The 72,089-nt window shown below is 39.6% G+C and overlaps 1 long non-coding RNA gene across 1 annotated transcript; it reads left to right on the top strand.

Moving 5' to 3' along the window:
• Positions 1-41,369: 41,369 nt before the first annotated feature.
• LOC129528326 (uncharacterized) lies at positions 41,370-48,576 on the top strand. Its single transcript, XR_008673568.2, has 3 exons — positions 41,370-41,415; positions 41,843-41,884; positions 48,507-48,576. It is a non-coding gene; the product is annotated as an uncharacterized lncRNA (long non-coding RNA).
• Positions 48,577-72,089: the final 23,513 nt, after the last annotated feature.

Raw genomic sequence — 72,089 nt, 5'->3', positions numbered from 1 at the left:
GATTTGTACTTACACGGTGTGGAAAACATAACAGTATGCCCTTGTGCTGTAGCCCAATATCCCAGGCTGCAGAGGTCTTGCTGTTAGCTAGCCAAGCGCCCGCTCTAAGACCCAAGATGTCTTGTGTTTGAGATTTAAGTAATGTATTCCAAACCATTGTGGAGCCCTCAAGGAGGGCTTGAGAAGTGAGTGGTTTTTCTGTTCTGTTCCACGCCTAAGCCTCCCACTGTTTATCTCAGAAGTGTGGGCCCTGGTCCAGCACCCTCACCATAGGCAGAGGGACTTCCTCCTCCCTTCTTCCCATCCCCTTCTCCCCCATCCCTCCTGGGGGCCTTTCCTGTGTCCTTCATCTCCTCCTTGGTTCACTATGCTCAGGAGCTCACTTCTTGTTCCCTTGCTGTCTGGCTTCTCACTACCTCTCAGGACGCTGAGGGAGGGCTGGGGTGGGGTGAGGCGGGGAAGATGTCTTTAGTGGTTCTGCCCTCGGGATGAATTATCTGCAAAATAATTACATCTTCCCAAGGCACAGGCTAACAATCCTGTGGGGAATTAGGCTGAAAGGGGCCTCGGTGTCTTCCAGCAATATTTGTTTAGTATGTGCAACTCCTAGGAGGAGGAAGAGAGAGGAAAATATACATTATTTCTAAAGAATAAGATAATACCTAATTGTCTTAGGTTATTTGGACTGCGATAACAAAATGGCTTAGCTTGGGTAATTTGTAAACAACAGAAATTTATTGCTTACAGTTCTGGAAGCTGGGAAGTCCAAGATCAAGGCGCTGGTACATTCTGTGTCTGGTGAGGGCCCACTTCTCACAGATGATGATTCTAGCTGTATCCTCACATGGGGAAAGGGGCCAACAAGCTCCCTCAGGCCTCTTTTTTTTCACAGTTAAAAATTTTTGGTTGACACATAATTATACAAATATATTGGTTACAGTGTGATATTTCAATACTTGTATGCACTGCATAATGATCAAATTAGGGTAATAAGCTTATCCATCACCTAAAAAAGTTATCATTTCTTCTTACTGGGGAGATTCAAAATTCTCTCTTCCAGATATTTGAAAATATAAATTGTTGTTAACTATAGTCACCCTACAGTGCTATAGAATGCTAGAACTCATTCCTTCTATCTAGCTGTAATTTTGTATCCATTACCCAACTTCTCCCTATCCCTGCCTTCCCCTACCCTTCCCAGCCTCTAGTAACCACTATTCTACTCTCTACTGTGAATCAACTTATTTACCTTCCACATATGAGTGAAGATGTGCGGTATTTACCTTTCTGTGTCCCTCAGGCCTGTCGCATTGAAGCACTAATCCCATTCATGAGAGTGGAACCAGCATGACCTAATCATGTCCCAACGGTCCCCTCCTTTAATACTACCACATTGGAGAGTAGGTTTCAACATATGAATTTTGGGGACCACCAGCATTCAGACCACAGCATTGAGTGTGTTCAATGAGGCTCTTTGTGCATGAAATAGTCTCAGTATTCCCATCATATAGGCTCCATTATTATCCTCATTTTATCAATGGGGAAACTGAGGCTCAGAGAGGTGAAATAACTTACCCATGTCTCACAGCTAGTAAGGGACAGAGCAGAGTTTCAAAGTCAACGGTCAATCTCTCTTCAGAGCCTACACAATGCCTCCATACAAAGCTACAGAATGATATCTCATATGGTAAGAAATTCTAGGATGGATGTGCATGTCTGAGATCAGAAATGTCTGAGAAAATTGGGGGTAAGCGGGTGCCACGAGAGAGGGCATCTGCATCTGAGTAACAGACAGATCGACAGCAATCTGGACAGAACCAAGGCCTGGCTGGGGAGGCAGTTCTGCTGCCACATGGGGGCGCATGACCCCATTCCCTGCACTGCTGGCTATGGCTCCCGAGCCCACCATTTTTCCTTACACAACCTAACAACTGTTCTTCCACAGCTGCTCCTTTGGTTCAACTTTCCAATACAGCATAGTCTTTTACATAATTTAGGGACTTCTTTAATTTGCTGGGTTTATAGTCCAGAAGGTTTCTAGGGGAAATTTCTTGTAAGTGGGCACTTGAAGTCCAAGGCCTAATGATTTCTCTTTACCTTTTTTTTTTTTGGTCTCTGAACCTGGATAGGAATGATCTGTTGACATTTTGATCATATAGAGGACATACCAAATTTTGCATTTGCTGAAAGCAGAAAATATTTGCATGCAAAAGAACCAGAAGGTTTGAGATATTCACATTGTACATACGTAATATTTTGAACAAATACCTTTTGCTGCGTAATAAACAAACCGAAAACTTATTGGCTTAAAAACAACTTAATATCATCTCTCCAAATTCTGTGGATTGACTGGACTCAGCTGAAAGATTCTTGCCAGGAGTGTCTCATGTGATTGAAGTGAGACACAGCTGAGGCTGGAATCAGTTGAAGGCAGCAGACTCAAGTGGCTTCTTCACCCCCATGTTTGGCACTGCAGCTGAAGGCTGGCTTGGAGGAGGGCAGACCAGACATTTTTCTCTTTCCATGGGTCTGTCCTTAGCATGTTGTCACAGGGTAGTTGGACTGTGACACACTAGACAGCTTCCCCCAGAACAAAATCTTCAAGGTTGCTTATGACATAACTTTGGAAGCCATACCAAGTGATTCTGTCACATTCTCTGGATCGCACGTTCTCTGTGGAAAGGGACTATATATTACTCATGAATGACAGGAGGCGTGATTCACTGCGGGGGGTGGGGGCATCTTTGAAGAGTGGCTACCTTAGTTTGCACCCTGCTTCCAATAATTCATGTCCCTCCACGTGCAAAATACACTCACCCCTCCCCATAACACCCTGTCCTCCTCCCCAAATCTTGTTTTATTTAGGCATCAGTCTCATTATCTATTCTATGTAACAAATAATCCATGACCTATTCTCATTACCTATTGCTATATAACAAAGCACGCCATAAGTTAGTGTCTTAAAAACAACTACCACTTTATTATTAGGATTCTGTGGATTGTTAGAGCTCTGGGCAGTTTTGCTGCCTGTGATCTTGGCTCAGGCTCTGGCCATCCAAGGCTTGGCTGGGCTGGAAAGTGCAGATGACTCACTACATGGCTGGCCTTTGAGACTTGCAGTCCAGGTCTTTAACAGAATGAGAAGCATGTGTAGCCCTAGGCTGTGCCCTGTGTAGTTCAGGACTGGTTTAGACCTCTGTCTGGGCCACAGTCAGACTAATCTCAGCCAGTAGACACGTGACTTGCAGGAGATTTCCTTCAAGCTGAATATATATATATAAAATATATAATATATATAAAAATATATAAAATATAAAATATATAATATATAAAATATATAATATATATAATATATAAAAATATAATATATATAATATATAAAAAATATATAAAATATATATATTTTGTAATTGGTTGGTAGGGCTACAGGGCACCCAGAACCGAATGGGTGAGTACTTCCAATGGCTATCTTGCACACTTACCCTTACTTCAGCCTTCACTAGCTGCTTTAGAAATCACCATGGTGTATATTTTCTCTCTTTCACTCATGTGCTTTCTGTCTTCCATTCATGGTGACCAGCAGTGAGAAGATTTGGTGGAAAATGTGTATATCGTAAAGGAAACCCATTAATGCTCAACCATTGCCACAATTGCCAGCGCTCCCCCACTCCATCCAGCTAACAAGAACTGTTAGTATCTTGTTTGCCCTCTTGTTACAATCCATAAATGTATGTGGAGTTTGCACAGTTAATCTTGGAGAGCACCTTGCTAGATATGGTGAGAACCAGAAATAGTTCTCCACCCTGAAGGGCTTATTGTCCCATAAGGGAGAAAAGACGAATGTACAAGAAACTTTATCATGTTGTGATAAAGAATGAGGGCTATAGGAAAGTTGCAAAAACTCCATGTTGTAGGAGGTCAGAGGACAGAAGAATTCCACTCCCGTATTCTGGCTTTGACTCTCCTTCTAGCTCTAAACAAATGTTTACATTTCACATGCCACTTTCCCCATATAGATAATAAGGAAAACATAACTCCTTTTACAGGTATCACCGAGGAGCAGTGAGAGTCTGTGACAAGGTATCTGTAAAGGTTTGGGATTTTATTTTTGTAGAGTCCAAACACATCTTTAACCTTACAGGTGCTTGGGATGGAAAGAGGAGGTAAAGTGGTTTAGGTATGTGTATGTGTATGTGTATGTGTGCGTGTGTGTGTGCGCATGTGTGTGTGTGTGACAGTCATGCTCCAAATGAGGCCTCAGGGGGTAATAAAAAGAGGGCCTGCTGGGACCACCAATTTCTTTTTCCCATCTGTGATGGCTGGGGCCCTGTGCTTCACACTGCGAAGGGTATTACTGAACTCTCCTCAGTCTTGTGGTGCAGTCGCCTTTAATTCATATTTGCATGTGTCGTGAGACCAGCCAGGCAGCTGAACACTGCCCAGGAGTGGAGCTTGTGATGATGGAGAGAAATGAAATCACTGTTTAATGAGAATTGGTGAGATAAGGTCCACAGATGGACCATTCGGAGGGCTGTGTTTGAACCACGGTATCCCATTCATTTTATAATACACCTTACTGTGGGCTTAAATTGCATTCTTGGAAAATTTAGCCCAGCATGCCTAGTTCTTCTTAGAATAGCATCACTCACCTAATGTTGTGTTCAATAAGCCTGTTGCATAAAAGGTTATCATGTAATTTTTATCATTATAAGTCTCCAGTGCTTCTAGAACTTACCTTCAAAAGAGTGAAAATGATATTTCATATATCCACAGTTGTATTTCAAAGTAAGTTCTAAAAAGCCACATGCCTCAGTTTACCCTTTGGAATTTGCCTATCTTTTTTTTTTACAGCGTTATTGTTATAAATCAACTTTCTAAAAGAATATACCAGTGATATTTGCCTATAGCTTTCAATCTTTGATTAATGTTTTAATGGTGTTTGTCCCTATTTTAATCCATGCAGTATATTGAACTAAGCCTGGGGTTTAGAGTTAGATGAGCTAGGGTCTGAATCCCAACTCTTCCCAATTCCTAGCTGTGATGATGGTTAAATCACATAGTGATTCTAAGCGATCATTTTCAATGGAGTTGAAAGGATTTAAATTAAGGTAGGTACAAAAGGCATAGCACACTGCCTATCACATAGTATGTACTCAATAATCAATTTCAGCTATTATTATTGTCATCAGTAAGAATGACAAAATGTGTGCTTTAGACCTCTAAACAGCTTGACTAGATCTTTCTCTGAAAATTTCACCTTGCTTTGTTTCATTTGTATCTGCAGAGTCACTGTTCTTATCAGAAGAACCATTATGCACAGCTAATTTCAGGTTCATGAGTTCTTAAGCACAGTAGGAAACTAATAAATCAATTAAACATATATTTCATAAGAGATTGCTATATTTATATGTGCATACATAAATATAATTTTAACAATGAAAAGTAGCTTGTCATGAATAGTTTATTTCATGAGATAAAAATAGAAGGAAAACGATAAACGCTACTTCAAAATGCAATTCTATGTAACACAGAAATGAAATTCCACAAGATCTTGTGGTTCTCTGTGTTACATTCAAAAAGAATAACGGATAACAAGATGGCTGGCCACAATGTGAGATATACTGTTGGAGAAAATTGTCCAGTGTTTTGAAAGGAAAGGAAAAGCCTTCTAGGAATTTCTCATCACAGAGAATTTAGACTGAAGGAATTTGCCACGGTGTTTTCTGAATAGCCTTAGAATTTTATATTGGATTTAAAAATTGGGTTAGGGAGGGAGTGGCTCCTCAGAATGAAGATTTTCCAGGCTCCCTTTTACTTTGTTTTTGCCTGGGGCATTATTTTTTGTTTGCCAAGACCAGCTGCTTCCTCGCTAGCCAGGTTTCCGTTTAGTGGCCCAGGGCTGCTTCTCTGATGTCGGGGAATTTGCCCCTCTGAGGTTGGAGCGGGCAGCTGTGTGTCCCCAGGCTGGGCGAGGGGGCTGAGCTGCCTGGAGGCCTGGATGGCTGCATTCTGCTGCCGCACTTTCACCGGTATCTCTTCGAGGATCTTCAACAAATGTGACCTCTGCCAACCTCGTCTGAGCTCATCAGCTCTGCTGCCTCTGGGACCCAGGCGGGAGACAAAGGGGGCTGGGTCAGCATTGGATGCCAGCTATTTTTTTCCACATGGTCTCTGGGAACAGTTAACTAATCATATCAGACCCAAAAATGATTTAAACCTTTCCTAGCTACTAAGCACGGGAACTGTTGCTGGCACACAAACAAATCCCAAACTATCTCAACATGATAACACACGCTTTTTAAATTTTAGAGTAAAATGTATCATTAATCAACCATCAACAAGTATTCATTCATTTATTATGTGCTGTGCTCTGTGATGTGGCGGAGACAGAGTGGAAAGCTCAGCCTTCTCTGAACGAGCAGGTTGGATCATTGTGGGTAAAGCTGGTCCTCCACCCATCCTGGATGGACCCCTTTATTACAGAAATGTTGTTAGGGGTTGAATTGCATCCCCTGAGATTTATTTGTTGAAATCCACACTTCTCCCTCCCCTGTACTGCAGAATGTGACCTTATTTGGAAATCGGGTTGTTGCAGATACAGTTAGTTCAGGTGAGTCATACTACAACAGGGTGGCCCCTAATCCAATATGACTGGTGTCCTTATAAATGGGGGAAATTGGGACACAGACATGCACACAGGGAGAATGCCATGTGGACACTGGAGTTATGTTGTTCTAAGCCAAGAAACTGTCAGAGCTGGAAGAGAGGCGAGAGCAGATCCTTCCCCAGTGTCTTCAGAGAGAGCAGGGCCCTACTGACACCTTGATTTTGGATTTCTGGCCTCCAAAACTGGGCAAAAACACATTTGTGTCTTTTAAGCAACTATTAGTATTACTTTGTTATGGCGTCCCTAGCAAACTAATACAAATGCGAGGCTATGTGTCCACCCAATTTTATTGGGGAAAACTGTCAGCTTGCCACTGACTTGGAGCACAGTCTGGGCAGCCTCTTCTCTGTTCAGCTGATGCTCAGCCCAAATGTCACCACTGAGACGGGCCTTCAGGACTGCCTTACCTAAGCAGGCCCTGTGCTCTCCATCCCAGCACCTTGCTTCATTTTCTCTCTGACTCATCACTACCCGAAACAACCTTGCTTATTTTTCTTGATTTTTAAAAACTGTCTATTTTCCACACCAGAGCTTCTGCTCCAGCAGGCTTCTGTCAGTCTGTCCCATGCTTGGCACATAGTAGGTGCTCAAAAAACACTTGTTGCAAGAAGAAACAAATGAAGAGGTAAAGCTCATTTGGGAATATGATTTTTTGTGTGTAGACAGAACTGTGCATCTGGGCACTGCTGATCCCACCCCCTCCCACCCCCACTTCTTTCCTTTTCTCTCTGTTAGGGCTGGGAGCAAGAATCTGGGCTCGCTGCATGGACACAGACAACACAAGCCTGAGTTGCTCTTGCTCTGCTGTGGACGAGTGTGGTTTTGTTTGGTTTCACACTTCATTTTGTCTCTGAGCTGCAGAGGACAGCTGGTCAGCTCTCAGTCCTGCTTTGCCACCTCTTGGAAAGGAAAGGCAGTGAGAGGAAACTAGACATGCCAGCCAGGCTAAGGATGAAGGCCTCAGGACCCCCACATGGAAGAAACCCATGGAGGAAGGAGGTTCTGCCAGATCTGCCTCCCTGTGTTCACAGAGTCTCTGGACCTCTAGGTGTTGCACCCAGGCTTTTGTAGTTCACTCTTGAGAGGAAGGAGCTGCCAGACCCCTGGGCTGTGTAGGCCCAGGAGTGAAGGCTGGGGGCCATGTGTGGGCATATTTAAGCCAGCCAAGACCTCAGAAAGTGAGGAAGGGGGGCTTTGGGAGACTTCGACTTCCTGCCTTTGAACCTCAGGCAAACCTAAAAGGCCCTCGGAAACACTATTTGCTCACGGGATGATAATGTGGCTGTGTTTGTGTTCACCAGCTAGTGAGATATGGAAGGTTTGGACTGAAATGACAGGCAGTGGGTGGAGGGGCCTCCTGAGGAAATACTTCAGATAAATACTTCTGGGATAAGATCCTTGACCAGGGGTGAAAGTGGGAACAAAGATGGAGAGGTTTACATCGACTATATGCTGATTAAATACTGTTTTTTATTTGTATGTGATTTACGTTTTACCTACTTCCAAAAAGGGTTGGAGGGGGATGACTAGTTGAAGGTGAAGGATGAGGTAAGAATGACTCCAAGTTCTCAAGCCTGAGTGATGGAGAAAAAGAGGGTGTCACTATCTCAGGCAGGAAGAAGGGCTGGGAGGAGAAAATATTTGTCAGCAGACAATGACGTGTTCAGTTTTGGATTTGTCACTCTTTAGGTGATGAAGAGACATTCAAATAGAAGAATTTACTAGACTGTTGCAAACATGTTACTCAGAGAATCCCTATCTTTGATAGGCAGGCTGTCTGCAAAAACCAATCTATGTGATTAGTACAGAAATAGGAACTCCTTAATTTATAGCTGTAGCTATTGTTTGCTTCTCACTGCTTTTAGTGTCATATCTTTGCTCCGAAGGAGTTGTAATTTTGAGTATCATATGCATGTGTGAGCACACACACGTGCGCACACACACACTCTCTCTCACACAAACACACAAAGCCTATTTTCTGCAGTTGTATCCCAGAGTCTTGATACTAAATTGCTCAAAGTTTTGCTTTCCTGTGTCCTGGGAGAGCCCTTTGGTCTTCTGTCTTGTCTCCCTGAAGCCACTCGCTTCAGCTCCCCGACAGGCACTTCCGTGTATCCTTCTGTGATCTCTTCCTTGTTTGTGTCTTGAGTAGCAGAAGTGCGTTCCGGCAAGACTCACCCCTTTGCTGTGACAGATTGCTACACTGCAGAGCCCATTCAAATAACTTTTCTTTTGCCTGCCTGCATTCTCAGAGAAGCTTTTAGTGTCCTCCTTGGAAAACCACATGAAACAATGTGAGCTATCCAGAGTAAGAGCTCAGCAAATGAGTACCAAGTTAGGAGTTCGAAGCAAAATAAAGAGGTTATAGCCAGGAGAAGTTTCCAAGGTTGCTGACGTGTAAAAATGTCTAATTGGCAAGTGTATTCTCCTTAAAGACTCAGAAGAGGAGGGTATTGATCTATTGGTGCCCTCTAGAACAGATTCTTTTGTAAAATCCAAGACAACGTTTTATTTTTATTTTCTTACTGTGTGTGTCAGAATTTAGAATATATTAACTTTCACTAGTACCTAAATCTTAAACTTTCTTTGCTTTAACCCCAAAATATATTTCCCTTTTCTTTTTCTAACTCTTTATAAGCATAATTTAAAAAATTACACAAGTAAAACTTCCAAACAAATAGAAGGATATAGGATAAAGCTTTTATCTTTTCCCACTCTTGAATTGTGTTCTTCTCTCCAGAGGCAGCATGTGAATAGTTTAATATGTAGCTTTCCATGCCTTTTTCTGTATATTTAAATATATGCCTGGAATGCTCTGTCCTGGTGGTCACTTGCTGGTCACCCATTTTACTTCCTCAGGGAGGGCCTCTCTGATGACACAATGTACATGAGCTCCCCTCATTATCACCTTTTGCCTTTCACTATTTTAGTTTTCCTCCTGGCATTTATTACCATCAGTAGTAGGCAGAATAAAGCTCCCTTCTCTACAAAGATGTCCACGCCCTAATCCCTGAAACCTGTGGATGAATATGTTCTCTTCTGTGACAAAGGGGACCAAACGTGATACAAGTAAAAGCATGAACCCAAAGGAAGGGAGATAGTCCTGTATTATCCTGGTGGGTCCAATCTAATCACACAAGGCCTTAGAAGTGGTGAACCTTTCCTGGCTGAGTCAGAGAGAAGGGCAAGAGATTCGGAGCATGACAAGGACTTGATTTGCCACTGCTGGCTTTGAAGATGGAGGCAGGGGGAGACCAGGCCAAAGGATGCAGGTGGCCTCTAGAAACTGGGAATGGTTCCTGGCTGACAGCCAGCAAGGAAACAGGGACCACAGTCCTATAACCACAAGGAACCAAATTCTGCAACAACTCGAAAGAGCAAGGAAACACATCTTTCCCTAGAGCCTCCAGGGAATGCAGCCCTTTCTGGGCAAAACTCGGATTGAACGTTTGACCTACAGAATTGGGAGATAAATTTGTGTTGTTTAAGCTGCTAAGTATGCAATAATTTGTTCTGACAATAATGCAAAACTAACACACCATTTAAATTATTTTGGTCTTTCATTGGTTTGCTTGTTTGTTTATTGTCAGCCTGCCCAATAGAATGTGAACTCCAGGAAAGAGAGACTTTGTCTACTTGGCCCACTACTCTATCTCTACTGACTAGAACAGTTCCTAGCAGGTAGTAGGTGCTAATTTTGTTGTTGTTGAGTGAATAAATGAATATTAATGTGGACATGTTTGTATATGATATCAGATTACACATATTATCTTATGACTTGCTTTTTACACTTAATGATGTATCTTAGATGTCTTTCCATTTAGTTCCTATAGATATAACTCACTCTTTTTAACCGCTACACTACATACAATTTATGATTGGATGTATAATCATTTTTGTTAACCATCCCCTTATTGATGGACGTATAAGCTATTTTCAGTTTTTCACTTTGCACATCTCTGGGCACGTGTCCAAATATTTCTATGAGATAGAAATGAAGTTTCTGAGTCAAAGCATAAGTTTTTTTTTTAAGTTTGATGGATATTGTTAAATTGCCCTCTAAAAATTCTATACCAAGGGACATCCCCAATAACTGATGACAAAACATTTCCCAACACTCTTGGTAATGTTAGTCTTATAAATCCACTTTAAAAAAAACAATGACTGGTAGGTAAAAGTATCTTATTGTGTTTTAGTGTTTGCATTTCCCTGATAGTTCCTAATGTTGAACTGCTTTTCTTAAGTTTGTTAGCTATTTGTTTTCTTTTTCATTGAATTGGTCTCTGGCATCAGAATTTAAAAATCTGAATCCTGACTACAGCATTTACTAACTGATAACTCTGGACAAGTTCCTAAATTTCTCTTTGTCTCAATTTTCTTGTCTGTAAATGGAGATGATAATAGTATCTGATCAAAAGAATTACTATGCAAATTAATAGAGTTAATAGATAAAAAGTGCTTAAGATACTGCCTGGCAAATAGGATCCTATCAATCAATATCAGCTATATCTTTGTCCATTTTTTGTCTCTTGGGTTGCTTTATTATTGATTTATAAAAACTCTTTGTATATTATAAAAACTCATCTATTGTCTGAAACACATTTATTGCAAATGTATTCTTCAAGTTGCTTGCCTTTTAGCTTTGGTTGTGATGTATTTTATCTTAAAGAATTTTAAAATTATTTCCAATCTGTCCATCTTTTTCTTTGTGTAGACTATATGCAGTCACAAAATTATAAAAGAATTCTCCCATATTTTCCTCTACTATATTTCTATTTTTTTGTGTTTAGTTCTTGAATTGCCTTGAGATTTATTTTTGTATATGGAGTGATGTAGGAATCAAGTTTTCTTCCAAAGTAAAGACATAATTTCCCCAGAGTCATTTATGGCATATATTTCTCCACTGATTTAAAATACTTGATTGACTGTATGTGTTAAATTCACATATATATGAGATATTTTGTATTTATTCCTCTCTATTTTTTTGAGCTGGAGCATACTCCTTCCCAAATACCACATCATTTTAATTTGTATAACTACATAACATATCTAATACTTGCTAGCACAAGTTCGGTTTGCTATTTTTTCTCTAAATTTTCTTGGATATTTAAAAATCCTTTCTCTTTTATATAAACTTTACAATCAGTGTGTTAAGTTTATTCTGGTTGTTTTTAATATACAGGTTAATTGGGGAGAATTTTTACATATAAAATATTGAGCCTTTTAGCATATTATGATTAGGTCTAAACTTAAGCATTTTTCTGTTATCATGATAAAAGCCTTTGTTCATTACATTTTCTAAGGGGACATTGTTGATAAATGAAGCTGCTAGTGGTTTATGTATATTGATCTTGTATCTGGCGATCTTATTTGTCTCTTACATTAATCAAAACAGTTTTCCAGTTGATTCTTTCAGATTTCTGGGTAGATAATAACATCATATACAAATAATTGCAGTTTTGTCTCCTTCCAATTTACCATCTCATTTATTTTCTGTGGCTTCTTGTATCGGCGAGGACTACTGGTATGATCGTCATACTTGATGACATGATTTCTTATCCTTTCCTTGACTTAAATGGAAGAGGTTTTATTTTTCTCCTTACTTAACTCATTTTGCTTATGTATAAATAGATTTTTAAATTTTCTATGGCTTGTTCAAAGAGATACCTTTCTTTACTCATTAGAGGGAATATACGCCAGGAAGTAGATGATGTCTTGATATAAAAAAACTGAAAATAGGTTTGTAAAGAATATGCTGTTTTGTACAGTGATGTAAGGAGGAAGAATGGAGGGATAAAGGATAAGAAAAACAGGATGAAAAAGGAGAGAAGAGATAAGAGAGGGAGGTTATTGAAGCAAAACAAAACAAAAACAGGAGGGTGCATGTTCCTAGACTTCAGTGGTAGAAACGGTGGCCGGACTGCTTTTTACCCTTTGGGTGGAAGAAAGGACATGTTTGGCAGGAGGAAGGGAAAGGAGACGATGGGTACTAGGTATGCATGGTTCTGGCGGGCATCAGGACTGGGGTGGAATAATGAGTAAAGCCTTAGCAGCAAAGCTGTACCAACACAGTGTTGGAAACCCTGTGCCAGTCCAAGCAATGACAGTGCCCTGCTCAGACACCACTTGACGTTGATATGGCACAAATGTGTGGCTGCGGCACTGTCAGCTGTGTGCTTAAGACTGGAGTGCAAGTGTGACCTATAGAAACAGCCCTGGGGTCGTCAGGACATTTTCCTTCCTAGAGTCTATTTGGCAGGCACCGCACCCTCCTCCAGTCCGCATCAGAACACATTATAGAAGGCTTTAGAATGTTCTGCTAATCTGCACCTTTCCTCAAGCGGGTAAGTTACTTGTAGAAAGATAAAAATTTTCCTGTATAAATAAATTCAGAATAACCATAATTCTGGTGTCCCTCTCTAGCACAATACTATGTCATAGCATATCTTCTGTGCGCCAGCCTGTCTCTGAAGGTGCAAACTATGACACCTGAAGATTTCCATGTCTACATTATTTTAAGGGTCTTTCCCTCATAATCACTGATTCTTCTTTCCTTTAAACTATTTACTGAGAAAATAGTTTATTTTAAAATGGCATGGCGTTTGTTCTTTGTCTCTCTTTCTCAAATAAATCTCTATTAAAGTTCCCTTCTCCAGAGCTGGCACTCTATTTTGCAATATCTTTATCATAGCACTTATGTTGCTGTTAATGTCAGTTGCCCTCTTAGACAGGGTGGTCTCCGAAGGCGGGCACTGTGTGTTTTTGTCTTTCCTTCTCTCATTCTTATCACAGTGCCTGGCATGAAGAGGATGATCAATACATTTGTTGGCTAGATTAGTATGTGAAAGAAATGAGCAAGATAGCATATTTAAATGTATTTTTCTTAGTCTCAAGATAGTAGTAAGAGTGGGCTATCATGGCAAACATGAAGATGGAGGAAAAAGTTCTGCCAAATATATTTTAGTAATTTTGCTTAATAAGACGCTTACTTGATTAGTCATGTGAATATTGGTTGATATCAATCTATAATGTCATGGAGTATATCATCATCAACACTAGACTATTTTTCAAAGCACAGGAGCCCAAGTAATGATGCTTAACTCATTATTTTCCTCATTATTCCTGTGAAATTGTAGGTGGCAGGGCATTATTTATTTCTGGGCTCTGTGTGTCTGGAAAGTCACCCTTCTTGGTGCAGAGCTGAGCAGATTCTCTTTTTGCTTACAGTCCTTTGTGTGCAGGCATCACACCAGCTGTAGAGCAGAGTCCTTGCAAAGAGGCCAGAGGTCACCTGGCTGCTAACAGAGAAGCCTTTCTGGACTCCTTGAGGAAGGGCACAGGGACGCTCCCAGGGAGGGGAGCCAGCAGGGAGATTGTCCATGCATTTTTAGGCACCAGTTCCCCTTTTCTCCTTCTTTGGCCGGTTTCCCTTTAGGGCCTCTGGGGCTCCAGAATAGATATGTGAGCAGCACAGGCTGCTAGTCTCTGCTTAAACCCAGGAGACTCCTCCTTATTCCCCAGAGAGCTCTTGGGAGGGAACAGAGAGGCAAGTGCTGCTTGCTCTTTCCTAGTGGGGAAAATGAAGCAGGATTAATATGGATACAGCATTTAGGAAGAAAGCCTAATATCCCCAAAGACAGATTTTAGATTCATAAAATCTACACTTAAAGGAAGGTACCTTATGAATAAATTGGGTTAATCCCCTTATTTTACAAAGAAGAGAATTGATACCTAGAAATCTCACAGTAGTAAAATCAGGAGTAAAACTCAGAGCCCCTGGTCCAGCATTCATTTGGTTATAGTGACTTGGATTAAATTATTCAGTTAATCATTAAAATTCTTTGGTTATAAAATTTACTTACAACTTTTGAAAAAGGAAGAGATAGCTTTATTTCTAATCCAAGAATAAGCACCTACGTTTTCAAGATGTAGTTTTGAGGAATCTGCTATTTTAGTTACTCAATTATATATATATATATTTCACCATGTTGGCCAGGCTGGTCTCAAACTCCTGACCTCAGGTGATCTGCCCATCTCGGTCTCCCAAAGTGCTGGGATTACAGGCGTGAGCCACCACACCCGGCCCACTCAATTATATATTAGTCATACTTCTCCAAAAGAAGTAGAGACACTGGGTCAGCGGATCTAACTGATGTATTATTTGAGTATGAGATCTTAGAAAGATGTGGCCACACCTAGAGCAGAGATCAGGCACTGGCAGAGCTGGATTCTGGAGCAAACCTGCCCCAGCTTTTTGTGGGGCCATCAGATGCTGTTCAACTCTGGTAGCTTATCTGTAAAATACTTTCCTTCCCCTGTAGGATCACGAAGACCCACTTGAGACGAGATGCCAAGGGCTTTGAAACGCACTTTTACTATAGAAAAGAGTTACTTCCGGTTTATGTTAAGATGCAGAGCTATTAGCTTGAGAGATATTCCTGAGGACTTTGTTCCAAAGTGCAAAATATTAGCTTAATTTGTTTCGCTGAGAAGATAAGTCTTTGGACTTATTAATGCTCTTTGGAAAGAGCATTAATGAGGAAAAGGTAGCCGTGCAAGGCATGGGTTTCTACTGCTCGCCTGATGTCTCCAAATCACACGCCTACCCTCTGGCTGGGGCCATCAGCATTAGCGAAAGTTAAGTCTTAGGCCTGAAACTTAAAATGGTCAACTCTTTCACTTCAAAGCATCCATTCTGTCAAGTATAGGAAGTCTCTCAATTTATGATGTCAGCAGTTTCTTAAATTTGCTTTAAAATAATTCAAATACTTTGGTCTTGATTTCATTTTTGAAATTGTTGAGTGAACATTCTTCTATCTTAAACATCTTAAATAGGTAGGATGTTCTATGAATCTGGGCTAATCCACTCTGTCTGAAATGTGTTACTAAGAGTGACAGAGGCTGGGTGTGGTGGCACCGGCCTGCAGTCCCAGCTACTCAGGAGGGGAGGCTGAGACTGGAGGATCACTTGAGCTCAGAGTTCTGGGCTGTAGTGCGCCATGCCGGGTGTCTGCACTGAATCTGGCATTGATATGGTGACCTCCCAGGAGCAAGGGACCACCAGGTTGCTTAAGAAGAGGTGAACTAGCCCAGGCTGGGAACGAAACAGGTCAAAACTCCCATGCTGATCAGTAGAGGGATCATGCCTGTGAATAGCCACTGAACTCCAGCCTGGACAACATAGCCAGACCCCGTCTCTTAAAAAAAAAAAAGAAGAGTGACAGAGGGTGTGTTAAATAAAAGGTTAAGGAAGAAAAGAGGACAGTGATTAGAAAGGAAAAACAGTGTGAGCCAAAGAACTCCAGGACAGCTGGGAAGCCGGCTTGGGCTGGGAGATTAGGTTGCCTGCTGAAGTCTAGCTGCTTTGTCTTAACAGGGAGAAGAAAGTTCTGAGCAACAGGTTGTTGATCCATGAAGCACATCCCACATTTTCTCATTATAAGCCGTCAGCTCTTTCCACACCTTTCCTGTCAACATATAGGTCACTGTGTTTAATTTTTGTGATACATTTCCCCCCTCACTGGCCCTGAGTCAGATGGTAGAGAGAGTAGCTAAATGGTCTTAGCTGCCCACATAACTTTTCCAGTTTTTTTTTTTTTGGTTAGGGTTGTTTCTATTTCTGACAGTTCAGACAGTTGTTCACATAAGTCAGTGGTAAAAATCTCTCGTGTTAGCAGGTGGTGAAAGGATTAAATCATTTTCTGTGAAGTCACTTATGTTGCTCCATTGCTGGTGTTTTATCACTTCTTTTTAGCTCTTTCTTTGGTGAAGCAAGGATATCTATATTAGGTAAATGAAAAATGAACTGCACTCTTATTCTCTTGTTAATACAGCTGGTGCTCTTCCAGAAATCATACACTACCGCTGACAAATCACTGTAATAATCACAAGCCTAAGCTTTAATTTCTTGGACCATTTTTACAAAGCATTCATTTTTCAGCTATTAGGATGAACAAAATTGATTGTTTTGGAAGAATGTCTAGGGCTTATAGCTTCCTTCCTTGGGGTCTGAAATGTATCACAAGGAACCTCAGTTCTAGTGCTTGTGACAATGCCTGGCTCCAGGAAAGTCTCTCTATTCCTTGTGCCTCAGTTTCCTCATCTCTAACATCTCTTATCCTCAGTTTCTGGGGCTGATTAAGTGATAGAGAAGTACAATTAGTCTCTTAAAGGGAGAACATTAATGCAAGGTATTACTGACACTCAGATATTTACTTTTAAATTGAGAACATGTTCTCTTCCTTCAGAATACATCTTTGAGAATTTAAAATTCTAAAATTATATTTCAAAAATAAAATGTGGAGATTTATCCCCCAAGGGCCTCCCTGAGAGAACCACTTTGGCTCCAACATGAAATACCTATTTCTATAAACAAATACCCAAGAAAGGCCAGGCACAGTGGCTCACACCTGTAATCCCAGCACTTTGGGAGGCCGAGGCTGGTGGATCACCTGTAGTTGGGAGTTCAAGACCAGCCTGACCAACATGGACAAACCCTGTCTCTACTAAAAATACAAAATTAGCTGGGCATGGTGGCACATGCCTGTAATCCCAGCTACTCGGGAGGCTGAGGCGGGAGAATCACTTGAACCCGGGAGGTGGAGGTTGTGGTGAGCTGAGATCGTGCCATTGCACTCCAGCCTGGGCAACAAGAGTGAAACTCCATCTCAAAACAAACAAACAAACAAACAACAACAACAAAAAATACCCAAGAAAGAGAATGAACATTACCCAGTAGCCAAAAAATTTTAGGAAGCAAGGTCTCTGATGGGCAGAGGCCCCCATTATCCCTTGTCCTATATCCCAAGAAGCTGCTCAATTATCTCATTGAGCCAAATTTGTGAGAGAGGCAGGTCTTGTTTCTGAAGATGCTCTATGCTCCTTTTCTTCTTCTTTTTGTAGCATGTTCCCTCTCCTTGGACCCTCCACCCCTGGGTAGCTGATGTCCTCATGGTGCTTCTTAGAGCTCCCTAAGCGTCCTGCCCACACCCGTCATTCCAGGGAGTGCCTTGATTCAGTCTAACCCTATTCCCCAATAAAATTACCCCCTTTTGTTACTTTTCTTCATTACCTTGTCATATAATAGTAACTGTATAATGGTAGCTGAAATCAACTCCATTTAATGAAGGAATATTGTGTTCATTGAAAGATGATGAGTGTGGGGTGTAACTGACTCTGACAGAAAAGCTGTTTGGTATCAGACCACTCCCGATCTGGTTCACCACTGCTATTCCCGACAGACATAGGAGCCTGGTCATGGAAATCCTTCTGCTAGGTCCCAGGAGGACACAGGACTCTAGATTCTTCCCAGCATCTCAGAAGGAAAAAAGGTAACCAGGAGCTTGTGCAACTGATAAGCAATATATACCTCTTTACTTTCCTCTATCTCTGAATGAAGGGGCCAGGCCAAGGATGTTCGAGCCCAGCCTGCCGTGAGTTCCAGGAAATGACTGACCCAGAAGCCACAAATGCTTTCAGAAGCCCTGGAATTAGAAATGGTAATGAACTCATAAATGGGTGAGGGGAAGGATTAGCATGTGAGCTGCCCATTTCCATGGATACAAGGCTCCTTTCATTTATTTTTACTGGGCTTTTACGGGGACTCAGAGCTCCAAATCTGATAGGACATCTGTGCTTCATTAGCTGTGTTTCATTAGCTTTATAATGTGATTTAAACAGACCCCTCAAATTTGCAACAAGGGAGGCTCCTGAGGTCCCTAGTTCCTGGCCTTGCCTTGCAGGGGGCCCACGAAATGGCCACATGGATGGAGACGAGTGTTCGAAGGTCGTGGGGCCGCTGGAAGATGGATCTCAGGCTAGGATGAGGTCAGACACATCTTTTCCTCTACAATTAAGATCTTAGAAAGGGGGCCTTCTAAATACAAAAGTATCTCTACAGGGAAAAAGGAGAATTTGGCTGTAGGGCCTGGAAGGCTCTGCTAATTCTAGCAATCTGGGTACTCTCACCCACCCCGGTAGCCTTCCCTCTTCTCTGCTTTGGAAGTCAGCACAATTAACACGTGTTTTCTAGGTTGAGGGAGGAAATGTAAAACATGAGGGCAGTTTGGTGGACTGCAACAGGAAGCAGGAAGCAGCCACTTTTTGAGTGTTCCCTCCAGCAATGATTAAAGTAGAAGCAGGTAGTCAGTCATGTGACAGGGCTGAAATGTATAAACTGGGTATCACACTGCTCTGAGAATAGTTGCTATGGTAACCCAGACAGAGATGGAACAGCAGTAAAGGAGAGCTGCCCTGAAAGCAAATGTTATTGATTAAATGAAATTTTTTTTTGGGGGGGGTGGGAGGTTGGCAGAATGAGAGGAGGAGGCAGGTGAACCTACTCTAATGACTGTACAGAAAGTGTGGTTCGGTTGAATGTTGACAAATCTTGTCAGGAGTCCTCATAGAAACTGGAAGTTAAATGATCATCTGCACAAGCTACCGTTTCAGTCCGTGGCTGAACTTTTTGATTTCAACATTACACAGGCAATTCATGGTTTCTTAAGAAAGCCTATGATGTTGGAACCAGGTAGCACTGCTAATCTTGAGTTCAAAACCCGGTCATCTGAAGCAGGATTATTTTCTGAAGGGTTTATGAATGTGTCCACTAAGCAACCTGGTTATTTCTAATTGAGTTCCACATTCTGCCTTCTGTTGTCCCCATGCCCACTCTAGAGGTAGCTGTCTGGTGTTGGAGGTAGGGTGGCCCTCTAAGTGTGACCTTATTCCAACTTTGGAATGCATACTCCCTGTGAACTTTTGGCATTGTGACCTATCTGCACTTCTTTTTCCTTAACTGTGACATCGAGAAAAGAACTCTGCCCTACTTTTTGGGATAATTGTGAGAAGTAACTTATTAATGATTATAAAGCACTTGAAAATACAAGCTCTTTACAAATGCAAGATGATAAAAAATGCATATGAGTAGCACTAACAACAATCACATCAAGGCCACTGAGAAGGTAGCTGGAGTGTGCTCCAAAATCCAAAGGGAGAATGAGGATCTATAAGTAGGAAATATCCTTTGATAGACCAAGTAAGACATGAAGATAGACAGCATCCTGGACTTCCTGAATAGTCATCTGAATGTGCAACTCACTTTCATTTATAGGGACGAGCTGTGAGTTGCAGATTTGGCAATAACTTTTTTTTTAAAAAAGGAATTGTTGGTCGAATGTTTATTATCCTCAGCATGCCCTTGCCTTTACTATGAGCTGGTTGCAATGACCTTCCAAAACAACTGGTACCCTCACTCCCAAGGCTGATGACCTTCCTTTTGTCCCTTGCCTTACCTTTTTTGCAGCAAAACAGTACAATACAATGCAGCCCTCTGCCAGCAGATCCGTTACTAAAGGAATTCATGCATCTTGCATCTTGAAGATGCATTATTAATGCCTGGACAAATCACATCAGGTGAAACCCAGCAAGTCCCTGGCACTGAAAAAAAGGAACAAAGGCTGGCTCTACAAGAGAGCGATGGATGAGACAAATTATAACAGCTGGGAGTTTCTTGTAAGTAAGATGGCATAAAAACCAGAAATGCTAAAATTGTGTGCATAGACAGCAACTTTGTATTTCTGTGGTAAAACAGATTACACACAGTGCTGGAAGAAAGCCGCTCTAATTGTGGCTTCGTTAAAGTCGTGGCGCTGCAACTCTTTGAATTTCTCAACAAAAGGGGCCAGCTTGCTGGTGACCAAATTACTTCCAAGCACAACCCCGGGCTCCTATACATGATTTCTGAGATGGACTAGGAAGGATGGATTTTTCTCAGAGGGCCAGTAATCAACTCTGTCTGCACAGGGAAAAAGATAAAATGTGGCTTGGGAGAGCCCACCAGGGAACTCTGGAGCAAGAGAGACCATGAGGGACAGGGGGAATGGAGTCCCTTAAGTCCCTCATGTCATCTCTCCTGGCTGTGGTAGGGGATGCCTGGATAGGTGGGCATGAGACAGCAGTTTGCCTGTGTGTGATTCATCCTTCTGTGTGTGAGAACTTACAGATCCTTTGACTTCTAAACTGGGTGATTGGAGATAGATAAATATGAGGTTTATTTCAAATGGATTAACAAAAGCCACGAGTGCATAATCATTTAGCTGTGCAGATCCACGACTGTGCCGACTCCCAGTGGTCACTAATGACACATGAGCTGCTTCAGCCCTGATGAGCCTCCCCACTCTTTTTCTGTAGGGGCTATGGCAGGGAGGATTTGTTTTAAATTGCAGGCAACGGCTAAAGTTTATGATGACATTAAAGGGAGGCATTTTTCAAACCTACTTCTATATAATCAGTTTATTAAATAAGATTTCTTTTGACACCATGAAAGAAATAATATTCTTTTTAAATATGAGAGCTGCTGATGTGTTGAGGAAAGGGACCCTCTTGTGTGTGTGTGTGTGTGTACATGCACGTGTGAGTGAGCATGTACTCACACTTGTGTCTCATGCGCACAGTTCTCTTGTGGTTTCTGTGTAATGTTGCCCACAGTTTCTATTTGGAGAATCACTTTTCCTTACATGTACTGAACAACAAACATGAAACCACCTAATTATATTTTCATAATCATGATTAAAAACCATCTAAATTATCCTGCTTGATGTACTCGAAGAGTTTGTTGATTGCTTTTTGATGTGTATTAGAGCTTTATGCAGAGCCACATCAAATGAGTTGCTTCATAATGAAATAAAGGGAAAAATCCTTTAATATGCATGCACACTTACTTAAAATATACATATATAATTCATATTTGGCTAATTAACCAGCATCAACACAAAATCCATGACCATGAAATAATTGTGGAATTGCTGATTACCTTCAAATAGTACATTAATTTCCATTTGATATATATTTATATATATATCTATATTTGCACAATATTGAGTCTACCTTTTACAGAAGCCACTCAGTCTTTTGAACCATCAATGCCTTAACGTATTTTTCCACATTCTGGGAAAGAGTTATGAAATTAGGATGTGAATTTCAGATTTAATTTAACACAGGAATTTCATGTAAATACTCCCCTTCCCTACCATCTGTTCCCTTGGACAATGGAGGGATTCTGGGCCAGTTCACATGAAGGAACAGGAATAAAACAGCAGTCCAGTGTGATTTCTTCCTGCTGATTCTCCACAAAGTGAACAAGTGTCCCTTTCCCTCTTCCTAGGAACATCAGTGTATGGACTCCTTATGGTTTTCCTGTTTATACACATTCATTTATCCGAGGGCAGGAAGAACTAACTTTTAGGCCTTTTTTCTCTAAGCACTTTTTTTTTGTTTGTGGAAGCACTATGAGATATGCTTCACCTTAATTTTCACACTCAAGATTACACATCATCATCGGATGTGTAAAGCACGCACAGGTTATTTTTAATTAAGGTGTTTGTGACTATTTACCCGTAGGGTGTTTTGCATGACTGATGAATCCTCACAGCATTGGAGGACTTTCAGGTGATTTTGGAGACCATGGTTTGGAAAAAACAGGTGATCGACAGGTGAGGCAGGGCCTGCAAGAAGTGTAAATCAAAGGGGAGAGATGGAACGTTGTCCATGTTCAGACATAGGTGATGGTGGGTCTAAACAAAAAGTCAAACTGAGAAGGGGTTTCAATTTTAATATGAAGAAATAGTGGCTCATTTATTCATTTAACAAACCTCAAGGATCTATTGTTTGATTACCTAGTATTGTTACCAAGTACTGGGTAATTCTGAAGGGTAATGGTAAGTCAAAGAAAACTGAGATACGGATATTCCTCTGGGTGGGGAAGTTACAAAGACCCAATATATTGTGCAAATTGATGAGTAGAGATTTGTATAGGGGACTACGGGGAGATGGAGGAAGGACTTTGTAGTCGTGTGGGGAAAGGCTTTACTGAAGGTGAGTTTGATCTCTCTCCGTGAAAAGCATTCTAGGCAGAGGAAACACTAGGTACAAAGGTCAGAGGTGTGAGGAGGTGCAGCAGATGTGAGGGGATGTTGAGTATGTATGCATTACCAGGCTGCATTTTCAGCTGTGAGGTGGGAAGAATTTGCAGATAAAGTTAGAAAGGCAAGAGGCCAGAATGGAAAATGTTCATGCTTTGCACCAAGAAATTTGGACTTCATCTCATAGGCAAAGATTAAATTGGAGAATGACATGATCAGATTTGCATTCTGGAAAGTGAAATCTTTTGAAGTGTAGAGGATGCATTGAAAAGTGGAAAGAAAGATTGGCAGGAGGGAGCATAGTTAGGAAGTTATTGTAATACCTCTGGAGAGCATGAGAGACAGCCTGACACACATAGAGACAGGGAGGATAAAGAGTAGGAAAAAGTCCTTGACTGTCCCTGTTCCAAGCTAAATGACCAGAGTGGTTAGAGCACCTCCTTTCAATGATCCACAAACTTCAGCCACACCAGATTGCCTGAAGTTCCTGCCATGACTGTGCCTTTGCAAATGCTCTGCCTTATGCCAGAAACAATGGTGACCCATTGTCTGGCCAGCTAACTTCTACTGTTACTTCAAGATTCCCCTCCAGCATTAGCTCCTCGGGCAGGCCCCGTTCCCCCTTGTTTGGATTCCCATAGAACCGGATCTACTGCTAATGAAGCAATGACCACAGTACCCGGTCCTTGGTTCTGGCCTTCTTGACTGTTAAGGGGACTATGTTTTGCAATGTATGTCATCAAAGTGGCCACCATGCAATGGGCATTCTCTGAATATCCTTTGAATGGACAAATGCAACAGTTTGTCATTTTGTCAAATAGTTCTACAAAAGGAAAGAAACAGCATGTCGTCCTAGGAAATACTGCTGGGTAAAACTTTTCTGTTGATCCTGGACCTATGGACTGTAGCTACAGAGTGAAAAGTCTCATAATGATTTCCTATTTTTTTGTGATTTAGATTAATATAGACCACCAGTAGAAATAAGAAAGGCCCTAAAATTGATCGTCATGATATACGTTAATTATATGTATATGCAGAGACCCAGGCCAAAAAAATCTCCTTTATTACATTCTACAACTGAATTTTTATTTGACCAAGGTAACCAAGTGACAGTAACTTGCCCACTTTTCTTTATGTTGTAGAGTTATAGACACTGAACTTTAATGAGTTGGCTCAGCCCTTTGAGGAGAGCCTTAACATATGATGCTATTGTTATGATTATTTTGTGTAGCCCTAATTTACTTTAGGAAATGCAATGATCAGAGGCCATTGAATTGAACTTCGATTCCACTGTACAAAACACTGTATGGATCACCTGGAAATGCAATGAACCTCTGGTTCTCTGTGCTATCTCTTCTGATCCTGGTCAACATCCCTCTTGGATTTACTACAGTGATGACTTGATCCCTTGGTTTTTCACTATAGAGATGCTTTTTATGTCCCCAGATGGTCTAGATGTCTTGAGTCCTTGGGTTTTTTGTCTTCAGTTGTTTCCGTAAAGAGTCTTTAAGGCAACCTAGACTGGTGGAAATAGCAGTAAACTGTATAAAGTCTTGGCTGTGTCCCCAAGTAGCTGGATGACTTTTGAGAAGTCACCTCAATCTTCGGGAAAGAACTTATTTCTGTGAAATAAGATGGTCAGACTGAATATATTCATTGTTGTTTTCATTTCAGAAACAATCTACGTTTATTGCAGCCATTTATATATCAACAGTTATTAACTGTCAGCTTGGGCAAAGCTCTGTTCTAGGCAAGGTAGGAGACAACAAAAGAATAAAACCAGCCTTCAGGAGCTCACTGTTTAGCGCAGCTATTGTGCCTCTGGAATTCTGGGGCTGTGCACTTTGATTTTATGTTAAAAGGTGATACGGCTTTGAATTTTTGAGTAGAGTTAGAAGGGAGTTTAGAGGCCATCGAATTGAACTTCCATTCCACTATATGGAACGCTGTATGGATCATTTGGTTTTCGTATTCTTCTTGAACACTTTTAGAATGAGGAATTTATAATTTCTTTCCTAATTATAAGACAGTTCCTCCTGATATTGAGATGAAAACCACATCGTTGTGAAGCACAAATTTTGAAAATTCCTTTACTTTCTCATCCATTCATTCCACTGGCAAGTATTTATAAAGCACTTTCCATGTATGGGGTCTGGTATTAGACCCTGGGGATAAAACAAACCAAAAAGATAGATTTGGTCCTTGCTCTATGGATCTTACATCCCACTGGAGAGGTTGGCAATTAAACAAGTAATCATAATACATTCTGACAAAAACACTACAATCGTGGAAATGTAAATGCGTGATAGCAACATATAGCAAGGATTTCAACTCTAAACCCGAGGGATCAGAGAGACTCCTCAAGTCATCTGGGCTTCGATTTGAAGGGTGCAGCAATGCTCAGTAATTTTAACTCCTTGTAATACATGGTACATGTACAGATTTGTTACATGAAAATATTGCCTGATGCTGGGGTTTGGAGCACAAATCCTGTCACTCTGGTAGTGAGCATGGTACCTGATAGGTAGTTTTTTCAACCCATCCCTCTCTCTCCACCCTCTAGTAGTCCACAGTGTCTATTGTTCCCATATTTATATCCATCTGTGCCCAATGCTTAGCTCCTGCTTGTGAGAACATGGGGTATTTGATTTTCTGTTCCTGCGTTAGTTTGCTAAGGATGGTGGCCTCCAGTCTTATCCACGCTGCTGCAAAGGATATAACTTCATTCTTTATTATGGCTGTATGGTATTCCATGGTGTACATGAACCATATTTTCTTTTATTTATTTATTTTTAATTTTACTTTAAGTTCTGGGATACATGTGCAGAACTTGCAGGTTTGTTACATAGCTATACATGTGCCATGGTGGTTTGCTGCACCTATCAACCCATCATCTAGGTTCTAAGCCCTGCATGCATTAGGTATTTGTTCTAATGCTCTCCCTCCTCTTCCCCCGACTGCCCGAGAGGCCCCGGTGTGTGATGTTCCTCTCCCTGTGTCCATGTGATGAACCATATTTCCTTTACCATGATAGTCTTTGAAACACTTGAAGATAGCACTTCTCTCAAGTCCTATCCCTCTAGTCTAAATATAAAATAAAAAATAATTATTTCAGTTCTAATTTCTAGATCTTTTAAGTATGCTTCTAGCATCTTCTAATTTACCAATGCAGTGACTTTTTAAAGAAATAAATAAAATTTGTTTGGCCTAACATCTTCTTAAGTGAACCCATTTTGGCTGCTAGTGATGATAATTTCTTCTCTCAAAGTGCTTGCCAATCATCTGCTTGATTATCCATTAGAGAATTTAGTCGAGTATCAGTATCAAGATTTATCAAGCATTTACTATTTACAAATCAATTTTTTTGCCTATCTGTAGTTTTTTGGCTTCTCTGGTTCTATAAGATTTTAAACAAATTACTGGAAGTGGTTCTTCAATTGTATTTGCAAACTATTTCTCCTGGGAGTAATTATCTGAGCCAAGTTACAATTTTCCTATTATCTCCATAATCTTACTCTTTGATTGTATCTGAATTATGTCTATTCTTCTCTTTTCTGTTTGATGATCGCCCTTCTTGGTAAAGATGAGTGCAAAGTAAAAGCAGTTTGTTTTGTACTACCTGACAATATTGCACATCTTCACCAACCAAAGATAGTATTCCTTTTATTTTTCACTTCTTTGTTTTGAATACAGCACAGTAGATGTGTTTCTGTCTTTGCACTTTTTGCCAGGCTAAGTTTACTTCTTTTTTTTTTTTTTTTTTTTTGAGAAAGAGTTTTGCTCTGTCACCCAGGTTGGAGTGCAGTGGCGTGATCTCTGCTCACTGCAACCTCCGCCTCCTGGGTTCAAGCAATTCTCCTGCCTCAGCCTTCCGAGTAGCTGAGATTATAGGCGCCCACCACCATGCCTGGCTAATTTTTGTATTTTTAGTAGAGAAAGGGTTTCACCATATTGGTCAGGCTGGTCTCGAACTCCTGATCTCAAGTGATCCACCCACCTCGGCCTCCCAAAGTGCTGGGATTACAGGTGTGAGCCACCAAGCTTGGCCTAAGTTTCTTTCTGGCCTGTGGTCTCTGTGGCCCTCTTCTTGTGGTCCATTGTCTCCTCCTCTTCCTCCTCCTACTCTGAACCTTGGGTTATACAACTGTCCTTCCTTTTTCATTCACACACTTAAAAAATGGATTTATTGGCCGGGTGTGGTGGCTCAAGCCTGTAATCTCAGCACTTTGGGAGGCTGAGGTGGGTGGATAATGAGGTCAAGAGATCAAGACCATCCTGGCCAACATGGTGAAACCCCGTCTCTACTAAAAATACAAAAATTAGCTGGGTGTGGTGGTGCACACCTGTAGTCCCAGACACTCGGGAGGCTGAGGCAGGAGAATCACTCGAACCCAGGAGGTGGAGCTTGCAGTGAGCTGAGATTGCACCACTGCACTCCCTGCACTCCAGCCTGGGCAACAGAGTGAGACTTGGTCTCAACAAAAAAAAAAAAAAAAAAAAAAAAAAGAGAAAAAGAAGGATTTATTGGAGGGTACTCTAAGCAGCTACTGTGATTTCTTAGGATAATTCCTTTTTGTTAATACTATTCATAACTGTATAATCAGGTTTTCATTTTTAGTGCATCTAACACTTCTTGGGCCACACTTCCTTCTAGTGTTGTATTTTCCCTGATTTTGTTTTGAAATATTCTCTTCTAAAATCTAAGATGCATTAATCTTATGGGATAAAGAAAGGGGAGGAGAACTAGTATTTATTTTCCTCCTGTGGTTGATGCCCAAGTTATGTATCTTATTCATTTTCTCTCAACACTGGGGTTGGTTTGATTGTTTCAATTGTTTGAATGAGTAAACTGAAACTCAATATATTATCCAAGTTTGTAAAGAGAAAAACTGGGATTTGAACCTCAATCTGTCTGCCTCCAAAGCTCCTTCTAATGTACCATAGGCTACATTACAGACACATGTATATTTTTTTATATTCCACAGAAGATGGATTGTTACTGCTTCTTTAGAAAGTCAGAATTCGTTCTCCTTGGAAGATAAATGGAGATCCACAGCTGTGATTTCTATAATTTCTTCTATGTATTACATTGTTCCATTCAGTGATATCTCGACATAAAATCTGGCCCTCTATAACTTTGTTATAATCTTCTTTGGATTTTTTGGTAGCACATGTGGGTGATCACATTGTATAAAGGAGAAGCCCCTAGGGATGAAAGAACCTAGTCAGTCTGGGTGTGCTGTAATCCTAGCACTTCGGGAGGCTGAGGTGGGAGGATCCCTTGAGCCCAGGAGTTCCAGACCAGCCTGAGCAATACAGCGAGACCCTGTCTCTATAAAAATAAAACAATTAGCCAGGCACAGTGGTGCATGCCTGTAGTTCCAGCTACTCAGGAGACTGAAGACAGGAAAATTGCTCGATCCCAGGAGGTCAAGGCTGCAGTGAGCTGATTGTACCACTGCATGTCAGCCTGGGCCACAGAGTGAAATCCCATATCCAAGAAAAAAAAAAAAAAAGAACTGAGTCAAAGTCAAAGCCTTTGGCATCAGTATTAGTTCTGTATTAATTATTTACTGCCGTGTAATAATACTTGTGACAAACTTAGCTACTTACATACAACACAGACTTATTATGTCAGTTTCATTGGTCAGGAGTCTGGGCAAATCTTGGTTGTGTCCTGTGCTTCAGAGTCTCAGGAGGCTTCTTTCAAGGTGTCAGCCAGGTCTGTAGACTCATCTGAGGCTTGACTGGGGAAGAATCCACTTTTGGCACTCAGTTCCTTGCAGGCTGCCGGACTGAGGGCCTAAGATTCTTGCTGCCCATCAGCTGGAGGCTGCCTTCAGTTCCTTGCCACATGGGTCTTTTCAGAATGGCTGCTTTCTTTCTTGAAGCCAGCAAGGGAGATACTCTCCTCTGATGACAAGGATTACAGCCTTATGTAAAGTAAACACATACACGGAGTCATGGACATCCCAACACTTTTGCCATATGTGATCAGTTAGAAGCGACTCACAGTCCTGCCCACACGCAGTGGGAGGGAACAACACAAGGGCATAAATATCAGGGGATGAAATCATGGAGCCCATTTCACAGCATTTCTGGCTCAACATTCATTCTTTTGGATATCAAGACACACCTTGGCAGTCCTCAGGGGATTTTCCTTGCCAACAGTCTCTGTAACTACTGAGGACATACTTGTTCACTTTAAAAAAATCTTATTTTTCTCAAATGTTAAGTGTACTGTCTTTCTGTGAACTTTCAGCATAGAACAAATTCTTTTGGTTAGAGTGTTTTAATCTTGCTGTTTTAGCATGCACACACACTTGCATACACATGCACGCGCACACACACACACAGCACAGCACACCTACAGCATCTCCCCACAGTCCTTACCAAAGATTAGTAACCTGTCTAGTCCCCATGGTCACATGTGACATTCTGCCCCGACCTATTGCTATTGCTCATAAGTCACTTCCCAGATTAGAATTCTTTTCTTCCCATAAATATTAAAGTAAGGAAATTTGCTTCTTTCACCATGACCTTTCTAGTCTTCAAGGTTTGTTTACGTGTTTTAAAGAATTCATGTCAACATTATATCTCTTGCAGGAACTTTGGCCAATTTCTTCATTATACCCTACAAGAAATAGCCTGTGGTCAAGTTAATTCAAGGGAGAATGCATGAAGTCTGCAGTGCTGGCAGGCGGGAATGACAGTATTGACCCAAGTCTCTGCTGCTGTCAGCCAAGTAGACCACTTATGTCGTAAAGAAAATCAGCATGGCTGGAACCTTAGTTTTAACGGGCTTGAGTTGGTATTTGCCTTTTTGGACTCTTGTTCCCACCCAATACATTTTATTTTATTACAGGAAAAATAATTTAGGACTCTGGCAAAAACAATGAAATAATTCAGAGACTGCTGATTTTTTTCATATTTGTAGCTGGATCAAATATTCATAAGATGTAAATTCGTAGGTACATTTCTTAGATGGGAAGTGTGTTGGACCACCAATGCTTCATCACAGTGTATTTCACAGAGCCTAAAGTCAGGCAGCCCTGGGCTTGGTCTTCATGTAAAAAAGGTCTCTGTACCATTGCCTTCAAATCCATTCTCTCCTATCTTGACCCCTAGCGCTTGACACTTGATGTGGCATCCTTGACAATGAATGGAGCATCAAACACACCTTTTGTCCTTTATAGTGTTTCCAGTATCCCCTTCAGTAAATTTTTAATGACCCTTTCAATTAAGGGCCCAACAAGATTTCATAGAATGTACCCTTGTCTAATACTAGCACTTAGGCTGAAGTGGTGTTTTTAGACAGCAATTAGTATCCACAACGCTGTCATGATATTTGTGAACATACTTTAGGGCTGATCTTAATGATCCCATTACCATATGCTCTGCTTTTTTCACAAATGTAATGGTTTTGCTTTTATGATATTGTGGAGAAGCTCTGGATTTTGGTTTTGATTAGAAAGGAACAAGCTCATGTGCTTCTCTCTTCTGGGCCTATGACTTGCTGGAGTCAGATCTGTTGAAGGTCTTTCATGGATTTCCCATGCAGCCCCATGGTGCAGTGTGAGAGAGGGCTGCAGCCATTATATGTGAAACCACGAGGAGGTGGAGATGCTACAGCGATGTCCTTTGTGAAACATTAGGTAAGATGAAAGGTCTCCTGGAAATCTGCAGAAACGGTAGGGCATGACACAATGTCTCAGACAATGTTTGCCTCATCCATAAAACAATTTTGAATGCCCTCAACTGTGTGTAAGCTCCTTCTGGATGTGCAGCTGCTATCAACTTTGGCTTGAGTGGGTTAAATGTACATAGGCAAGTTGAGATGAGCAATTATTCAGAAAATATAGCCCAAAATACTCTCGGAAGTGAGAGAAATGGAAATGTTTTGTTGCAGTTATTTATAATTATTCTGGTTGGCATTGCACAATCTTATCTTGGGGCTTGGTTTTTATGGGAGTGAAGTAGCTATAGGTGATAGCTTACATATGGCAGAGCCAGGTGCCATTAGAAGTTGGATATTGAGAACAGAGGGGAACTAGGAGGCTAAAATACCCTAAATGAATGTGTGATCTCCTTCTGGATCTGAAGAGAAAAATACCATTGATCTTTTTTATTCCTGAATCTCATGTGCTTTGAGGATATTTTATAATTAAATGCTTATGAAAATAACATATTCTTCTGTAGTATGTCTATACAGCCATCTAGCTATGGTGTTGAAGTCTATCTTAGTGGTTGTTTTCTCACTTTCTCTATGAGGAACATGACTTTGCACAGCTGTGGGGAGTGCAGTAGTATTCAGTGAAGTTATTCTTATATTAATTTGTTCTGTCTTCAGACTATATTTATGCTTTCTTTCTTTGTTTTCCCACCAACTGGGGTTTGAGTTCTAAACAACAGGCATAAAACCTCAGGTGGCATGGATACCACACTTCTATATTATGATCAAATTTACTTAATATTTGCCCAAAGAAAGTACTTTTTTAAACTTAATAAGTTGGCATGTTTACATATGTTTCTGCTTGTTCCACTAACTTGCTTTCATAGTCTGGGGTATTCTACCATCCTTTTCTGCCTCAGGTCCTTTGCATATCCAATTACTTCTACCTGGAATGCTCTTTTCTTCTCTTTGCCTGGTTAATTCACTTTTAAAATTTACCTCAAAGTAGCTTTTCAGAGAATCTTACATGAAACTCTAGTTTGCCACTGAACTCATTTTGTTTCTCCATTAAAAGCTCTATATCTCTTCTTTGTGGTCCTAGTCCCAAATATAATTAAACAATGTATTGTGCAACCAGTTTAACATCTGAATCCCCTTGTAGAATATACATGTCTTGAGATGGGCGGCTTCTGTCTTTTTCATAGTTCTACTTGAAGCTTCTCACTCAGGTTCTTACACTAGAAGGTGCTCATTACTATTTATTGGATGAGTCAATAACTATTGTGTGAAGAATTTGATGGCAGGGTGCAGTGGCTCACATCTGTAATCCCAGCACTTTGGGAGGCTAAATGGATTTTGGCCGAGGTGGGTGGATTGCCTGAGATCAGGAGTTCAAGACCATTCTGGCCAACATAGTGAAACCCCATCTCTACTAAAAATACCAAAAAATTAGCGGGATGTGGTGGTGTGCTCCTGTAATCCCATTTACTTGGGAGGCTGAGGCAGGAGAATGTCATGAACCCAGGAGGTGGAGGTTGCAGTGAGCCGAGATCGCGCCATTGCGCTCCAGCCTGGACGACAGAGCGAGACTCCATCTCAAAAAAAAAAAAAGGGAATTCGATTTTGATAAAATCTGATATACCACTAAAGCACAGCAATTATTCTTGAAGTCTAGTTTGTGGCTTCAACTATCATCAATTCTCTGATGTCTCACAAATTTCTATACCCCAATTGTCCTCTGAACTCTAGATCCGTTTAACCAACTCCCGATAGAACATCCTCATCTGAACTTAAAAGACACCTCTCAATCTCAACTTACCCCAAATGGAATTCATGACAGCCGATTGCTCCTTCCCCTCAAAATCTATTTCTACTCCTAATACGTTGTCTTGATTAACGACACTATTATCCACCCAGTTGACGGTAAAAGTGATACAACCCTGACCCCTGTGCTTCCATATTCATGCCGTGTTTTGTTTCCGAAGTTCACTGCTTAACAAGATGTGCTTCTCAGATCAACAGGGATATTTTCCCACCAAGAATAGTAAGTGACAGAATTTCCCAGACAGATCCTCCAAACAAGAGCTCAAGGTCCATCAAGAAATCTGCCCATCATCTTAATATCTTTCCTCTCTCCCCACATTCTTACCTAAGTCACTGAGTCTTGTCCATTCTACTTGCAAAGTGTCTATCTGGTGACTTCTCTCTCTTCTGTGTTGGTTCATACCCTGATGGGCTCAGCCATTACCACTGCATCAACTCCCAGTTGCACTCCTGGCTGCTAGTCTTGCTTTCCTCCAGTCCAGCCTCCCAGTTGCGATGGGAATGCTGTATAAAAGGCAACTCTGGTCTGGGCTGTAGCCTACCCTACTTAAAACCTTCAGGGACTCTCCTGAGACAGCCCCTCCTCCATGTTCTTCAAGATATTCTCCTCGGCGATATTCGTGACTTCAGATCCCAGCACTTCCCTTCATATGGAACCACTTGCAGTTTTCCATGCGTTTTATCTTCTTTCCTGCCTCTTGGCACTTACACATGGAATCCTCTGCTAAAATGCAGTTTCTCAATTACCACGCACATTGTTTTTGTTTGTTTGTTTTAGAGACAAAGTCTTGCTCTGTCACTCAGGCTGGAGTACATTGGCACAATCAGGGTTTACTGCAACTTTGACCTCCCAGGCTCAAGCAATCTGCTCACCTCAGCCCCCCAAGTAGCTGGGACTACAGGACCGCACCACTGTGCCTGGCTATTTTTTTTTTTTTTTGAATTTTTGTAGAGATAAAATCTCACTATGTTGCCTGGGCTGGTCTCAAACTCCCGAACTCAAGCGATCCTCCCACCTTGGCCTCCCAAAGTGCTGGGATTATAGGTATAATCAGGCGCCCGTCAGCCCCTCACATTTTAAATAAAGTTTAATGTCATGTTACATCCTCTATGAAACATTTCATGATTCTCCCCACATTCTTAGGCACCTTCTCTTCTCATCTCCATTAGCTCCCATACATACTGCAGTCTCACTGTTTTGTAATTGTTTGTTTACACCTCTCTCTTCTACATCAGACAAGAGTCTCTTGAGGTCAATAACTGTGTGTTATTTGTTCCCAAGTGCATAGTCCAGTGCCTGACTCCAGTAGGTAGTCTATAAGCATCTGTTGATAGACAGAATGGATGAAAATGTAGCCAATAAGACTTTTCAATTGGTTATATCTTTTATATTTGTTAAAATAATTTAATAACATTCTCTGAAGATTTCAAGGGCAGGGAAATCTACAAATCAGGGTTTTATTGTTTTCATAAGTTATTTTCTTAAAAAAAATTTTTTTTTAAGAGATGGGGGTCTTACTATGTTGCTGAGGCTAGTCTTGAACTCCTGAGTTCAAGCCATTCTCCTGCCTCAGCCTTCTGAATAATAGCTGGGACTACAGGCATGCACCACCATGCCCAGCCTAAATTGGAATTGTATAGTCATGGGTCCATTAGAATTTGTGGTATGAAGCGGCTTATATCAAATAAAATTCAAATGCGCTTTTGATTATGTATTTCTAATTCATAATAATGAAAGTATAATTCTAATTTGCATTAAAATAGAGCTGAGAATAGCTATTGGGAGAGAAGAGGAGTCTTTTCTCATACATTTTTGTTCAGAATGGAAAAAACTTGTTTGGATCTTGTATCTGAAGAGAAATTATATATTAAGTAAAATTTAATGTGTGACAAGCAAGCAGTGTCTCATCTTATAGAAGAGGGGCACTGTCTGTTCTGAGATAGATTTTGAAATAGACCAAGAAACTAGGGTTGGATAATTATTTTTCATAGCTACATTTGGAGGACATTGCTGCTGATGGACGTTTTAGTCTTATTCATCTTAATGGAAAAACTTGTTGAATAGGATCCCATGTAGTTCTATTTTAATGGGCCGGACTCCAGAAGTATATCCAGTCTCATGTGACTTAAGTTACATTACAATACTTCATTCTCTGAGGCCTTTCCATATACCAATTGTGAAATCACTCTCTACAGCTCACACTTTTCTAAACATTTGTACCAAAGTATTCTGAGAGATGAGAAAAATCATGATATCTTCAGTCTTGCAGGGGATATGCTGAATTTTAGTTTTTGCTAAGAATACGTGAAAAATGAAATATGTCTGGAGCAGTTATCATACTCCTGGAGCAAGCATTAGATGATGAGATATCCGATTATGTTACAGTTGATGGCGCCATCTTGGATTTATTCGTTACCCCCACATTTGTCATGTTGGACTTGAATTTTTGAATGCCCAAGTGCCTTTAATAAAAGAAGCATTTTCTGTTGGAGTTCTGTGGCAGAAGTCTCTTCCGGAGAACTGTTTATCCCTCAATGCTAAGTGGACTTCTCATCTCTAAATTCTTAGCCCAGGACATGGCAGCATATAAAGCCTTCAGTAAAAAAAAAGAGCCTGTAGAGGCTAGGAAGAAACCACAGCATCTTTAAAGTTCCATGCATTTGTGTGGTTAGATGATGAGAGGACTTACCAGAAACATATCTTTTAGTAGCCATAATGTAAACCTTCCTTTCCTTTGTGTTCATTTGTTTTTGCTTTGCTTTGAGGGGGAGAAGATGCAAGGACTCGTAACTGCAAACTTTAAAGGGAAGTAGCATTTCTGTCCTACTTCAGAAGTAGCCAGGGATAAATGAGCTCTACCCTCATGGACTACAGATCCAAGTTCCTGGAGTTGCAACCAATTAGTGCTGGTGCAAGAGATACATGTTTAACTTTGAAGAGCTTTAAAGTAAGAAAAATGTATTTTTTTCTTCTACTATAAAAACACCATATGGTCATGTAGAAAATGGTAAGACATAATCTTGTGCATTATCCTCTAATAGCATTTAATTATTATATGATCACATTTTGATTTTGATTTTGTGCTGTCTCTCTTATATGGGTGAGATATTTTCAAGGCAGTCCCTTTATTTTGATCATCTCTCTATCTTTTGTGTCTTTATATCACGAATAATTGTGATTTGTGATTATGGACTAAATTAGCAGCCGAAAATACTATAAGCATCATATCAGGTTTACAGTTACATAGACAATAACGGCATACACAGGAGGTTTTAGATTATTCTGTAAAAAGCAGCATAGTTCTCTAGAGCAGCGTTAATTGAGAGAAGGCAGGGAATCGTTTATTTTTCTTCTAGATCCAGAGCAAATGAATGCGCAGCTACAAGTTTTCTGTCTTGATGTTAATATGAATATACAGCTAAACATTTTCTGCCTTGATTTTAGTTTGATCATTGATTCATTGACAGAAAAAAGAGGAAAATAAAATAGTATTAAGAAGCTCAACATTTTTCTGGAATGGCTAAGAGGATGTGGCCCTTATATGATCTCAATTTCAGAGCAAGCTGTTAAAAAATTGGAGAATGGTAGTTCAGCCATAGATGTCACATCAAGCTTCTTCATCATTTTTTACCAGCATTATCTAAATGCTGTAATTGATATCAAGTTGCTAGACGGGAGGCCTGGCAATAGAATCTTGCAACTCATCTCTCTTTAGATGGCATATGGGGAAGACTGATGACAACTGGATCCTAGAAACCATTGCACAGTGATATAAACAGCTGCAAGGCTGAGTAAGGTACTTTCTATTAATATATAGTAAAGAATTTTGGACTATACACTCCAGGCTTAGGCTTCTGGGAAGTGGTGAATAGGCCAACTGCATGCATAGATAATCAGATTAAGGATCAACTCATTTGGAGCAAAAGCCTCAAGGCAGAGATACTGCCTCAGAATGAGACCCACCAAGAATGGCCAGGAGGTGGGCCAACTGCCTGCAGATGCAGCAAGGGGAGGACGATGGATTTGGCCGTGGTGGTGGTGACAGTTTCACTTAGGAATAGGAAGGTCATTCTATGTATAGCAACTCTATGTTCCCAAATGAATTCTTCTGCAGGTCTCAGTTTACAAGTGAATTCAAGGTGTTAATTCTACATCCTGACTCTCGGAACTCTTAAGAACTGAATTGCAGATAAGTTACTTAACCTTTTTGTGCCTCACTTGCCCCATCTGTAAAATGGGGTAATAATTGCATCAAAGCATGCAAAGCAGGGTTGTTTAGAACACTGAATGAGATAACAAAGTAGGGGGCTTAGAAGTGTGCCCAGCACAAATGAACCACTCAACAAAGGCCAGTTATTATTATTTTCAGAATTTGATGAATGGGAAGAAATATTTCCAAACTGGAGGGTTAAAATCAGCAACGTTCTTTATGTAAGAGGACTTAGAGAAATAAGGTTTAGATATTTCTCCTCTAGTACACAGATATTTTTAAATTATGATTCCTACATTCCACAAACATTTACTGATAAATGTCAATGTGCAAGTTGTTGCTGGGTGTTAATGGCAGTAGAGTTGAATCAGCCTTCTACCCAGTAGAAAGAAAAGTCTCGTGTTTATTTATCTGGCTTTTGTTCTCTCTTTTTCTTTCATCTACCTCTTAAATATAAAATTTCTTCATTTTCCTTTTTGATGGGGCAGCAGAAAATATCAGAGTTGGGCAAATAGCATCATGTTGCTATTCACAGCTGGTTAGTCGAGAACTGAATATCACACTTGCCTGGGGTTATTTGGAACCTATTATGGAATAGTTTATCTTGCCATAGTAGACACTTTTTCTGAAGCTTTACCACCCTTCAGCCCCATACCTTAGTCCTAAAGCACTTTAGTAGCACACAGTAGGTTCATTGGAGATACTCAGTAAATCTTTGTTGAATGAATAGGAGGCCTTGCTAATGGCTCCTGTGTGACCACATGATTTTTTTTTGTCATCTAAATCATAGGCAGGGCTTTTATTTCCATTCATTCCTAGAGAAAAGTCACTCTTTTGATGAAAGAGAGTCAAAGTTGGTAACAGTAACATTACCAAGGGGCTTTCTGAGGTGAGCACTTAGAAAAAACAAATTGTTTCCCTACATGAAATATGGAGCTGGTTCTGATGACCAGAACCTTGGAGATTGACATCACATTGTCAAAAATCCAGAATGTTGAAAGTATTCTCTCTTGGTTAACCTGAGAGGAAATAGGCAGTCTCATACATTGCTTGTGGGAGGGAAAAATGGTATAAACCTAATGGAAGGAGCTAGGCAATAGCCAGGTAAATTACATACACACTTATCCATTGACTAGTAAGCCTAGAAAGGGGTTGCTAAGTGCGTATGTAATTATCCATTGACTAGCGATCCCCTTTCTAGGAACCCATGTCAAAGATAAACTGGCAAAAATATGAAAGCATATATATGCATGCCTGTTAATTGTGGTACTATTTGTAATTTCAAAAGACAAAAGAACCCCTACTGTCTATCCACATGGATTTAAATGAATAAACTATGGCACAATGACACAGTGACACATAGCACTCCAGGAGTACTATGCAGCTGTACAAAGAAATGTGGAATAGCTATACAGACTGCTCAGGAGTGCTCTCCTGGGTAAATGGAAATAGCAAAGTGCAGAACACTATGTGATAAGCTATCTCATATCTAAGAAAGATGTGGGATAGGAATATATAAATATATTTGTTTATACTTAAATCATGGAAGGATAAACTAAAAATTATTAAAAATGCTTACCCCTAGAAGAAGAAAAGGACAGAGAATACAGGACCAGTGCTTGGTAGGATTGACTTTTGAACTATGTATATTCTTTACGTAATTATTAAATAAGATTAAACTGAATGAGCAAGACCTACAAATCAAACGCAAAATGAAACAAATTAATTTTTAAAAATGCATTCCTTAGCATGTAGCTGAGCTCAGGCCAGGATGATCCTAAAAACCTTATTTTGTTCAGACCCCGAAACTGAGGCAGCAAGAGCTGGACTCTGGCTGATGAGAGAAAGCATCCTGGAATGCTGGTTTGCCTGCCTGTCTTAGCTGATTGACCAAACACTTTTCATCACCCCTCCTTTCTTTATTTGGAAGATAAGCATCTCACAGGCATGAAAAATGAGTCTCTAACAAAGCCAACAATAATGCAATTTGAAAAAAGCATGATGTAATTGTGTCATCTGGTGAGATTTACTAATGAATGAAGAAAAAGTGGAGAATAGCAGCTTAGGATTCCTGAAACTGATCCCTGTGTTCCACGGAAGATGGATTTGGACCCACAGGACTGAAGCTCTGTTGATGAAGAAATTGTTGGTGCATTTGAGCTGTCCTTCCTTGGACATTGTCCTTGGAGCTCTGTTCCTCGTATGAACTTGCCGTGCTGGAAAATGGCATCTGGCTCCACAGCAGAGCTCGCCAAAGGAGTCAGTCCCAACTTTCAGGACAGCTTTCCTCAAAGTCATTCTGGACGAAGATTCCAAAGCATTGCTTCTAGCACTTAAAAAAAGTTTCTTTAGCCATGGGTAGAGAGTGGATGGAGTTGCGAAGCTGCCAAAACAATATTCAAGTTTCCCTCTTGGAACAGCTAGAGGAGCCAGCTTCTTAGGAGGCAGCCTGCTGCTGCGGGAGGATGCAGGGGCCCCAGCAGCATTGAAAAGTCTCTGCCTACCCTGAAGTTGGAGGCCGTCCCGGGGAATCTATGCAGCGTAAGCTCGGGTGGGCCAAATGGCCACTCGGAACTGCCAAAGGCTGCCTGGATCGCTAGTTCACATAAGCTCGGGCTCAGCAGGCTAAGCTGCTGGCATTTGTTCAGTGGGGGAAAAATAAAATAAACTTTGTGTGGCAAGTGATAACCCTGACATTTCAATATATTTACCACAATGTTGTTTCCTAGAGTCACAGAGTAAAACAAATTAGAATTTATAAATACCATCCAATTTTCCTAACAGCTCTTGTGAGTTATTAGAGAAAATCAAATCACCTTAGTCAATCAAAGGCAGCTTAAATGCCACTATGTTGCCCTCCCTGAAGAGCTAAAAGCACCTATCGTTCCTATGCAGTCATACAACTCCTTAGGTATGGTAGAGACTAAACACTTTTGTATAAATATAAAAATACACAGATCAAGTGTACAAAATACTATACTGAAACATGGTTACGATTCTGAGCTTGGACCTAAAATCAGATGCAATGCTTAAGTTTTCTTGAGAGTTCTAGGAATGAAGAAAAACACATAATTATCCTTTTTTTGCATGGAAAGTCTTTGCACTAATGTCAATCTGCATGTGTATAGGAATTTAAAATTGATGCAAACTCATGATTGTACACAAGACGTTGCATTGGGGGCCTATGAGTGTTTTATGAGGAGACACTTTCTTGGTGAGAAGCCGGATGCTCAGAAGGCTGCTGGAAGGAAATACTTCATTCCAGTCAGCCTTCACCTAAGTGGGAAACAGAGAGGCCCACACTCCTCTCATGGCCATGGGTTGTGGTAATTGCTGATACTTGGATGAGCTGTCAACGTGATAACTGTTTGTCATGTCCCACTTAATTGGAGCCCCATAGAACAATAATGAAGTACCCTCTCCATGCAGATGACTTTGTGATTGATGACCTAGCTGAGGAAATCATTTACAAATACAGGCCAAAATTCAGCCTGGTGATGGATCTCATCTGATATTCTCTTGGTCTTTAGAGTGTGGCTCTTTGATTGACACTCATGGTATTGAAATAACCCAAGAGAAAAATCTTGCCTCTAGACACAACAAAGCCCCCTAAATTGAGTCACTCTTATTGAAATGGCGAAATTTTGTTAGCTTCTTTTCAAGCTGACTGAAGGTTTAGTGCATATATATATTTAATGCTGTGTGAGTGAAAATATTACATTGGAAGTAATATCAGTTGATTGACGTAAAAAATTGAGTTCCATTTGTGCAGGGTCGTTTCTCAGTTAGATGTGCAGAAGCAAGAGGGTGCTGGTGGCCCTGGTAGTCTCAGCATAGTGACGGCTCCTTTGGGAGGAGGTGTTTGTGAAGGGCACAGAGGATGTGTTGGTTTCACGATCAATTTCCACTCCCACAAGCTTTCCCAATTTCTTTCAACAATGAATTGAGTAACATAACAATACATTTTTTTTTTTTGCTGTTCAAGATACTCACTGTTAGAAATATTTGGGTAAATTTAAAAGTTATAAATGAAAGATAGAATATTTCAAGAAAATGTGACCTAATAACCTGTGGCAGTCATTTGTAGAGAAAGGTGCTATTAGTGCTAAGAAGGGTGATTGAGTGCTATTTTAAAAAAATAATCAAATGGGCTAGTATTCATCAGGGGCCGCTCTCAATAGTGTATTCTCAATAAAGGCAGAGGAATCACTCAAACAAGAGGGTTCAGTAAACAATGAAAAGAAGAAGAACATCAAATTATGTGATTAACATGGTCCGTTGCAATGTAAAGTGCAATGCATTTATATAATGTAGACAGGTTCTTGTATTTGTATTTTCCCTTTAGAACCATATTAAATTGAATTAATGTTTATCTGTTACATTCAGGACCTAGAAGTGCGTTCCTAAGGATCTTCAGGAAAGAACATAGAGCAACCAACAATGATGTACAGTGACCTGTGAGGTCTCATTCAATTACAAAGCGAGTATAGGAAAATCCATCCCTTCGTTTACTCAGTCATCCACTAATTCTCACAATTACATATTGAGGGACTACTAGGTAACAAACATTTGGGCTAAAGTTAGGTTTATATCAAATCTGTTATAAAAATGCATGTTGTTATAGGTATTACATATATAAATGCATGTTTACATGCATTCATTGGAGTATTGTTGAGCACCCGTTATGTGTAAGGGACAGTGCTAGATATGACGGGAAGGTAGGAATGAATTGGAAACAATATTCTGCGTCTTTAACAGAGTAGTGAGGTGCACATGTCAGTTCTGAGATGGGTAGACCTTGCTTTAGAGAAGCTGCCTTGGGGTAGACAGCATTCGAACTGGTTCCTGAAGGCTAGATTGGATTTCCCTAGGTGGAGATGGGGAAAGAGAAAGCAGAGGGAACATTTTAAGGAAATGTTCAGGGGTAGAAAATGGCAGGGAATGTTTTAGGATGACCATTTGGTGGGGACAGTGTGGGTGCCTAATGATCGCATGAGCTGAGCAGAACGGCTGCAGGACATGAGGGACCAGATCGTAGCTGGCTTCCTTTCAGTCCTGGAGTGGAGAGTTTGAGCTCCGCGTTCACACAATGGTGCAGCATTTGTGTTTCCTGAGCAAAGAGTAAGAAAATCAGAGCTGGGCTATAACAACCTTTATCAGATGGTGGAATGGGGACTCTCTTTAAAGGGGGCAGCCTTAGGCAGGGAGACCAACTGTGCAGGCAGTTGGTAGGGACCCAGGTGAGAGGACGTGATAACTATTGATTGTGGAGGGTAAGGAAGGAGAGGCCAAGATGGCGTCACACTTTCCGTGCCTGAGTGGGGAGAGGGACAGACAGAGATGGGGAATGTTTGGGACTAAAGATGGTAAGTTCCACTTTATATTGTATGAACAAAATACACATCAATTTCTCCTGAAAGCAGAAATGGCTTTGCTTGCTAGAATTAAGTGGTCAATAGTTTCCTAAAGTTGACGTTGCTCAGGGAGCGATTTACCATGGCAGGGAAAAGCAGTCTTAGGAGTGCTAACATGTCTTTCTCATCATTAGATTTCAGGAATCACAGACAAGACTGTGCCTAAGTGGAGACAGGTAAATAAAGCTTCCTCTCCCCAGCCCCCCTGCGCTCCGCACTAATAGAGATCCAGCTGCTGGGAGCAATGAGAGCAGAGGTGATGTTCGTGGGATCAATGCAACCCTGGATTCTCTTGCCACCAGCCCTGTCTCCTGGGGAGCCATTGAGTTAGTGGAATCAGCAGTGGAAGAGAGGGTGAAATGATATTGGCATGCCTTCATTCCCTCAGACATTAGCCAGCGGCGGCTTTCTTTTGTCCATTTTCTGCTCACCTTCGTTGTCTGGCACGTCCTTTTTGTTTTACCTTCTCGTATTTGTTTTCCTTCCCCCAGTTTCTAGATAATTCTAACCTGATTTGCTCCCCCATCCTCTCTTCTTTTAGTCCTTCCTTTCGCTGTATTCCTGCCTCCTGCCTTGTTTTTTATTTTTTATTATGAAATACTGCAAACATACAGAAAAAAAATCATCGAGAATAAGTAATGTAACAAACACCTACTTACATACAATGGAACTTTAACGAATGTTAACATTTTGCCTTATTTGCTTTGGATCTTTTTTTATTTCTTTTTTTTTTATTATACTTTAAGTTTTAGGGTACATGTGCACAACATGCAGGTTTGTTACATATGTATACATGTGCCATGTTGGTGTGCTGCACCCATTAACTCATCATTTAACATTAGGTATATCTCCTAATGCTATCCCTCCCCCCTCCCCCCACCCCACAACAGGCCCTGGTGTGTGATGTTCCCCTTCCTGTGTCCATGTGTTGTCATTGTTCAATTCCCACCTATGAGTGAGAACATGCGGTGTTTGGTTTTTTGTCCTTGCGATAGTTTGCTGAGAATGATGGTTTCCAGCTTCATCCATGTCCCTACAAAGGACATGAACTCATCCTTTTTTATGGCTGCATAGTATTCCATGGTGTATATGTGCCACATTTTCTTAATCCAGTCTATCATTGTTGGACATTTGGGTTGGTTCCAAGTCTTTGCTATTGTGAATAGTGCCACAACAAACATATGTGTGCATGTGTCTTTATAGCAGCATGTTTTATAATCCTTTGGGTATATACCCAGTAATGGGATGGCTGGGTCAAATGGTATTTCTAGTTCTAGATCCCTGAGGAATTGCCACACTGACTTCCACAATGGTTGCACTAGTTTACAGTCCCACCAACAGTGTAAAAGTGTTCCTATTTCTCTACATCCTCTCCAGCACCTGTTGTTTCCTGACTTTTTAATGATCGCCATTCTAACTGGTGTGAGATGGTATCTAATTGTGGTTTGGATTTGCATTTCTCTGATGGCCAGTGATGATGAGCATTTTTTCATGTGTCTTTTGGCTGCATAAATGTCTTCTTTTGAGAAGTGTCTGTTCATATCCTTCGTCCACTTTTTGATGGGGTTGTTTGTTTTTTTTCTTGTAAATTTGTTTGAGTTCTTTGTAGATTCTGGATATTAGCCCTTTGTCAGATGAATAGGTTGCAAAAATTTCCCCCCATTCTGTAGGTTGCCTGTTCACTCTGATGGTAGTTTCTTTTGCTGTGCAGAAGCTCTTTAGTTTAATTAGTGGATCTTTTTTTAAGGGAATAAAAATACTATCTCTATCATCTATCTATCTATCTATCTATCTATCTATCTATCTATCTATCTATCTATCTATCATCTATCCATTCATCCATCAACATAGTTAAAGCCTGCTGTGTATTACATCTCCTTGATAACAATCTCTTCTCCAGATGTTAGCATTATCTTGAGTGCCAACATTGTTATTCTTATGCATGTTTTTATGCTAACAGAATCACTGCATATACACCATATACAAACATTAAATTGTGTTGCTTTGTATGTTTTCAGTCTTATATTGATAATATATTGTATATATTCTATAACCAGCCCCACCTTTTTTTTTGCTTAACCTATTGTTTTTGAGATTCATCCATGTTGATAATTGCAGCTCTAATTCATTTATTTTGATTGTTGTACAAAGTCCTTTGTGTGAAAATACTACAATTTATTTAGCCAATTTGTGCTTAATGAACATTTAAGTTGTTTCTGATTTTTTTCCCCTGCTACAACAAAAATTGCTGCAACAATCATTCATGAGCATGTCACATGTGCCAGAGAATTTATCTGAATTATATACCAACATTTGGACTTTTTAGGCTGTTAACCATGCTGTCCTTACTTATTATTGCCATATTGTGCTCCAAAGTTGTGGAACCAGTTTATAGGTTCACCAACCGTATATGAGAGCTTAGCCTTTCTCAATATTCTTCTCAACAGGAGGTATTATGGGGCTTTTAGATTTGCCAATATGTTGGGAATAAATTGGCATCTCATTGTTGGTTCACTTTGCATTTCTTTGATTACTAATGAGATTGAGCCTTTCTTTAAAAGCTTATTGTCTATTCTGGTTTTGTGAATTGCTTGGGTATATACTTTGTCCATTTGTTGCATTAATTTGTCCTTTTTTTCTGATTTTATAAGTTTTTCACATATTCTTTTGTTTTATATAGACTGTATATGCAAATAACTTCTCCCAGAAGTTATTTTTCTGGGATAGATTTTTCATTTTGCTTATGCTATCTTTTGATGTAGAAAAGCTTTTAATTTTAATGAACCAAATGTATCAATTTTTTTCCTATATGGTTTTACTTTGCTTTGTTTTGTTTTTCTACCTTTGCTTCTACTGTCTTTGTTCTCTTTGGGTGTATGGTATAAACTTAATTGGCTTGTCTTCCCACTTTCTCTTTTATAAAATAGTTTTTAAGATGGGGATTATGGGTTTCTTAAAGATTCGTTAAGCCTCATCTGTAAAACCGTGCCACTTGTTTTGAGGGGAAAAATTAGGAGTGGTGGAGATTTGGCTGCTACTTTTTTTCAATGTGTAGTTTATTAATTTAGTTAGGTTTTCTATTTCTTCAATGTTGATAAATTTATTTTTATACAAAATTATCCATTAATTGGCACAAAGTTATGTAAAGTACTTCTAATGATTTTGTCCTCTTCTGTATGTAGTGTTGTCCTTTTTATTTGTTAATATTACTTAACATCTTGTTATTCCAAAGATAACTTTTATTTTATAGATGCTTCCTATTCTTTGTTTCTATTTCATAAGTGTCTTTTGTTGTATTTTTCTTCCTGCCTCATGCAATTATAATGTACTCTGTTGTTATTCTAATTTCTTGTTTGGAATGCTTAATTATTTTTTTAAAAATTGTTTTGTAGCAAATTCATTGAAGGCCATACATTTAACTGTAAGTAATACTTGAGATACATAGCACAAGTTTTGAAATGTAATACAGTAATTTCTGTTCTAATTTTCTTTTAACCCATGCATATTTAGAGGCCCAATTTTTGGTTTCCAGATATGTATTTCTTAACTTCCTCTATTTTTATTGTTGACTTTGATTTTAATTTTGTCATGTTCACAAAATATAGCCTAGATTCATGAAATGTAGACCGTATTCATTGGTCCATATTTGATATAGATTCATTGAAATTTGCTAGAAATGATGGATAGAATCATGATATAGAGTCACTGAAATGTGTTAGAGCTTCCTTTCTGATTTAGTGTATCATTAGTTTTCATCAATGTGTACATATAGAGGATATATATTCTCTATTTGGGGGATATAGGGTTTCATGTATATTTTGGAGCAAACATTAATTTGTTTAAATGTGCTACATTCTTACTATTTAAAAAAATCTGCTTTATCTGTCACACTTGATATAAAGAAGGATATAACTTGACGATTGTGAGTTTCTCTTGAATTCTCTCAGATTTTGCTTAAACATTTCAAGGCCTTGCTGATTCCGGGGGTTTTAAGAGAGAATGACTTCATGCCTCCTTGCTATTAGATACATACAATTTCATGATAAACTGACTGACCTAAGTATTCGTTCCACCAACAAATGTTGACTGAGTACCGATGATGTGTCCAGCACTGTTCCAGGCATAGTGGACAAGACCAAGAAACTTGCTACTTTCAGGGAGCTCTTATCCTAGTGGGAGAGACAAATTTTCTAATAAGCAAATTTCACCTAATATCAGATGTCACAACCAGTGCTGTGCAGAAGGATAAAGCAGGGCGAGGGGAGAGATGGTCGGCTTGGACGGGGAGCCACACTACAGGACTGGCCAGAGAAGGCACTCTCAGGAGGCCACTCAGGTGATGGACTGGACAAAGCAACAAGATGAGTCATGTGGATGTATGGGGAAGATCATTCCAAGGGGAGACAATGGAAAGGAAGGACCAGAGGAGGGGGGATGTTATGTTGAGAGAGCACCATGAGTGTGTTTGAAGATCAGGATGACAGGGGATGACTCTCATTTTGAATGGATCCATTTGTCGGCTGTGTGGAGAACGAACCAGGATGAAACAAGATGGGAGATGGGGACCAGTGAGGAGGCGAATGGAGTCATCCAGGCAGGAAAGGGGGCAGTGGCTTGTACTATAGAGGTGATGGTCAGAAGTGGGGGGGATTCAGAATATATTTTGGATACTTGGCCCACTGGATTTGCTGATGAACTGGATGTCAGAGAGTGTAGCAACAAAGGGATCAAGAGTGGCTCCTAAGATTTTTGCCTGAGCTATTGAGTGAATGGGATTGCCGTTTAGTGAGATGGGAAAGACCTGAGTGAATCAGATATGGGGATGAAAATGAAGAGGTCCCTTTGCAGTACAGCCTTATGATGCCTGTGCATGATTTTGTGCCCGTGTGTTTGCTTGGTCCCCTGTCTGCTCCCTGTCCCGCCTTCGCTCTGCCCTGTATCACAGGGGACAGTTATTCCCACATCCCCCCACACCACCACTGCAGCTGTTCTAAGGAAACAGCCGCAGCCTCTGCTCTGCCTTGAGCATTCGGGTGTAAAGAGAAGGTATCAGAAGCCTGCGCCCGGCACCTCTAGCTAGTATTTAAGACTGCGAAAGGCAGAGCAGCCAGTGAGAGGGAGAAGGTGAGGAGAGTACTGTGTTGAGAAGGAAAGTGAGGAAAGGCTTTCTAGAAGGAGGGTATCATCCACTTCGCCCAATGCTGCAAAAGGCTGTGTTAGATGAAGACTGGAAACTGACTATTAGTTTTTGATAATGTGAAGTAGTGATGTTTTTTTGGTGGGATAGGAACTAATTGGCTGGAGAGGGTTCAAGAGGGAATGGCCTTATGTCTTAGGGGACTGGTCCTTTTTCATGGTTGATATCTCATTGTAATGCTATTAATTCTTTTTGATTTTAATTCTGTTTGTCTGATATTCATATTGCCACTGGCATGTTTTTGGATGAGTGTATTAGTTTGCTAGGAATGTCAGAACAAAGTACCACAGAATGGATGACTTAGACAACAGAAATTTATTTTCTCACAGTCCTGGAGGCTGGAAGTCTGAGTCATCGGGGTTGATTTCTCCCAAGGCCTCTCCTTGGCTTTCAGATGTCTGTTGTCTCCCTGTGTCTTCATGTGGTCTTCCCTTTGTGTGTCTCTGTGTCCTAATTTTCTCTTTTTATAAGGACACCAGTCATATTGGATTAGTGCCCACTGAATGACCTCATTTTTCACTGAATTACCTCTTTACAGACCCCATCACCAAATAGGTCATGCTCTGAAGTACCGGGGGTGGTACTTCAACATATGAATTTTGGGGAGAGTACAGTTCAGTTGAAAACAATTTCTCTAGTGTCCTTTGTCCATATCTTTTTGTGTGACTTTGTGTTAGGTATGTTTTTTACAGTGCAGCAAATAGGTGAATTTAAAAAAATTCAATGTGGTTAGATTCAGTTTGGTCCAGTTTGATTGGTCTTTTAATATGTGACTTTTCTCCTTTCATTTTATTGTAATTTTTACATTTGGACCAATTTCTGCCATATTCTTTTCTGATTTCTGTTTATCATCATTTTCTCCCCCTCTTTTCTCTTTGTTCTAATTTCAATGAATTGGGTGAGTTGTTAGTATTCCCCTTTCCCCACTATATGGTTTGAAAACTAGATTGCTTTTCCATTTTGCTGTTGAGTATCTTAAATTTTAAACACATATACTTATGTATACATTTTTAATTAATTAATTATTTTTTTGAAATGGGGTCTCGCTCGTCGCCCAGGCTGGAGTGCAGTGGTACAATCTCAGCTCACCGCAACCTCTGCCTCCTGGGTTCAAGAGAGTCTTCTGCCTCAGGCTCCTGAGTAGTTGGGATTACAGGCGCGCACCACTACGCCCGGCTAATTTTTGCATTTTTAGTAGAGATGAGGTTTTGCCATGTTGGCCAGGCCGGTCTCAAACTCCCGACCTCCAGTGATCTGCCCACCTCGGCCTCCCAAAGTGCTGAGATTACAGGCGTGAGCCACCATGCCTGGCCTTTATCAGTACATTTTTAAACAAAGCTTAAGATTATTCAGTATTTCTTTCAGAGTATTTTTACATTCTCCTTTGAACGTATTCTGTACTATCATTGCCTAGAGATTTGGAAGTTCATTAAAAATTAGTATTTTTCTAATTGATTTTTAATTAATTTCCCAGCATATTTTATCAATTTCTGTAATCTCTCCAAATTTGCATAATTGTCATTCCTAGTCATAATACTGCAGTAACAACTTTAAAAGCAGGGGCTGAAACAATACAGTTTTATTTCTTGTTTACATTCCAGGTTGGCCAGCTCCTGCATCCCGAAGGCCACCTGAAGGAGCAGCCGGCATCAGCAGAGGCAGAGGGGAGAGGGTATGCTGGCTCTTAAAGCTTCCATACAAGAGAATTATCCATCATGTTTGCTCACATTTCCTTCGCCAAAGCAAGTCATATCGCCAAGCATGACTTCAAGAGGGATAGGAAAATAGAATTATCCTATGGCTGGGGCATTGGATATGGTGGAGCTGTGCATCAACCACATTTATCTTCAGGCCAGCTTCCCTTTTCCTTCATGCTGAACATAGTCTTTAATACATCTTTCAATTAGCATCTGTGAGTGGTAAACTCTTTTATTTTTATACATGTCAAAAAGTCTTCATTTTTCCTTCTCTCTCTTAATTAGATGTTTAGCTGAAAATCTGAGATTTACTATTTCCTTACCTGAGCACTTGGATAATGTTATTCTGTTGTCTTTTGACCTGTATTTTTGCTAATGAAAGTGTTGTTGCCAGCCTAATTGCTATTATTTTGTAGGTAATCTGTCATTTTTGGCAGCTTTTAGATTTTTTTCAAACTGGGTATGGATTTATTCTTCTTTATCCTGCTCAGAACTTGAAGCACACATTTAGTCTAAGGATGTATGTCTTTCTTCATCTCTGGGAAATTCTCAACCATCATTTTTTTCAATGATCTTTTGCTGCAACTCCCATTGAATACATGCCAGAACTGCTCAAATTTACTAAATCTCTTCAGTCCAGTCTAGAATTTATTCCCTTAATTTTTTTCTTTTTCTCTATATTTTTTAAATTCTAAAACTCCTAATTATTTTTCATAAGTATCTAGTTTTATTATTTGTTATTATGTTTTTCTAGATGTTGATGCTCATTTATATTTTTGACCATCCTAACCACATATTTTAAAGTCTTTCTTAGACTGTTTTATGACATGGATCTCATTTGAAGTGAGTTTATTTAACTAATTTATTTGTTTTTGGCTCTCTTTGTGAACATTTGTTTTCTTTGTGTTTTGGGATTTGGGTTTATGAACACATCTTAAGTAGGGAGATTGTTTTTTCCTTTGCTCTCTCCCTTTGTTCTCTCCCTTTGTACCCACTTCTTTCTACCTAGAGATGATACAGTTGCTTTCACTCAGGCCCTGGCACTCTAGTTAAGAACAAGGTTTTATCATCGTACAGTATTTTTGATAGTATTAGAAATACAGCTCATCTGTTCACAGAACCAGAAGGCAACTTGGTTCCTCCCACTTTGCTAGACTCCTGACTTTTTAACAACTGAAGCCTCAGTCCTCATTCAGTAGCATTAAAAAAAAAAGTCTCCTTTTAGGACAGTAGAGAGACACCCTCCAGTTTCTGGTTTCAAGTGGTGAGCCTAGCTCTAGATGTCCGTCTGGCATGGAACACTTTTAGTCCCTATTACCTTTTTGGAGCGAGCTCAATGACCACCAGAATCTGATAGGCTGTGGTTTTAGCATCTCCCCAACCTTCCCATTATTGCTGTGGGTTTCTGTGTCATTGATCCACAGGGACCTTTAAGTTGCTTTGAGCCTTGATACATCTTTCTGGCTTGTTGTTTTCTTTTTTCTTGTGTCATGTTTTCTGTCTCATCTATTATGTCTAAGTATTTGAAACAGAAGAGATAAACTTTGGATTTTGAATTGACTAAGACATTCTTATGGGAAATACTTGTCTCCATTTACTCTCCTTTATCATAAACATCATTAAAAAATTAAAGCATAGATCATAAAGTGGGATGGAAAAAACTCAAAAATCCACAATAATGCTTTATTTTCCCCGAGATGCTGAGAATAAAAGGTGTATTGGTGTCACTGTTATATAGCACCATGGTTGTGAGCAGGGATCTGTCTCTCTCCAGCCGTATGAAGCCAGAGAGTTATTTACTTATCTGCAGTATGGGGAAAGTCATACCTGTTGCATAGAGCCATTGAGGAGATTATATGGAATCATGTTTGCAAAGATCCTTGCACAGTGTCTGCACATGGTAAGTAGTTATAGGTATATATAGTTCAAATTGTATCTTGAATATGATCACTAGAATATACATGTTGATGTTTTCTTTCTAACTGTGGCAGGGAGGGGTATTTGTAAGTACATAAAGTAGTGTTACAGATGCTGAAATGTCCTTCCTGTTCCCCAGACAACTTTTATGAAATCCCATTATTAGAGAGTCTTTTCTTTGGATTAATACATCTCTCTTTAAATCAGAGGTTCCCAAATCACGTATGTTCTCATTGATAAGTGGGAGCTCAGCTGTGAGGACAAAAGGCATAGGAATCATACAGTGGAATGTGGGGACTCAGGGAAAAGGGTAGGAGGGGGTGAGGGATAAAAGACTACACACTGGGTGCAGTGTATGCTGCTCAGGTGATGAGTGCACCTAAATCTCAGAAATCACCACTAAGGAACTTATCCATGTAACCAAACACCACCTGTTCCCCAAAAACCTGTTGAAATAAAAAAATTAGAGGTTTCTATAGAAAAGTTATATATCAATCTGGGCAGAAGAGGTTTCTGCACACCTTCCTATGTGTCAGTTTGGTCAAATTGCTTTTTTCTGATTGCTGATTAAGGAACAAAAGGAATCAGAGTTTTATTTGAGCAAGTAGAACTCATGACACCTCCCAGGGTGGGCAGATGGATCTATATGGGACATGCTAGTGGGATTTATAGTAACTGATGAATTGTTCAACAATACAGATGAGCAGGAGGCTCAGGTGCAGGGGTAAGAATGTAGGATGTATCACCCAGCTTCAGGTAAACCATGCTATGGTAACCACTCCAAAAATCTTGGTGGCTTACAACAACAAAGGCTGATTTTGCTCAAATATGTGCTCAATCTGGGAACATTTAGGGCTTATGGCCAAAGGAAAGGAGAACACGGTGGAACCATGCAATGGCTCTGAATGCTTCTACTTGGAAGTGGCACACTTCACTTTCATTTACATTTTAAAGGCCTATGCAAGTCACATGGCTAAACTTGAACTATACAACACAAGCCTCTGAAGTTTATAGTGTAAGATAGTTGGTAACTGCATAAATAAAACTAGAAGGCCTATTTTAGAACCAAGAAGTATCAAATCCTTGATTGGCTTCTTTAACACGTTCTTACTGTATCAAGCAGGGAGGACCCAGTTTGTCAAAATGCTTTTGGCTAATGTGGCAAAAGCATAAGGAAAGAGGAAACTTAGTAGAGATGAAACATAAGTAACATCAACATCTAGGCTTGTTATGGGCTGAATTGTGTCCTCTCCTAAATTTATATCTTGAAGTTCTAACTCAAGAGTACCTCAGAGTGTGACTGTATTTGGAGATGGGGTCTTTCAAGAGGCTAGTAAGTTAGGATGAGATCATTAGGGTTGTCCTAATTCAATATGACTGATGTTCATGTAAGAAGAGGAGATTACTAAATAGTCACACACAGAGTGAAGCTCATGGGAAGATATGGAGAAGAGGGTGGCCATCTGCAGGCCAAAGAGAAGCCTCAGAAGAAACCAACACTGCGGACACCTTGATCTGACACTTCCAGGCTCTAGAATTGTGAAAAAATAAATTTCATTTTTTTGAGCTATCCAGTCTATGGTACCTTGTGGAAGCCCTAGCAAACAAATACAAGGCTTTAATTTCTAACATAAGACATGTCTATGGGCCTCCTCCCCATCTATAACATGAGGAAGAGCACATCACCCTGTCCTGGCCTATCCTTGTTCTAGGGACTGGTGTTAAGCAATTCTCTCAGGCCTTTCAATGGGCAAGGATCATGTTCATTGCCACAAAAACAATATGCCTTCCCTTTTTTCCAACTGTCCATGCCTTCTTGCTGGCTATTGCGTTCAGCTGACAATAGCTCAGGGCAAGCCCATTGAGAATGCCTCCTTTCCCTGCTGGTAGCAGTGTACTGATTAGTCTAGTTCTTTCCTCTGCTTCTTTCCCCTCAAGTTAGATACAGGCACTTGAACTTGACATTCGTTTATGATGATTTTATTATCAAATTCTAAGCAAGTAATGCATTATAGATGTGTTGGATTCTAATCAAGTAATCAAAATATGTTATAACTCTATTGATCCAGTAGCCACATTGCACACTTGTTCCAAACTGGCACTTTTTAGGCTATTGTACAAACAGTTACCAGTGGATGTACTTGTGTGTGTGTGTGTGTGTGTGAGATACCACATACTGGCTTCTCTTGTGCAATAAAGATGTGAAAGGAAATGAGAAATGCGCTGTTCTCTCTTCATGTAGGAAAACGCCTAACATGCACAGATTATTTCAAGTTGTGCTCAACTGACATCCCCAGTCATATTTACCAGGAATGAAATTTCTTCTCAGAGACACCCTATCTGCAGAGTCTTACAGGGTCGTGGTGCTTAAAGCAAAGATGCCTCTATTTTGAACACTTGGGGTTGGTTTGAAAAATCTAATTTGCCCTGAAATCCCTTCTGCATTTTAAAAATTGTGTCTGAATTCTCAATGCAGTCAGAGTGACTGTTTGGTAGACAAAATGTATCCCCAAACCATCAAGGGATTTTCATAAGCAATTGGGATTACTCCAAAATACATTGCAGATTGGTATCAACTCTCATATTTGAATTTGTATTCTAGTGCTGAGAGCAATTTGTAGCACATTATAAATCAAGGCTCCTCCCTCACAATTTCAGAATGCTCCTGTATGTGACAAGCACTAAGTACGCTGTTGCTACAGCAGCAACATCCGAAATTGCCCAGAGATATCACACAAAACTGAATGACAGGAGAAAATTTCATAATCACTTTATAAGTACAACCCTTCAGTATAGCCCAATCTCCTTCAACCCGAGAAAAATTGAGATGAGTTTGGATTGAGAATGTTAATTGGAACCTGATATGCTTGGCTTTTTGGTACAGTATTTAAATCTTGTCAGGACTGTCTTTCTATCCAAGAGAGCTACAAAAAGTTAACTTACCTTTTTTCCCCCCAAAATGAAAGCTTAGATTCCAGGGAGTATAAGCCAGATTCATAGAGAAAATCCTAAAATTGCAAACTCTATAGCTATGAATTGGTCCTAATGATGGCTATTATTATTTAGATGTAATAAAAATTCTAGTGATCTGCACAAGAGTAAAATCTCTAGTTTAGCAGGGGATTGAAGTGTTTTTTGGACTGTGCCATATGAAAGCCGTCAGAGACAATAGAGCCTTCACAGATATCCACTCTAACATTTGCAAAAAGCATTAACAATATATCATACTTCACTGCTGCTGCAAACCCATAATATTATTCACAAATTATGTATTTAAGATCGGGGAGCTGGAGACATTTTTGTAATGCTAATATTAAGACATCTCCTCCAGAGAGGGTCTATAGAACCTCAGCCTGCATTTTTCATATTCACCTTACTGCTTGACCATGTGACGATTCTGAAATCGTTGCCTGGCTACACTGATCCCTGTTTCCTAGAGCGCTATCTGCCAATGTTCAGAAGAGTTTTATTCATAAGTGTTACTTCGAAACATTGGACTATAATTTATAGAATTTATCGAAGGAAGTTTCTAAAACCATCAAAAATACTTTTAACTACAAGTCATTCAACCTGAGGAAAGAGAGAAAAAGTTACTTTGAATAATGAACTGATAATAAGATCAGAAAAATTAAGATGGAATATCATGCAAATAACATGGGCATGGGGATTATTACTTAAGATACACTTTTATTCTTATTGTTTTGATTAAAAAATGATAGAAAAACTGCAGAATAGAAAAAGGTAGATTTATAGCAGATGCTTTTATAGAGACCTAAAACTTTTAAGTATCCCAGAGGAAGTAGAATTAATTTATGATGAGATTTGAGTCTTTGATATCTCTATTAATTTTAACAAGAAAGAGGCATATGGTGGGGAAATATCAGTAAGGTAGACATGTCTGGTTAAATGGTGTAAAATGAAAGACTTATTTAAGACACATGAACAACAATAATAACAACTGCAACAGCAATGATGGTGAAATAATAATTAAATGCATAGGTGATGAGAAAAAGGAAGCTAGGAGTGGTCAAGCTCATTCTACAATAAGTTATGATTTTATTCAAAAAGTAATCAACCACTGGCTGGGTGCGGAGGCTCACACCTGTAATCCCAGAACTTTGGGGGGCCGAAGCAGGCAGATCACTTGAGCTCAGGAGTTCAACACCAGCTTGGGTAACATAGCGAAACCCCGTCTCTACAAAAAATACAACAAAAAACAAAAAACAAAAAACAAAAACTTATTTGGGAGTGGTGGCATGTGCCTGTAGTCCCAGCTACTCAGGAGGCTGAAGTGGGAGGATCACTTGAGCCCAGGAGGTGGAGGCTGCAGTGAGCCAAGATTGCTCCACTACACTCCAGCCTGGGTGACAGAGTGAGACCCTGTCTCAAAAAAAAAAAAAAAAAAAAAATCAATCACCAAATGCATCCCAATATACCTAGGATTGACAGCTGATTGGATTAACACAGTTCCTTTAATTAGAATCTAGGTTAGTGGACAGTAAAGGATCAGATTAATCCATGCAACTGAAGAAGAAGCAAGAAAGCAGGGACAGAAGGGCTTTTGCAGAGAAAGGGCAGGGATGGGAAGAATTCATAAGATCAGCTTTTTAAATTCCTGTTGGACGAATGACACAAAAAATTGTAATATTCAGATAATGCCAGAAATTCATTTTAGTTGCAACCTTTTCTCCTCAGTCAACATTCATTTGAGCCTTTGACAAATGGTAGAATTGATAAAACTTGATTTGCACTTTATCGAATGCAGCTTGAAATGGAGCTACAAATAGGTATCTATCAAATTGGAAATCGATACGTCAGCTTGCATTTAGCCTCATAAACAACATACTGTTGTGGTTAAGAGTATTAGTTTTGGAATCAAACAGACCTGGGTATGAGCCCAAGCTCAGTTTCCTCATCTGTAAAATTAGGTCCAGAACACCTACTCATACAGCTGATGAGATCATTCAATGAGATGAGGCATAAAGTAGGAAGCACTGGCTCTTACAAAAGATTGTTAAGCATTTAACAATATTTACTTGTTATTATATTAACATTATTAATATTTTATCATTGATTGTAAATAAAAAATGAAATATTTATTTATTATGTTATTTATAAATTATTATTATTTATGTTAATAAGAAAATTTTGGTACATATTTCTAAGATACATTGGATATCTTTAAACACTTAAAGGAAAGTATTATTCTCCCATTCAAAATATGATAAATAGTAGGTTCAAAATAACATCCTCAGAGAGATATATGCTCATATGAATATATATTTTACTTTGTAATTTTCATATCCTAATAAAATTCAGGTCAATATTAATATATTATAAAGAAGTAGTTTTTGTAAATATCTTACTTTTGTAGAAAAATTGGCAAATGATGTGTGTAGTATATTTAAGTGTTCTCAACCACTCCATTTGACATATAGCTAGTACAACAGAGGGTTTCTACTGGACAGTGAGCAGAGAACATTACACAAGTCACCATGCTCTGCAGATTTCTTGCCAACTTGCTTTATGTTCATTTACCTGGTTGCCTTTCATAATTACCCTATGACTGGCTAAATTTCAAATTACAAAAGAACCATTTGTTATTCCACATTGCCCTTGGCCTTTAAATAAACAAGATTTTAAACATAAATATTGGCCCTAATGTAATTTTCCCCCATAAAACAATCGAAGAAGTAAAAGAAAAATCTTCTAGATGGATTTTTAAAAAAATTATTTTAAGTCCAGAATGTGTAGGTTTGTTGAGTAGGTTTATGTGTGCCATGATGGTTTGCTGCACCTATCAATCTATCTTCTGCGTTTTAAGCCTCACATACATTAGGTATTTGTCCTAATGCTATCTCTCCCCTCACTCCCCATGCCCTGACTCGCCCTGGTGTGTGTAGTTCCTTTCCCTGTGTCCATGTGTTCTCATTGTTCAACTTCCACTTATGAGTGAGAACATGCGGTGTTTGGTTTTCTGTTCCTATGTTAGTTTGCTGAGGATGATGGCTTCCCGCCTCATCCATGTCCCTGCTAAGGACATGATCTCATTCCTTTCTATGGCTGCATAGTATTCCATGGTGTATATGTTCCACATTTTCTTTATTAAGTCTATCATTGATGGACTTGATAAAGATTTGGGTTGGTTCCATGTCTTTGCTATTGTAAATAGTGCTGCAATAAACATAAATAGTATATAAAACATAAATAAAATAGTGCATGTGTTGTTACATTAGAATGATTTATATTCCTTTGGGTATATACCCAGTAATGGGATTGCTGGGTCAAATTGTATTTCTGGTTCTAGATCCTTAAGGAATCATCACACTGCCTTCCACAATGGTTGAACTAATTTACACTCCCACCAATAGTGTAAAAGTGTTCCTATTTCTGCACAGCCTCACCAGCATATATTGTTTCTTGACTTTTTAATAATTGCCATTCTGACTGGCGTGAGACAGTATCTCATTGTAGTTCTGATTTGCATTTCCCTAATGATCAGTGGTGTTGAGTTTTTTTTCATATGTTTCTTGGCCACATAAATGTCTTCTTTTGAGAAGTGTCTGTCCATATCCTTTGGCCATTTTTTGATGTGATTGATTTTTTTTTCTTGTAAATTTGTTTAAGTTCATTGTAGATTCTGGATATTAGACCTTTGTCAGATGGGTAGATTGTAAAAATATTCTCCCATTCTGTAGGTTGCCTATTCACCCTGATGATAGTTTCTTTTGCTGTGCAGAATTCTTTGTTTTAATTAGATTCCATTTGTCAATTTTCACTTTTGTTGCAGTTGCTTTTGGTATTTTCATCATAAAGTCTTTGTCTGTGCCTATGTCCTGAATGGTATTGCCTAGGTTTTCTTCCAGGGTTTTTATGGATTTGGCCTTTACATTTAAGTCTTTATTCCATCTTGAATTAATTTTTTGTATATGGTATAAGGAAGGGGTCCAGTTTCCGTTTTCTGCATATGGCTAGCCAGTGATACCAGCACCATTTATTAAACAGGGAATCCTTTCCCCATTGCTTGCTTTTGTCAGGTTTGCTGAAGATCAGATGGTTGTATATGTGTATGTTATTTCTGAGGTCTCTGTTCTGTTCCATTGATCTATATGGCTATTTTTGTACCAGTACCATGCTGTTTCAGTTCTGCAGCCTTGTAGTATAATTTGGTCAGGTAGCATGATGCCTCCAGCTTTGTTCTTTTTGCTTAGGATTGTCTTGGATATATGGGCTCTTTTTTGGTTCCATATGAAATTTAAAGTAGTTTTTTCTAATTCTGTGAAGAAGAATGTCAATGGTAGTTTGATGGGAATAGAATTGAAAATATAAATTACTTTGGGCAGTATGGCCATTTTCATGAAACTGATTCTTCCTATCCATGAGCATGGAATGTTTTTCCATTTGTTTGTGTCCTCTCTTATTTCCTTGAGCAGTGGTTTGTAGTTCTCCTTGAAGAGGTCCTTCCTATCCCTTGTTAGCTGTATTCCTAGGTATTTTATTCTCTTTGTAGCAATTGTGAATGGAAGTTCATTTATGATTTGGCTCTCTGCTTGTCTATCATTGGTGTGTAGGAATGTTTGTAATTTTGCACATTGATTTTGTATCCTGAGATGTTGCTGAAGTTGCTTATCATCTTAAGGAGTTTTTGGGCTGAGATGATGGGATTTTCTAAATATACAATCATGTCATTTGCAAACAGAGATAATTTGACTACCTCTCTTCCTATTTTAATACCCTTTATTTCTTTCTCTTGCCTGATTGCCCTGGCCAGAACTTCCAATCCTATGTTGAATAGGAGTGGTGAGAGAGGGCATCCTTGTCTTGTGCTGGTTTTCAAAGGGAATGCTTCCAGCTTTTGCCAATTCAGTATGATATTGGCTGTGGGTTTGTCATAAAAAGCTCTTATTATTTTGAGATATGGTCCATAAATACCTAGTTTATTGAGAATTTTTAGCATGAAGGGCTGTTGAATTTTGTTGAAGGCCTTTTCTGCATCTAATGAGATAATCATGTGGTTTTCGTCGTTGGTTCTGTTTATGTGATGGATTACGTTTATTGATTTGCGTATGTTGAACCAGCCTTGCATCCCAGAAATGAAGCCACTTAATTGTGGTGGATAAACTTTTTGATGTGCTGCTGGATTTGGTTTGCCAGTATTTTATTGAGGATTTTTGCATCGATGTCCATCAGGGATATTGACCTGAAATTTTCTTTTTTTATTGTGTCTCTGCCAGATTTTGGTATCAGGATGATGCTGGCCTCATAAAATGAGTTAGGGAGGAGTCCCTCCTTTTCAATTGTTTGGAATAGTATCAGAAGTACCAGTTCCTCTTTGTACCTCTGGTAGAATTTAGCTGTGAATCTGTCTGTTCCTGGGCTTTTATTTGTTGGTAGGCTATTAATTACTGCCTCAATTTCAGAACTTGTTATTGGTCTATTCAGGGATTTGACTTCTTCCTGGTTTAGTCTTGGAAGGGTGTATTTGTCCAGGAATTTATCCATTTTTGTCTAGATTTTTCAGTTTATTTGCATAGAGGTGTTTATAGAATTCTCTGATGATAGTTTGTATTTCTGTGGGGTCAGTCGTGATATCCCCTTTATCTTTTTTTATTGTGTCTATTTGATTCTTCTCTTTTTTTCTTATTTATTAGTCTAGCTAGCAGTCTATCTATTTTGTTAATTTTTTTCAAAAAACCAGCTCCTGGATTCACTGATTTTTTTGAAGGGTTTTTCATGTCTCTATCTCCTTCAGTTCTGCTCTGATCTTGGCTATTTCTTGCCTTCTGCTAGCTTTCGGATTTGTTTGCTTTTGCTTCTGTAGCCCTTTTACCTGTGATGTTAGGGTGTTGATTTGAGATCTTTCTAGCTTTCTGATGTGGGTATTTAGTGCTATAAATTTCCTTCCTAATACTGCTTTAGCTGTGTCCCAGGGATTCTGGTACGTTTTTTCTTTGTTCTCATTGGTTTCAAAGAACTTTTTGATTTCTGCCTTTATTTCATTATTACCCAGGAGTCATTTAGAAGCAGGTTGTTCAATTTCCATGTAGCTGTGTGGTTTTAAGTGAGTTTCTTAATCCTGAGTTCTAATTTGATTACACTGTGGTCTGAGAGGCTGTTTGTTATGATTTTTTTGCATTTGCTGAGGAGTGTTTTACTTCCTATTATGTGGTCGATTTTAGAATAAGTGCCATGTGGCGCTGATAAGAATGTATAGTCTGTTGATTTGGGGTGGAGAGTTCTGTAGATGTTTATTAGATCTGCTTGATCCAGAGCTGAGTTCAAGTCCTGAATATCTTTGTTAATTTTCTGTCTCATCGATCTGTCTAACATCGACAGTGGGGTGTTAAAAAATCCATCAAAAATTTCCTATTAACATAAATATAATAATTTATAAATAACATACATAATAATAACATGAATAAATGTTTTAATATTTATTAACATAGTAACAGCTTAGTCGCAAGTAGATAAAGGGGATTGCCTTCTCCCTGAATCTATTATACCTAGCAGAGGAAAGTGTGAACTTTCTCTGGTGAAATATAATATCATCTAAAGTCATCATGTCTGTTGTTCAAACAAAAATTATTAGTTATGCCAAGAAATATGATTATATAACCAAACTTCAAGAGAAAAATCAGATAGTAGAAACACACTTGTAGGTGATCTAGTATTGTATTTAAGAGATACGGGATTCCAAACAACTATAGTTATTTTGCTCAGAAAAATAGAAAAAAAGAAAGAAATATAGTTTGATGGAAAATTATACCAGAAAACTGAAATCTAGAGAAAAGAAAATAAAAATTTCAGAAATAAAAATTGCAATATATGAAATTAAGTGCCCAATGGATGGAGTTAGCATGGATTAGACACATAACAAGACAGGATTAAAGAACTAGAAGACAGATAAATAGAAAATGCCTAAAAATAAAACATATGTAGGTCGGGCATAGTGGCTAACACCTATAATCCCAGCACTTTGGGAGGCTGTGGTGGGTGGATCACTTGAGCCCAGGAGTTCACGGCCAGCCTGAGAAATATAGTGAGACCTTGTCTCTACAAATAATTTAAAAAATTAGCTAAGCCTGGTGGTGCATGCCTGTGGTTCCAGCTACACAGGAGGCTGAGGCAGGAGGATTGCTTGAGCCTGGGAGGTCAAGGCTGCAGTGAGCCATGTTCACACTACACACTCCAGTCTGGGCAACAGAGTGAGACCCGGTTTCAAAATAAATAAGTAAAACAAAGCATATATAGAAAAAATGAAAATAGGGATGAGTGAAATAGATATGTGAGGCACAGTGAAAATATCTAACATACATATAACTAGGTTCCAAAAGAGAAAAGACAAAAAACAAATCAGATGAGTGAAATAGAAAACAAATTGTTAGATGGTATGTATAAACCCAATTATATATTAAATTAAATTAAAAGTAAATGGACTAAACACTACTACTAAAAGACTAAGATGGTAAGACTGAAAAGCAAAAATCTGAATATATGCTTACTGCAAAGGCTATACCTTAGCTATCAGGACACAAATTTGTTTAAAGTGAAAGAAAGGAAACACATGTGCACACACAACACAAACAAAAAAATAGTATAGTATACTAATATTAGAAAAATCCTATTTAAGGCAAGTATTATTACCAGAGAGTAAGAGAGAATATTCCAATCTTAAATCTGCATGTGCCCAATAATATAGTTTAAAAATAAAGCAAACATTGATAGAACTAAAAAGAGAAATAAAAATATGTCAATATCATTAAGAATTTAGAAGATCTTTACAACTTGACTTAATTGTCATATACAGTATAGAACATTGCACCAAACAGCATCCAAATATATATTCTTCTCAAGTGCGCAGTAAACTTTTATCATAATTGATGATGTGTTGGTTCATAAAGGAAGCCCCAATGAATGTCAAAACGTTGAAATTATTCAGATTATGTTGTCTGTCTACAGTGTAAATGAGGATATAAATGAATTATTAACATGTAATTAGAAAATGCTCAACTGCTTGGAAGTTAAACAATATTCTCCTAAATAACCAATGGGTAAAAAAGAAATTATAATTGAAATTAGAAAATTTCAGCTCAATAATAATTATATATCAAAATTAGTATCATGCAGCTAACACAGTGCTCAGAGGGAGGTTTATAGACTGTAATACATACATTAGAAATAATAAAAGTTGAAAATCAATGATCTAAGCTGGGATTACAGATGCCTGCCACCATGCCTGGCTAATTGTTGTATTTTTTAGTAGAGAGTGTTTTGCCATGTTGGTCAGGCTGGTCTTGAACTCCTGACCTCAGGTGATCCACCCAACTCGGCCTCCAATAGTGCTGGGATTACAGGAGTGAGCCACTGGGCCCAGCCCCATTTTCTTATTTCCTCGTGCTTGTATTATTTATGCTATTTTCAATCTGCAGTTTCTTTGAAAGCATCTTTGCAAACTATATGTCCATTTTGTGAGGGGCAACTGGGTTTATACTAGATGACAGAAACCATAAATTCATTTAACCAGTCACATGATATAGGTTGTAATTTATGGCAACATTTCAAAGTGCCTCTTGGGAAATATCCATTCTCGACTCAGAGCCACATGACACCTGACCACCTGAGGCACCAAAGCAATTTGTTTCTTGCTTTAGGATAAAGAAGGTAATATAGATATTTGAATATTTTTTTCCTATTCCCAGTCTTGAATGCACCCGGAATTGCATACGCTTCTCGATGGATAAGTGAAGTGACATAGTTTTGCGTAACAATCTGAAACCAGAAGTCAGTGCAATTACATCTGAGACTAAGAGAAAGTGAACTTCATTGTGCCCATCCATAGATAACATGATTAAGCAACTACTGTAATGCTTTTTACACTGTAACTTCACTGGATATAAAACAGGTTTTCATGGAACCAATTTTTCCCCCTCTAAATTTCCAGAGACAGCAGTGGACTGAAAGCCTGAGAGACTTTTGTTCTGGTCCTAGTTCTGCCCATCTCTCATTCTATCCCTACTTTAAATCTATTCTTGGTCATGGCACTTCATTTCTTTGGGTCCAATTTCCTCGTCTATAAAATGAGGAACTGGTAATCAATGCACATGATGTTTCCTTCAGTTATTCTAAGTGTTATGGACCAAAGTGTGTGTCCTCCAAATTTATATGTTGAAGTCCTAATCCCAGCACCTCAGGATGTTATTGTGTGTGGAGGTAGGTCCTTTAAAGAGGTAATTGAGTGGGCTGGGCATGGTGGCTCACGCCTGTAATCCCAGCACTTTGGGAGGCCAAGGCAGGTGGATCACCTGAGGACGGGAGTTTGAGACCAGACTGACTAACATGGAGAAACTCCGTCTCTACTAAAAATACAAAATTACTGGGCGTAGTGGTGCATGCCTGTAATCCCAGCTACTCAGGAGACTGAGGCAGGAGAATTGCTTGAACCCAGGAGGCGGATGCTGTGGTGAGCCGAGATTGCGCCATTGCACTCCAGCCTGGGCAACAAGAGTGAAATTCCGTCTCAAAAAAAAAAAAAAAAAGTGGTAATTAAGTGAAAATGAGATCTTTAGAAAGGACCCTAATTAGGGCAATATAACTGATGTCTTTATAAGAAAGGGAGATCAGGACAGACACACAGAGATGGAAGACCATGTGAAGATGCAAAGAGACGATGGCTATATGCAAACTAAGAGAGAGGTCTTAGAAGAAACCAACCCTCCTAACATCTCAGTCTCAGACTTCTGGCCTCCAGAACTGCAAGAAAATAAATTTCTGTTGTTTCAGTCACCCAGCCTGTGGTACTTTGTTATGAGAGTCCTAGAAAACTAACATGATAAGTAAACAAAGTATCCACAATGTTCTATGCTGATGGTTGGACTTGACTTTAAAAATAATATGGTGAGCCCAAGTTATCCCCACCAAATAACTGACCATAGGAGAAGTGACTACATTTATTATCAGCATCTAGAAATAAATGCTTGAACTTTTAGACTTATTTGACAAGAACCAAGCTTCTCTCTCCTACTAAGTGCAGAATTAGACTATCAGCCTACAGGTTTTCCCGTTACAAACATCATACCATTTGACAGGTTAGACATTTCATGAGAAGCCAAGAGAATCCAGGGGCATTGCAGGTCACGGCCATGGTGGTTTTATTGCTACTGTTTAATATTGATGGAGTGCCCAAAGCTATGTGGAAAGATTACCCAGTGCTTTCTCGTGTGATGCCCAAGTTTCATTTGATAAAAATACTTCTTTGCTTGCTCAGTCACCAAAGATTTTTTCAAAAAAAAATCTACCTTATTTGAATTTATAATAACCTGATTAGTTTTCATTCCATTTATATTCTAGTAACTATTTTCAAATAAAACATCTGGCATCCAGATAGGATGGCACTAAATCTGAGAAACTAAAAGAATGTGAAATAGCTAAAAGGTGGTTTGATCAAGGAGAATGGACCAACGTAGCTAATTGGACTCTCTTTCCTGGTCTTTCAAATGGCCAAAGGCAGTTTTGGGAAGTTAACAAAGACATATGTATAGAAGGATGTTAGTCAGTAAGGCTGTAGCCTTTTGCATAATCCATTTAACAAATCACCTCTTTTAAATGAAAGTATACTGTCTAATGAAGGGAATGGATTTAGGCAAATGTTGAAAGAATAGTTTAATAACTTGCTTCATTATGAGGAACTGCAGGCAGGTAAAATAGGTAGCAGGGAAAGAAGAGGCACTTTGAAATCTAGGCTCTGGTTGAAGTTTGACACTTCCCCTTTTGGGTGAATCTGCTGTTTCTGCTGCTGGGAAATGAGTAAAGGAATAAATCTTTCCTTAGCCTATGGGTTCATTTATAGGCACAGCAAGGAGGTAGTACAGAGTGGTTTTCAAACTGTGTTTTCTTCCCCAAGGGCAATGTGGGGATAGCACAGATGAAGGGATGGGGAACAGGAAGTCATTGCATCTCTCGCCTGCCTCTTCAACCAGGGAAGTTCCACTTTTGTAGTCTTACACGTTGGACTTTAAGATTTTCTTTGACTAAAATGTTTCAAGACCAAAATCACTTTGGAAATCGGTTTTAGAATTGCTTCTGTTAATCTGAGCAGAATTTCGTGCTTGGACGCAAGGCATGGCATAGTTGTAACATCTCTCACTGAAGGAGTAAGGATTCCCCACATGCTTCACACTTTATCATGCTGACGTTTTCCCCTCTGATGGAAAAGCTTTCCTCTGCTTCATGACTGCCTACTCATCCTGACAGCCCCTTCTCACAGCCATTGGATCTAACTGTGGATTGCTCTCCTACATCACAAGGGGAGGCAAAGCTTCCTGTCATCTGGGAATATTAAAATGAATAACAAGTAGTGCAGTCAGTATCATCTTTTCCAGGTGGAATATCTCTTCCCTGAGTGTGGAAGAAAAGAGACTACTGTCCCTTCCTATCTTCAATTTACCCAACTCTTTTTTTCAGCAGAGGGAACAATAAACTAGCTGGGCATTCTTGAAGTCAACCTATGGCTCTTAGCCCCATCACTTGCTCCTGAGGAATTTAGAGCCTAAGAATTCATTCATTTATTCACTCAACATCTATCTCTGGAGTGCCGGTAACTTTGGGACACAATGACTAATATGACCATCTCAGCCCTCAAGAAACTCAGCCTACAGGGAGAAACAGACCTATGAACAGATAGTTGTAATAATAAAAACAATGGTAGCAATATTCACAGGAACCAATCTTACCTCCCTCATGGGGCCATATGTATTTGAAGTCACAGGTGCTTAGAGCTAAGTGGAATCTGTGTTTTACTGCTTGGCAGAGAGCTGTTTGTTTTGGGTAACTGTTACAAGGAAGGCTAGGAAACTTCCCTTGGGGCTGTGACCCCATGCAGAGTTTCCAAGGGTAGTTGATCATTTCTCAATCTGAGATTTTAAAATTTAACTTGGCAACTGAAGATAGTAAAACATCTGACAAGGTTTTTTTTTCTGCCCCACAAGATTTCTAAAGTAAGGTGGATCTGGGATTATCTTTCTCTTAAGGTAGGATGTGTTGTACCACCCAGAAATTACACTTGGTAGTCAGCATCAGCAACCCTATCACAATGGCTTAAAGAGATGAAGGATTTATTTTCTTTCACAGAAAGGAAGTATTAGTCCTGAAGAATGCCCAGGAACTGACATGGTAACTCTATTAAATTACCTGGAACCCTGGCTGGCTCCTTGTTATTTACTACTAAGCCATCCTTAGCCCTGGCTTCCATCCTTAAAGTCTCAAATGATGGTTGAAAATTCAGCCATCATGTCTATATTCCAGATGAGAGAAAGGAGAAAAGGCCAAGGGCAACAGGGCTGTTACAGCTGTTGGGCATCCTTTCAAGGTTTCTCACTGGAAAGCATATCCAACAACTCTCACTATCATCTTTTTGGCCAGAACTTAATGTCGGGGCCACATCTAGCTGCAAGAGAGGCTAGAAATGTATTTTTTTAAACTCAAAAATCTTGCCTCTCAGTATAAAATTGGAATTTTGTATTTACTGAAAGAAGGGAAAGGCCAGGCGCGGTGGCTCACTCCTGTAATCCCAGCACTTTGAGAGGCCGAGGCGGGTGGATCACAAGGTCAGGAGACCGAGACCATCTTGGCCAACATGGTGAAATCCCGTCTCTACTAAAAATACAAAAATTAGCTGAGTGTGGTGGCACGCTCCTGTAATCCCAGCTACTCGGTAGGCTGAGGCAGGAGAATCTCTTGAACCCAGGAGGCGGAGGCTGCAGTGAGCCGAAATTGCACCACTGCACTCCAGCTTGGCGATAGAGTGAGACTCCGTCTCAAAAAAAAAAAAAAGGAAAAATGAATATTGGGTGGGTTACTGGTTGTCTTAGTTACAGATGTCTTAACCTCTTTAGTAGTGTCTGTTTCCCATCAACTTCATTCTTTCCCTGCAAAAGCTATAGAAATAGGCGGGTGCTACTGGGAAATTCTCCAGTTACTAAAATGAGGAAGCTACTCAATTTCATTCTGGTACTGAACCAGACTTTCATTCTTATTAAAATTGCTGTTTAACAGATACATTAATTATATTTTAATGTGAATATTTTCCCAAGTATCACTAAATTTAATAATACCCAAATTTTGTCTTTATTTCTTAATTTAGCCAAAGTATGGAAATGATGACCTTTCCATTGAATGGGAGTGATTTTATGGACTCTGATTCTTTCAATATTAAAGAATACTTTTATACCAATAAAAAGTTAAAAAACATATCTCAGCATTAAATGCAATGGCTTTTCAATAAGTTTCCAAAGTTCATCTGTGGTCTGAAATTATAACTAAATATGTAGTACTAAAAATGCAAGTTCATATGGAAAGTGTTAGTTAATAAGGGACATGAGAGCACTTACCAAGAATACTAGTGCCACCATTTTATAGATACAGGACTGAGGCACCAATCTGATTAAGTGGTTTCATTGAAGGCAAAGATGTCAGTGATAGAGCCAAAAATGAACATCAGGATTCCTGACTCTTGGTACCAAAGTGTAATAATTAAGGAACTGAATAAATTAATACATTGCCTTTAGAGCTCATAGATTATAAATTAATAAATTTAATATAGGTTAAAACTCAGTTGAGATACATGATTGTTGGATCAGGCATTAGAGTTCTTAGATTCTCTCAGCAAAAATGACTAAGATTTTAAAAATAAACTACTAATCAAAAAGATTAAGTGCTTCATTTATTTATTCATTCATTCAATTATAGAATATTTTGAGCGTACCTGAGGATCAGACGTTATGCCAGTGTTGGATACATATGTATGAACAACATTTCCTTGCTCTAGAAGGCACCATCTAGTTGGCAACGCAGATAGCTAAACAGACAGTAACAACACAGTTCTATAAATGATATAATGTGAGTACAAACAGAGTACTGAGAAAAGGAGTGTGAACTGGGGGAAGTAGTAACTCACCTGATCAAGTACTTTAGAAAAAACTTCTCAGGAAGGTTGATCAACAAAGATAACTAGTAAAGAAAGAATGGAAAGTCTTTCTAGGCATGAAGCAGGAATTGATGGGGCTTTAAGGGATCATTGCATAGCATCCTTCTTTCTTGCAGAGTGCTGAATCCTCTGAGAAAGACAAAGTACTCAGATAGATTGGCATAAAACTATTGGCTTTATAAAACCTGGACAGTTGTCAAGGCTTGGATTGCAGCAACAATGGACTTTCTAATGCTTTATCCCAGAATTGGACTTATCCTCTTGATCACAGGTAGCACTGAACTAGCCTCCTCTTATAGGGGCTGCCCCTCTACAACTTACAGTGTGGAGGACAGAACAGGTGTATGCTTTCTGTGAGTAGGTGGCTCTCAAAAGGAAGGAGGGATTGAGATGAACTATGCATACCCATTTTCCTATCTCAAAATCACCCATCAGATAAGTCCTTTCACTTATTCAGGGGAAGTTGGAGCTAGGAGTCATAAAGGCAATGGATCTATTACTAGTGGAGCTCCTCCACACCCAAAGGCATAATTAAGAGAAGAGATAAAATGTTACTCCCGAACATGACTGAATATAACTGGAAGACAGCTGAGAGACTAAACTAAGACCTTAAAAAGGTTAATGCTAAAAAAGCATGGAAAATACCAAATATACACAAAAGTAGAGACAATGGTGTGATTAATCAATGTATCCATTATTTAGTTTCAACACTTATCTATATTTTGCCACAGATACTTTTTTTTTTTTTCTTTGGAGACAGAGTCTCACGCTGTCGCCCAGGCTGGAGTGCAGTGGTGCGATCTTGGCCCACTGCAACCTCCGCCTCTCGGGTTCAAGCAATTCTCCTGCCTCAGCCTCCCGAGTAGCTGGGACTACAGGTGCCCGCCACCAAAGCCAGCTAATTTTTTGTATTTTTAGTAGAAACGGAGTTTCACCATGTTAGCCAGGATGATCTTGATCTCCTGACCTCGTGATCCACCTGCCTCAGCCTCCCAAAGTGCTGGGATTACAGGCATGAGCCACTGCACCCGGCCACAGACACACATTTTTGTGTTTTTGTATTGGAACAATTGAAAAGTGGCATCGGCCAGGCACGGTGGCTTACACCTGTAATCCAAGCACTTTTGGAGGCCGAGGCGGGTGGATCACAAGGTCAGCAGTTCAAGACCAGCAAACATGATGAAACCCCGTCTCTACTAAAAATACAAAAATTAGCCGGGCATGGTGGCGGGAGCCTGTAATCCCAGCTACTCGGGAGGCTGAGGCAGAGAATTTCTTGAACCCAGGAGGCAGAGGTTGCAGTGAGCCAAGATCACGGCATTGCCCTCCAGCCTGGGTGACAGAGCGAGACTCCATCTCCAAAAAAAAAAAAAAAAAAAAAAAGTGACATCAGAATAATGCACTGCCTATTGATGTAAAATGTTGAGTGCGGTAGTCGGTTGGTTTATAGAGTACAGCCATATCCCAGACCATAGAAAGAGCCTGGACTTCTTTTCTGTGTCCCCATGTCATCCAACATAGAACACATGTGCTTCCTTCTCTCTCCCCTACCTCTTCTTCTCACGCATCTCTACTTCAAGAGATTCTCTAGTGTGGCAAAGTTTGAGACTGATTACCCTCTAGTAGCGAAAACACTGATTTGTAGTAGAAGACCTGGTGAAAAGGATCTCGTCTGTTAGTGACATGATTGTAAACCAGTGCTGACTAAGGATTTTCTGTCATGACCCAGAGAGAGGTAAAAATGTTTATTCTGTTTCATTGGCACTGAGGAATCACAGATATAGAGAGTTGAAAGGGAAATAGAATTCCTAAGCCGTCTCAAAACACCTCTTCAAAATATTTTAAGTGGTGGATCTGCTATATAAGTGAGTCCAGTGTTTGAGACCTTGTTCCTGTAGAAAGATGCTATACTGTGGGTAGATTCAAACCTATTTCCCTGTAACTCCCCCCCATAGCTGTAGTGTTCTATTCTGGAGAGACACAGAGCAATTTGACAACTCCATAAAATATTTGTTAGCCATGCAAATATTTTAAGATAGTCTACATATCCTCCCTTAGCCTTGTCTTCTTTGATTTGAGTGCAAAATGCATTCAACTACTTCCTTTTTTTTTTTTTTCCGAGGTGGAATCTCACCCCATCACCCAGGCTGGAGTGGTACAATCTTGGCTCACTGTGACCTCCTCCTCCCAGGCTCAGGCAATCCTCACCTCCCACCTCAGCTTCCCGAGTAGCTGGGACTACAGGCACAGGACAGCATTCCTGGTTAATTTTTGTATGTTTTGTAGAGACAGGGTCTCACCATGTTGTCCGGGCTGGTCTCCAACTCCTGAGCTCAATGCACCTGCCCACCTCCGCCTCCCAAAGTGCTGGGATTATAGGCTCGAGCCACTATGCCCAGCCTTCAACAATTTCTGTATTGAGATATTTTCTAGAATCATCAGAAAGCTGGATTCCCTATTCTGGATGTGTTCTAGATTGTCAGTGTACCACATAAAATGCAATCCCTGGAACTGAACACAATTTATTGAACAAAAGCATATTAAGACTTTTAAAGCCCTATGAGGAGGATATATTAGTAAATAAAACAAATTCCTTGCTCTCAGGTGCCTCAAAGCAGGATTATTGTCTTTAGCCTGAAGTTTCATTTCTTCTCTTTTCTTATTCTTTCCATGTTTCCCCTTCCCTTTTCTCTCTCTTTTTAAAAAATCAGTGTCAGTACAGTTTATATTAAGCTTATGGCCAAATAAAATGGTAGCCATTTCTCATGTAAATTGGCCAAGACAGCATATCTTTCTATTTTGTACTTGTGTCCTTGGACTTTTGAAGTTAAATAAAAAATTTTATGTGTATTCTCATTAAATTTCAGCCTGTTCCACCTATTGAAACTTTCTGATTCCACCCAGAGAAGTAGCTAACGTTTTTAGCTTTATATTTTTGCTAAATTTCATAGACTTGTTCAATCAATGACATAGAATGAAAATTTGAATAGGATGGGGGCCTGTAATTTTCCTCTAGAAATATTCCTCCAAATACACACAGTAAAATCAGCAAATGCTTCTTGGTAGTTGTTTGTTAAAATATAGGAGCTCTAATAGACTGTGATCTTGTGTCATCACCATGTCTCCTGGGTCTTTTGATTGTTGTTTTTCACCACAGAAGAGTCAGAATTTATTTCTTTAGCATTGCTAATCCTGTATTGTGCTTCTCTGGCCATGAGGGGTAAGAATGAGTGAACTTACCCTTCTACAGAAAATTAGAAAATTGTCAAAAAAATTAATAAAATAACTTTTTTTTTTTTCTGAGACAGAGTCTCGCTCTGTTGCCCAGGGTGGAGGGCAGTGGTGTGATCTCGGCTCACTGCAACCTCTGCCTCCCAGGTTCAAGCAATTCTCCCGCCTCAGCCACCTGAGTAGCGGGGATTACAGGCACATGCCACCATGCCCAGCTAATTTTTTTTTGTATTTTTAATAGAGACGAGGTTTCACCATGTTGGCCAGACTGGTCTTGAACTCCTGACCTTGTGATCCACCTGCTTTGGTCTCCCAAAGTGCTGGGATTACTGGCATGAGCCACCATGCCCGGCCTAAAATAATTGTTTATAGGCATTAGACAGCAGGCGGCACAGGACTGTGATCTCCTAGAGAAGGGAACACATGAGGCAAGTTGTATAATCCCCATAGATTTGGTCTGAAAACAATTTCTACACAATGGGTACAGGGAGAGAAAACTCAAACTAAGGCTGATAGTCTCGCGGAGGTGATTTGCAAGGTGGAGTTGTAGAAAGGAAGGAACCATGCAGAACAAGAGCTCCAGAAATCTGCACGGGAGTTCATCCCTGTGGCTCTTAATTAAATACCAAGCTGTACATGAGTAGAGTCTGTTACCACAATGTGGAGCAAGGACAAGCAAGGGTTTTCAGGTGAACAGTATGCAGAGGTCACACAGCAGTAGCAGAGTTTAATACCTGGATTAAAGGTTACTCATGACCCATCCCAAAGAAGGTTAAAAACAGACCTTAAAGGGACCCAACTGATCCTCCGATAACATAAGCACTAAAATAAAGCCCTATACTCATTCAAGGAACATAATAACATCTAGCACTTGGCAATGTGAAAATTAATAATGTTCAGTATCCAATAAAAAGTTTAAAAATATGCCAAAGAGCAGGGAAATATAGGCCAAAATGATAATAAAAATAATAGAAACTGACTAGAAATGACAAAGATGACAGAACTAGTAGACAAGAATGTTAAGACAGATATCACAAAATTATGTTAAACTATATACAGGAAAACATGAACGTAATAAAAAGAAAAGAAGAAGATACAATAAAGACCCAAATGGAACTTCTAGAGACAAAAACTACATCAGAAATAACAATTTCACTGAATGGGATTACCAGTAAAATAGAACTATAGAATAAAAGTCAGTGAACATTAGAACACAGCAATAGAATCTATCAAGAATGAAGCAAAAAGAGAAAATAATTTAAAAAACGAACTTTTTAAAAATTTATATATGGGATCTAAGAAGTTGGATTCACAGAAGTAGAGAGTAGAATAATGGTCACCAGGGGCTGAGGGTAGGG

The sequence above is a fragment of the Gorilla gorilla genome, chromosome 17 (assembly GCF_029281585.2).
Source record: "Gorilla gorilla gorilla isolate KB3781 chromosome 17, NHGRI_mGorGor1-v2.1_pri, whole genome shotgun sequence".
NCBI classification, from domain to species: domain Eukaryota; kingdom Metazoa; phylum Chordata; class Mammalia; order Primates; family Hominidae; genus Gorilla; species Gorilla gorilla.
The sequence above is the reverse complement of the archived record's forward strand: the minus strand, read 5'-3'. Positions and strand labels throughout refer to the sequence as shown.